Here is a 71,304-nt window from a genome sequence, read left to right as displayed (position 1 = left end):
TTTGGTGTAACAACGGGAATTGAACAAATTGTTGAATGAAGAAAAATCAGAAAAAAATATCGGATAAGGACTAGAAGAGTTGGAGATAGAAGCAGTAAGTATCATTTGTTTGTCTTGCTAATGAGATAAAAGTATAGTATTTTAAATGAAACTTTAGCGAATGAGATAAAGTACAATGTTTTAAATGAAACTTTTACTACTAAGTTGTTGAAAAATCTGGAACAACAATGTATGTCCAAGTCTCTCATTAATAAGTTTTTTTCAAGAAAAAATTATACCAATTGAGAATGGAAAAAGGACAATATCATTGATCATATCAATGATCAAAAAATTCTTACTCAATGAATGACTTTAAATGTGAAAATAAAAGAAGAGGGCAAGACCTTACTTTTATTAATGTCTTCCCTTTTGGCTTCCTATGATACTCTAGTCACTATACTTCTTGTTGGGAATGACATGTTAATTTGAAATAGATGGAGTGACAACAACTCTTTTGGATACAAAGACGTTCAAAAATCCCAATAGTAGTTCAAATCATCAACATTGGTAATTGATAGTGAAAATAGCCAATAGAGGGGTAGAAACAAGGACAGAAGATTTGCAAAGCAAAGAAACACATGATCTAAGTCAAGAGGCAAAAACATTGATGAAGTTAAGACTCATGACACGAATTGAACAAGTGTAGCAGAAAGTTATTGAGATGGTGATGTGATCCTTGTCACGGCAAATGTTGAGATTGAAGGTCAACAAATTACATAGTTATGGTAAATTTGGGTACATGAAGAGGGAGTTCCTAAAATGAAGGAAGAAGAAAGCATATTCTTTCAAAGGTAAGAACATTGTTTCTCTTGATGAATGGATTTTAGATTTTAGAAGTTCTTTTCATACATGCTCCAGGAGGGAATATTTTGACAAGCTCCAGGAAACAAAAGGCAGAGTATTAATAGGTGACAGGTCTACCTATGATATCAAGGGTGTGGGAATGACGAAGATAAAAAATGTTTGACGAGATAGTTCATACTTTTGTTGATATGAAGTATGTTGTAAAATTAAGGGTTTTAGACCTTCAGTTGAAATGGAGCAGTGAAGATCACACATGGAGGTTTAATCATAACCAAAGGAGAAGACGGTAAAGTCCTATATCAATTGTTGGAGAGTACAGTAGTTGATGATGTTGGAAATATATCCATCAAATCCACATTTGTATGGATTAAATAAATTAAGGGAAAGAGAACGCTACCAGATTGCGTGTGTAGCCCCTGCTCCTAGACACAGGACCATGCGAAATGTCCGCTCCAACCCCATGGAAAAGCGGAAATCCCTTTTCTTAGAGCAGACACAGACATCCAAGGGGAGGGGAGGGGTGATCATTTCATTGCCCCTTGTGAGAGGGTGCGTGAGGCACTGTCGGGCAATGTTCTTTTTACCTTAATTTAATTACACTAAGAAATTTGACTTCTTAGTAATGGGAATGGTAAAAATAGAAGAAGATTATGTCATGTGTGAGAAAATTCAGTAAATATTTTCTTAGTTTATATTCTATGGGAAAGGGTTGGCCACACCGCTGGCTTTCTTGGAGCTAGTGGTTGTGCCCAATGGAGGCGGTGGAATGGAAAGGGCAGGGGGGCCATTTCCATAGGGGTGAGAGAGAGAGAGAGATAGACTCAGGTTGGGCAGACTTTTCCCATATTTATTTACCTATTATATGATGATAGGATTTTCATCTCAAGCGCAGTGCACTGCCCAGTGCACCTTTAAAGTGCATTGGACGATGGCCACTGCAATTGGGAGGATGAAAATTCATGATGATATCCAAGAGTGTGAAGAGTCATGCCATCTAAAGGCAGGCAAGGAATGTAATGCAGCCTAGTTGAAAGCTACGGATCGGGAGAGTCAAGAAGACACTTCAAGGGGTTTAACCTAACTCTTCAAGGATACAGAAAAATTTGCAACTCTTCAAGGATGCAACGTAACTTTCTAGGGTTACGGAGGAAAACACTTCAAGATTCAAATACTCAACAGAGTAAACTTTCATTAATTCATTATTTTTTTCGATAAAACTTTCATTAATTCATTCTTCACTTCTCAATGAGCATAGCTCTTACATTTATAAGAAACCAAAATAAAACCTAGCTAATCTCTAAGCCTATTAAATTCTACGACTAAGATTAATTGCAACTTAACTCACAAAAAGAAGAGAGAAAATAAATAAATAACTAGCCAAGGTAACTAATTCGTGGATGGGGTCCAAGGCACATGAACTCCTAAAAAAATGGAAAAAAAAATATAAAATCTCTCGGAATGTGGGAGAACTCTCAAAACCCTCTCTCTCTCTCTCTAAATCCCACAATTTTTCTAAAATATAGGAAGGAATAAAAGCCTCCATGCTTCATCTCACGCTAGTGTAGGTCCATTGCTTCCCAAACTCGATATCTTCTAGATAGACTTTCAGTTCCTAGAATATAGGGATGGGAAGATGGATCATTATAGAAATCGGTTATGCCTTGTATGCCCTCTCTTTGCCAAAAAATAGTGCGAGAAAGCTCCAAAATATCGTTGATGACGTGACAACCACAAAGGCTGGGCAATTTATCAAAGATGCCGAGAAAACCTCAACCGAGTTGGTCCTTGGACTGCTTGATCGGACTGGTTTCATAATTTACATCTGGCCCTGCATCAGAATGGGTATCTGTCTACCAGCCTTACCTGAGATGACTTGAAAGTAAGGGCAATGTTTCTTATTTACCAGAAGGACAAAAAAAAAAAAAGGGTAATGTCTCTTTATCTTTCAGGAATAGGCCTGGGGATAAGTGTAAACGTAAGGGGTCTTACCTTTCCATTTAACCAAATGAAAAGGGCAATGGAGGAATCTTCAAAAAAATCTTGTGAAAACAAAGATCTCCCCTCCACTGTCCATTTGATTTCATGAAGCTTTTTTTCTATTTCATGTAAGTTCTTCTAACCAACCACACACGGCTATGACATCTGAATTTTGTTTCCTGCTTCCAGTTTCTTTTCCATTAACCAAGTAGAACAGGACCAAAAAATACATAGCTTTTATAGATTATGGGCCCCATGCCGCTTACTTGCAAACCCTTCAGACTCTCAAGGAGAGTGCATAACTAAACACCTCTCGTGGCTTATTTACAGGAATACTTTGTGTAGTTACTGAATCTATCATAATTAAATTGCTAATATCCAAGATTGAACTTGTAGCCATCAACAGAAAGAATCAATTAAGCTGTCGTCATCATTAGGCTCAACTCATCAGATAGAATGCTTACTTCCACAAAATTATAGAGAAACTTCTGTTAGGTGTGTGATGTTGCTCCAATAGGTTAGAAGACATTATAATACCAGCTGACCATGATCTACTTTCACCAAAACAAAAACCAACCCTATTACCCTAACAGCCCAGCCCCGCCAAGCATGCAAAGAACTAATCATCCTTGAATTAACATGACTGACCCCATCCCCACTCCGTAAGGGTTCATCCAAACCCTTACCAATAGGGGTCAGCACAAAGGTCACAGTTTGACAGGCCACACTGATCCATTGCCATCCCTATATCCCTGCGTTCGCCAACAATTTACTTGGATTTATAGGGATAAGAAAAATGGTAACCACATGCTTACTGTTCCCACAATAATACCCTTACTGTCTGGATATACATGAGATGTGGAATGGCAATAGAAGAAAATATTAAAATGGTAGAAATTGATGGAAGTATGAACAGCAGTTTTGAATTCATAACCAGAAAACTAGCCTATTCATTTGTCAAGGTTATTAGATCTGATACTCATGCATTGGTCTTATCTATTGAATCATTTCCAATGTTAACGACACATAAAATTGGGATCTAACCTGGTCAATTCAAACAGCATGGGAGCAAAACAAATGGTGCAAAAGAACCACTAAGTCATCCCACAAATTATTTTAACTGCTTCAGTTCCACAGACACATTCATCTTCTACAAATGGAATAGTTCTCCACACTTTCAACCTCATCCAGCCAGATACGTCATCTGCAACTTGCAACATACAAAATGAGCATCCATGCATTTTTCAAGTTCATAGTTTGACAGAAACTAAAGGACTCACCATTGAGAATATTGTCTTTTTCCTTGCAAATTGCAGCATAATGAGTACCAGCCAGCTCGAAGAGTGTGAATTGCCAATTGCTTGTGAGGTTCTCGGGATCTTCAAATGCTTCTACTACAATTTCAGAAGCCTGAATTGTAGCAGAGAAATCATATTTGGCAGTTATACAGTTTTTGGTACTAATATCAAATATATTTAAAATAGAAATTGACTGCTATGTTTATGTTATTGAATACTCTAAGAGCCTATATTACGCCTGAGCTGATGTAGCAGGCCAACCATAATGGGTCATTCCTCCCTCCCCCCCCCCCCCCCCAAAAAAAAAAAAAAAAAAGAGATCAAGAAAATATTTTTTTCCCTTCTTATTTTATCATTTGCTTTGAAGAAACCAATTTTAAAGCATAGAAAAGAAGGAATGCTGGCAAATGAACCCCTGGACTAGGAGTTGTCTCACGTGATCCACCAATATGTGTCCTTGAATGTGGCAAACTGCCACAGACAACCAAGAGATTCCAGATACCGCTGTATCAGCAAGCACAAGATAAGTAATTTCTGGTCAATTTAGGGATGCCAATAGGCTCTAGACCCATTATATGCATCTGGTCTGGGTATGAACTAAGTTGTTCTCACTCCAAGTACATCATAAGAGGGCGGGCCTTGGTGCAATGGTAAGGTTGCTCCATTGTGACCAAGTAGTCACGGGTTTGAGTCTGGAAACAACCTCTCTGCAAAAGCAGGGGTAAGGTTGCGTACATTATGACCCTCGCCAGACCCCACAGTGGCAGGAGCCTCGTGCACTGGGTATGCCCTTTTACTTCAAGTACACCATAATTGAAACATTTCATGATAGACATACAAACAAAATAAAATTAATCATAATATTCACATACTTGTCTCACATTTCCCAGATAATAATTTCATCTCCCCATATATCTTTTCGGTACCCTAGTACCACCCAAATCTGCCCAATCATGGGTAACAGACAATAATTCACAATTCCAAAAGAACTGCAGCTACTGACATACCTCAGAATTGGAATCCCCATCAACATGCAAACCAGAACTACTCGAAGGTCTGAACCTGATTGTAAAAGTGTTGAAAGGTGCAGATGAGAAGCCTCTACCTAGTGCTTTTACATATGCCTCCTGGAAGAAAGATACAACTTCATAAGCGAAGTTGCATTAAATGCTTAAAACGTATTTCAAATATGGAGATAAGATATTTACTTTGATCCTTTGTGTCAGCATTCCCATAAGGATAAATCTAGATAATGTAGAAGAAAATAATTGATTTCATTCATCAACTGGATTAAACAATAACATCCCTCACGCAGTGTATAATGTCCACATAAACAAAGCATTTATTAATGAATCTGTGATTATGAGGTACACTAATTCCACAAAAGTCAACATTTAGTCTTTGACAAGTAGGGGGTTTTGACGGAGGAGTATCTCCAGCAGCAAATTAAAAGCTTTCTCTTACAAGGAATCCTATTTGAGCCAGTTTTCATAAGGGGATTATATTTTTATGAAGAATGGGTTTAGGAATCATTTTTAAGTGATAGAGGGGCATACTTTAAACTCTTTACTTGAGCAAGTAAGCCTAATAATTTGGAGGTGTTTTGGTGATTGGTTACTAGGACAGCTGTTACTTTAAAGAAGTCCTAATGTTTAGTCAGTCGTTACTAATATAATAAAAGTTTGAAAGAAGCAAAGCCAGTAGATATGAATACCCCTTATTTTGAAATTTATTATTATGGTTTTCTGTTTATACTTGGATTAGGTGACAAATAGAGGTTATATAGGGCTAGGGGGACCTCCAAATATTTATTTTGGCCCATGGTTGTGGTCTATAGGCATTGAGCTACTTATCGTTGGGATTTAACTTATGTAATGAGCCTCTTTATAAGCCCAAAATTTGAGATTTAAGGGGTAGATGGGAATGGGATTAAGTAATGTATAAGATCACGTGGGGTCCAGTAGTAGATTATTATAGGATTAGGGAGTCTTTTGGATCCTTTAGAAGTCTTATTTTATTATTGTATAGTTTTTACTAATTAGGAAGTCTATCTTGACTACACTTCTATTTCCTTTATTATTTAAAGCATGTAACTCAACCCCCCCCCCTCCCCCCAACCTAAACAAAAAACGATTTGATTGAATACCATTGAATGTTTTTAAGTTAGTGCTGCTGTGGCATGTTGCTGTCCATGTGATTTCTTCTCCTTCCTCATCAATTCAGACTAGGCCACTCCTCTCAGGTGTTTTCCTCCCAATGGCCCTTCTCCTTTCTCTTTCAATTTTCTTCTTCCTCCTTCCCTTCTCATTTCATCTTTCTATTACTTTCCTTGTTTCAGTTCTTGAGCCCTTTCCCCATACTTTGTTCCTGGGCAGTACTTGCAGGGTTGCAGCCCACCTTGGTTGGATTGATCTCCATCAATTCAACTCCTTTTATCCCAAGATTCTGTGCATAAGTTGCCCCTTCATGGGTGACCCAAGCCCTCGAGTTTCAACTCAAAATTCCTTCTCTGTTGTGAGATTCACATTGAAGTTTATGTCTGCTTCCTTGACTGCTGCCAGAACCTGTTTGCATAAATTATTACTATTTTAATACTTGATCTTCAGGCCTGTAGTTGATTGATCCTAATTGACCTGCCTAGCTGTTACAAATGTGCACCTAAAATCTCGGACCAAATACGGTCCTACAGGGTGAGTTTTTTTCATTCGATAGCAGCCTGGGTTACCACTACCTTGTTTTGTCAAAGGTTGAAGAAGAAAATAAATTTACCTATTTACACGAAAGCCCCTATTACTTGATATTACGAGAAAATCCCTGATTCTGAAATTTGTTTCAGTTTAAACCCATCTCCAGATTACTGTCCAGAATTGTCCTTTTTCTTCTGAGTTAATTCTTGTTTCATCCCGCATTCAGTTATTTTACTCTTTAAAGGTCCTAAATGGCTCCAGAAATTACAAGACTGCCATTGATCCTTTAAAATTGAGTTATTTGTTCGTCGGAGGGCCCATAGCGACCTAGAACAGGGTTTTGGAACCTAGGTTGCATTACAAACCCATCCCGGTTTTCCCAACTATCTATCCCATATTGAGCAACTCTTTTTTTATATTGACCCACTAAAGCTCATTATCTGTTGCTTGTTATATCCGTCTCTGGAATCATTCTGTGTGATTAGACTTCATTTAAACACTCCAGATTTCTTTATCAGCTTATTTAAATTCAGCAATTGAATTCTGGACTGGTAATAGTTGATCTATACTTTTATTGTATTTTCGATCCATTTCAAGAAACAATTTACTAGTTGTATTTCCTGCCCTCTTTCTGGGCTCCTTATCCCTAGGCTCTATTTGGTTGCCCAGAGGATAGTGGAAAGAAAAACTGAACTTGGGGTCCAGATGTTGGGAAAATGAAGTGAAGACAATAATGAAATGAAACTCCCTTTCTACTTGGTTGGATGAGGAAATTAAAAGGAAAGTGGAGCCTAGATTGCGGTGGATAGTCTCCTCAAGGAGAACAGCCATAACTGCTGATGATTGTTCAACAGCCTGGTGGTAGTAGTAGTGGGTCGATCTCATTGCAACCGCCTCTTCCATACCCTAGGATAGGGTACCTTCAGTTAGTTGATGACAATACTTATATGAATTGTATGGAAGACTACGTGCAATTCTTCAGCAGCACTATGACATGGGAATCTGATGTGGTACATTCATAGGTTAACTTGCTTCGAAACTATGGTTTGGAACGATAGAGGTATATGTTAAGATTGATTTATTTTACGCTATTACATTTCTAATGCTTATTTAAGTTGTATTTAATTGTATGTTTTGATTGCTTTCTATTACTAAATTATGTGTAGAATAGGGCCTATTAGTATGTCGTAGCTACCAAACTAGAGTCCGAAGTCAAACTCCTATTTGGACTTTGATTTTGGATAATCTGATAGTGCCATTGTGTTTAAATGACCCAAAATAGGCTGTACACCAAGTTTCATGACCAAACTAGATCAAAAACCCACCAAAACAATCAACCGAGTTCCGGAAGAAAAAAAATGCACCAACTCGGTTTTTTGGCTGGGCGAAACCAGTACCGAAACCGAGTTCTCGAACCATGCTGTCAAGTCGTCTAGGCCTAATTCAAACACCCATAAAATAAAGACCACAAATTTGTCAAAGATTTGAAGTAAAGAACCTGGCCTACCTTAAGGGTCCATAACTTAATAAACTCTTGCCGTTGAGTATCAGGATCCGAAATAGCATGCAAAAGTTCAACCTCATAGGGAGAAAAGTAACGCTGTGCAAAAGATAACACATTGTTTCTCAACTTTCGCTGCGTATCTTCCACATCAATGCCAATCTACAATCAGAGAAGCATGTAGCTTCAAATAAAAGGTGACAGAACAACCAAAATATTCTTAAAAGCAGAAAATTTTAATCATATAAACAAATTTTTTTGTGTGCCAGTGAGAAGGAAGAGAAAAATACTGGAGTATCCACAGTCACACCACAGGCGATTAAAGAAGATGTATGTGAAATGTTGAAATGCAAGGATGGTGGATCCCACTCTTCATCATCTTGCCACTTCACCTATTCCCACATACACTAAAAGATATTAAAGCACATAAAAGTATAATCCATTTAGAAAATTTACAAAGGCATTTTAACAAAAGCGGAGATGATCCATAAAAAATTGAAACCACATAGTTACTATCCAAACAAATTAAGGCCAATAAACTAACCTCAGGTTTCCCATAATTGTTCTTTCCAAATTTCAACGATCTTGGACAAACCCAAGAATTTGTATCTGATCCAATCACAAACAAGATAACCATAAAAAATCAAAAGATAGGATGCATTATTAAAAGTACCAGCAAATCTAAAATCCATTTAATGCATTGGAGCATATTCAAATAGGTTTTAGTCCCACAGCTTTTAAAATGTCAAAACACCATGTTGTAAGGATGTTGCATTTCCTGCAGTTTGGCATCAATGGATACACAGATACGTTAACACAACAAAACCTTATGTTTCACTTATCTTTCATTTTCAACAAGCATCATTTATGCAATTTCATATCTAAACCAATTCACTCCAATATTATCATTGATTAAGTGATACCTATTCAACAAAATGTACAGGTGTTGTTTCCTCGTCGTCATAGTTGTCAAGGTCTCACCTAGGCCCCAAGGCCCTTCAGAATGGGCAAGGCCTGCACTTACCTTGCGTTTTTCACAACTTGGCTCTTATCTTGTGCTGAAATTAAAAGAATAAAAAAATAAGAAAAATAAGGCAAAATGGTAGTAAGGTAGCTGTACCATACACCTCACCATCACATTTATAGTACTTTTGATGGGTAGTTGTGCCACCTGGCAAAAGAAATAGTAAGTTACTTAACTCCCAATCTCAAGATCCTTGGGAAGAGGATCAAGTTGGCCCTTGCGAACAGCTTGATGCACTATCTCCCTCAACCCTTTGAGTGAACTGCGGCAAAAGGAAAATTCATGGACCAACCCCAAACCTCCCTCTCTCCCTTACACTATGATACTTCTCGCTCAGGAATACGTTAATTTGCTAATATGATGGCCAGTCAGCACCACGAGGTGTGAAGCGATCTCGTACTAAACCATTGACCAACCCCAAACCTCCCTCTCTCCCTTACGCTGTGCTACCTCTCACTCAGGAATACATTTATTTTCTATATGATGGCCGGTCAGCACCACAAGGTGTGAAGCGATCTCGCACTAAACGAAACGACTTTCACTTTCGAGTAGTCAGTCTCGTTACCTCTTTAGCTGCCACCCCCTACTTGACTTGCTCATGAGTCATAGCTTGTTCTCATGCAACCAAACAAAGGCTGAGTAGGAATCAAGATAGCTAGGAGAGAAGACTTGGGAAATAGAATAGGAAGTTTTATATTTCAGGAAAAGTGTCAAAATCATTGCCACATCCCAAGGAGGATACACAATTCGACTGTACCCGCTTCTTTCTCATTTCGAGGAAATGGAAACAATGGAGGGATCCGAATTGGACCCAATGTGCACTACCACTTGTTCATACTCAGAATAAGTTTGAGCTGTAGTAAGGTAGGTGTACCATAGCTGGGTAGATGTGCGGCTTGTGCCACCTGGCATGAAAAGAAATAGTAAGTTACTTAACTCCCAATCTCTTTACTGTGGAGAATAAAAAAAGGAAGTGGGTCAAAGAAGTGGAACCACCAAAGAATGACTCTCTCTCTCTCTCCATAGTAGGAAAGTTCTCCCTTATTCTGGTCCCTTTCTTTCTTTCCTTCTATTTCTCCTTTTATCATCCAATCGATAGCTTTTCTCTTTCCACTGTCTTTTATCCATATTTAGTTATGTAGATCACAGGTCCATATGCAGCTGCAGGCCCACAGGAACAAGCCTCAAAACCAGCCCAGTGTAGTTGTGGGAGGCAACCTGGTCTGATGATGTAGCAGGTTTTTGTTGGTTCAATGGAGCATCATACAAGGAAGCCCAATTCCAGATTGTGTGGAGATAATTCAAGTTATATTTGCAACCTTGCATATGAGTTGATGTAGATCGAAACATGAAGAAGAAAAGACCAAAGCATTGTTCACAGTGTCACAGCCAATATTTGCCTTGTTTGGGAATGATGTTCAGAAGATCTTGTGGGCCCATTGGAAATATCAAATGGAGAAAGATTCTATCCTAATGCTGCCAAAATTTAATTTCTATTTTCAGTTTTAGAAAAGTATATTTTATTTCATTGCAATAGAATCTTAGGTAGCTTCTAATTTCAGTTTGTTACTATTTTTGTTTTGTTCTCTAAAATAGGAGTTTCTATTTTGATGTATGGCAGCTAGATTTTGTAGAAGTTTCTATTTTTGTTGTAAGCTACTTGGTAGCAAACACTTTCTATTTTATTGTTTCTATTAATGCCCTTAGAGGCCTCCACATGATTTTAATGAATGAAGTTATGTTGCTGTTTTGCAATGCATTGTCCTGAGAGAGGCTGAGAAGGGTGAGATATCCAGGGTGAGACACCCAGGCTGAGATAGCCAACCCCTCCTATCCCTATCCACCCTTCTTCTAACTTTTATTTTCCAATCAATATGTATGTGCTTGATCTACTGCAAGTTTGAGTATGTTCGATCGATCCTACTGTAGAGTGGTTCTCAGTTGAACTACTTCTACATTATTTAGTTTCAGATCCTACTTTTTAGGAAAGAGGTTTCCTTCCTTTTCTCTCACAACATTCTCTCCCTTCCTTTCATCTCACCTCATTTACTCCCTTATTTTCTCTCCCTCTCTCGTGGCTATTCATTGGACAGCACAACATTTTCTCTTCCCCTTGATTTTCTGCACTATTGATATGCCTTAAATTTTCACCCATTTATCTGGATTTAAAGTATTTAAATCTGTTGTTAATGTCTTTTAAATCTGACCATTACAATTGAGATCAGATCTGGCCCACATCAAGCCGTCGGATCGAGGATCTCTTCCATTCCATTAGTGGGCCCATTACTCGCAGGCCAATCAACTCCGTAAGATCTGACCAAATCTGCACTAGTTAGTTGTCAAGCCTAGGCTAGTCATACATTTTCTCATCACTTCTTCTCAAGTCACCTTCGGTCAACCCCTTGGTCTTTTAATCTAATGTGTATCATACAACAACCATAACCTTATCCCAACTTAATGGGGTCGGCTACATGGATCCTAGAAAATACAACAGAATAAAAATAAATAAGTAAAAGCGGGCAAACAAGTAAAGAGGTAAAAAGGGAGGGGGGACATACAACATCGGCACAAATTAAATGAGTGTCGATAGAATAAAAAGAGGTAAAAAGGGGGGGGGGGGGGGCATACAACATCGACACAAACTATAGGGCATTGACCCTTCTTAGCAACATACCGCTTCTTAACCGCCCAACATGCAGCTCTAGGTCTCAAAGTGTAGTGTAAAACAAAACCAGCAACACAACATCAAGTCCAATTAAATGAGATAGACTGCATGGATCTTTGATCTCCAATCGAATGTGTATCATTTCACTCCTTATTGCTGCACTCAAAGGCCTCTGCTGCAAATGTCCATACCACATTAAACTGCTCCCTCAACTTATCCGCTATTGAACCTACTCTTAGATCACCTTGAATTTTTTAATTTCTTACTTTAATTTTTCTAGTTTTACCACCCATCCATCTCAGCATCCTTATCTCAGCTACACTTATTTTGTTTATGTTGTTCTATCGTTGTCGCCCAACATTCACCTCACTTATTAACCCCAAATGTAATCTCAAAGCAAGAAAAAGAATTGGATGAAGATGAGTAGGGAGAAAGAAAGAAAGAGGGAAAATTAAACTCTACATCTTGCAAGGGTAGTGCGCACCAAGGCACGAGCAAGTATCGCTCTTTTTTGAAGCTCCTCACCATGCATGCGGAAGACGTTTTCTTTTTCACTGTGAGATAGCAACTCTAAATATTGATTTAAGAGGGATTTGTTCTGTACTTCATCAGGTAGGATATACCAGAAATGTGTTTCCCTGCAGTTGGAAAAAAAATGGATCAATATATCATGAATTTCAAACACATCAAGCCGATAAAAATTAACAGGTACTGTTAAATACATCAGTGCATATTCATCTATGCAGTCACTTGTAATGCCAATGTTTCTTGAAACTAATTCCTCTCACTAAGATGACCACATTTATGAACATCTCATAAAGCAAATACAAGAAACATCATATGTTGAAGCATACCTTCGAGAAGGAAGTGCTATGGAGACTAATGGGGATGAAGAGCCAACGAACTTCCTTGTGAAACAATTTATCTGCATCGAGGAACTCACTCTACAGAACATAGAGCATATCATGTAGATTCAGGATGCTTTGGCTGTCCTCTAGAGCATTCTCTGCCATGAATGTAACCAGACTATAATTACAAACCAGAAGAGGCATATTTAGCAAAACAAAAACAACTCTGTTGGGAACCTTCTCACTTTTCTTCTTTCCATTTGGTAGGTTAGGTGGGAAGCTCAGAAACTATGGAGAATTATTCCACTTGGCATTCATTTTCCATTTCTTGTTTATCATCTCTCATTCTCATCCCCATTAGTAACTCCAGGATGGATAATGAGAGGGTGAAAGTTGATGAGATGGAGATTCCGCAAAGTGACCAGTTTAGGTATCTAGGAACAATCATCAGCAAAGAAGGTGATATAGAAGATGATGTCTCACGGAGAATTAAAGTATGATGGATGAAGTGGAGAGGTGCATCTGGAGTGTTATGTGATTGACAGAATCCTTTAAAGCTAGAAGAAAAATTTTACGAGACAGTCATAAGACCGGCTATAATATATGGCACGGAGTGCTGGGCAGTTAAGAAGCGTCATATAGATAAGCTAAGTGTAGCGGAGATGAGGATGTTGACATGGATGAGTGGCAAAACCAGAAAGGATAAAATAAGGAATGATCATGTTAGAGCTGATTTGGGAATAGCCCCAATTCAAGATAAGCTTCGAGAAAGTCGTATAAGGTGGCATGGCCATGCTCAACAAAGGCCTTCGAAAGCTCCAGTTCAGAGGAGTGACTTGAATCAGATTGAAGGTACTAAAAGAGCTAGGGGTAGGCCTAAAATGACCATAGGAGAAGTGGTGAGGAAAGACATGCATAGTCTAGGTCTTGTTTCAAGTATGACATCAAATAGAGCTGATTGGAGGGCAAGGATTCGTGTAGCTGTCCCCAGTTAGTTTGTTTAAGACTGAGCTGTAGTTATAGTCGTTGGTTTCCTTCCCTTTTTACTTTCATTATTAATATGTTGGCTTTGCAAGGATCCATGTAGCCGACCCCATTTAGTTGGGATAAGGCTGTGTTGCTGTTGTTGTTGTTGTGTTGTTGCATCTCTCATTCTCATTCACCAACTATGATCCAGAAAAAAAGGTTTCTTGAAATTGGTTGCAGTATTGCACTGTCATGCTAAACGAATTACACCCGAGCATGGAAACTGGTAATGATAATATGTTTGGCACGCACTTGTGTGAATGCATTTTTCAACTTTAAAACATTAAAATGAACACCATAAAAAAGGGCATACCATAATGAACATTACTGAAATATGTTCTGCCTAATGTTTGTTCTTCTGCCAAACAATTATCAACATGCTGAAGCCATGTTTAATATGCATACCTTATTGGGATTGGATGTGTTCCTCATGTGGACATCTTTTTTGCTTTTAGCAGTAGAGTAGATTATACCCACAGATTGCAACCGTAACTGTGAACAAAGTGTGAGAAACTAAGTTCAAGTAATATGAGTGTCTCCAATCCACTTGAAACTGATGAAGAGTCCTTTCTAAACCCACAACTTCAGTCCCCTGTAAATTCTTAAAACTGATGAAAAGCTTCAAAATCAAAAATATTTTCCGTTAGTGTTAAAGCTATTTAAGCTTAAGCTACACCAAGGTATTTGCACATCTGGTGGGAATAGTAATAGAAGAGATGGAAGCAAGATATGCTTGAAAGGAAGAAGACAACTAACTAGGAAGAAGATCAAAGAGTATCCAATTTTCCTATAATATAATACCTTTACCATGAATGCTCACTTACTAGCAACAAGTTTTCCATCTATATAATTTTTTTTTAAAAAAAAACACTATTCTACCATGTTGAAAATAAAATTCTTCTAAAACAACATCCATCCAAACATCATAAAAAAAAAAAACACAGAATACTACAGATCTTAGATATTCTTTTCTTTTTGTAACTTGGGATACTTTAGATATTCTTTTCTTTTTGTAACTTGGGTTTCTAAATCAATTCCAGAACTGGAATCCAAGTCTCAAAAAATTTGGATTAACAAAAACATTTAAGAAATAATTAGTGAAAACCCTTCTAACAGCCCTTCAACAATTAAACCAATTAACCAAAACATTTAAGAAATAGTATCATGCAGCATGACCAGTACAAGAAGCTAAACACCCTTTGTATCTCTGGTTTGTATTAGAAACTTGTAATCCTCTCAATCAATCAAAAAACACAAAATCTGAACTTCTCAATGGAATAAGCTCAAAACGCATAATGGCCCATAGGAATAGAATACAGGGAAAGGATTTCAGATGATTCATGATTGATCCAGCCATTTCTCTCACAGGTAACTTCGATATCCCTGTGTCAATCACCCATCATCTTTAATCACGTTAGAAGTGAATTATTCACACGGCAGTCATAGGTCCATAATGGTGATTAGAACAGATAATTAATCCAACAAAGAATACTTCCTGGACCAAATGTTGATGGACTAAAACAACAGTTTGGAGCACAAGCAACAATGGATGTGATGTCATATAATAAAAGCTAGTTCTTGAGGGTTTCTGCACGTCAGAATCTGCCTAATTAGGTGTTGTGGCCTTGGGGTTTCTTTGGTTGAAAACGTATTAATCCAATTGACATTATTCTTCAAACCAAATATTGAACATAGCTTGCATATTAATTAAATCTCAATTGAACATTATTCCTCAAACCAGATCCAAGAAATTGTGTACATTAAGATTGAATGCCTTGCAACAGTGGAGGAAATCGTAGCAATTGCACTCAAGGAAGCTCATATTATGGCACTGGAACTCTCAGTCTTTCAAATATATATCAAATGAAATTCTAAGGTGGATGTTCTTAACACCAGTGACTCAACTGGTCTCTCCTCCTAGAGAACCAAACTACTACCATTGATTGCAGATACCTCATATCCCAGCTTCAGAATGTAAGGGTTACATTACATCCACCAATCTCTTATTGATATTATTTGGGATTCCACTCAATGTCTAAGCCAAATTATCTAAGAGAAGTGGTCCATTATCTTCATTGTAATAAGTCTCAAGGTCAATGAAGAGTCTGTCCGTCTTCTCATTAGAAATATAAAAAGTTAAAAGGAGGGGAGAGGAAACCAAACCAGAAAAATAAATGATAATCCTTCAAAACAACGTTCCGTTGCCGGAAGGGAAGAATGGTATTAGGCGTGAAGGATTTGGGAGTTTTGGGGTTTTAGGTTCCAAATCAAAAACCTGGGAAAAAAGGGCGTGAGTAACATGGTTTTTAAAAAACGGAATAGGGTCCGAATCAATCAGAGCGTATTTTGATACAAATCGGATTGAAATCGATCCTGACCTTAGTTAGTAAGTTCAGGAACGACAATCAAACGGGTACGGATACATACGGGAATTACACGGGCCAGACAACAATAATACTTTTCAAAAATCCGGCACAATAAAATGTGTACGGCAATGATACAGCGTGTTTAATATGCGTTTAATACAGCCGTTCTATAAGCAAAAATACGGGCATATATTCACTATATAACATACATTCACCACCTAATAAACAAAATAATAGCGTATAGATAATGATTTTTATCAAAAAGAAACTATATTACATCTCATAAGATTATCATTTAACATATCAGAATCGTAAAAAATTCAGCAAAACGAGTTAAGTAGAGCACATGTTACAGCAGAATCCTAGTTAATAGCATCCAAGGAATAAAATTGTGAAGAAACTGGCATTACCAACGAGGTAGAGGGAGAATGCCCAATAAACTCAAAAGGAAACAAGGAAAACACAGAAACAGATGCACTCATACTATTATATCAAAATATCAAAATTTTAGCATCCAACGAATAAAATTGTTCCTTTCTTGTTGCGGAAGTACCATCCAAATGAAGATGGCCACTGTTATATCAAAATCAACAAAAAAGCACCAATTCCCTCACATCACCCTTTTTCCCATTAAAATCAACAACCAATGCTGGATAACAAGAAAGAGAACATTCTTGCTAAAACCAAACCACTTTCGGGAAATTCAAGTTCAAAGAAACAAACAAAAGCAGTGAAGAGGAATAAGTGAATAACTAAGAAATAATGCTAATCCATTGTCACAGAGATGGATCAAACAGGGAATCACAAAGTTCGATTTAAGATGCCGAAGAGTGAAGAGAGAGAGATGTTTGAGAGGAGACCTTACCTATTCTTAATTCATTCATCAATTGGTTTAGGGAAAAGAAATACTGATTCTTCCTTTCAAAACTGGAATGAAGTAGAGCAGAGTCCTACAGAGTACAAACACAAAATAAGATATTCCATCATCTTTAGCGATAGACTGAATGAACCGCCAGACATTATAACCATTTACTCGGAAGCAAACATAATCAATCACAGAAAGCTGATCCAAGCTGTTATTCCCGAAACCAAAACGCAGCAGAAAAAAATATATATAAGAATATTAAAAGAAAAAGTGGAAGAGACAGAGATAGAAGCTCGACGAACCTGCGATTGCAATGGAGTCCGGAATGAAGAGAGGAGGTGGAGGAGCAGATGGCGGATGAGCCGGAACCGACATGGGCAGAGATGAAGAAATCTAGGGTTCGAATCGACGAACACGGAAGACCAGAAGAGGGGTTTTTTGGAATTTGGGTTTCCTCCAGTCGTAGCGGGAGCTGGAGGAACCAGCCCAGCCAAAACAGGGGTGTTTGAGTCATTTCATAGGCGGGCCCTCCCAATGAAATGACCGAACCCCCCTGTTTTGGCATGGCTGGATCCTCCGGTTTCGCCATGGCCGGAGGAAAGCCGGTCCCTTTTCCTGCGTCTTTTCTTCTTTTAATACAAACTAACCTCAAGTTTAAAAAAGTAGTATACGCGTTTAATTCTTATTTATACGTGTATAATATGCGCTCATGTAAAAAGTGCGTTTTTACTATATATATATATATGGATGTATACAGTAAAATACATTTTTTTAATCAAACATTTGGATGTGCATATAATACGCAAATTTACTAACTAAGATCCAGACTTATCCTAAACTATTCAGAGGTGAAAATGGGATCAACTGAAGAATATAACTAGGAATCAGGCCGTCAATCTGATTCCGATACAAGCATTAACAATTAGTATAGATTAAAAAAATCAGGATCGTTGTTAGTTCATTCTGATATGAATCAAGTAATTCACTAATTCCATGCCACGGCTCTAATATTATTTGTTAGGAATTTGGGTCTCATCCTTAAAAGCTAATCATTAAGGAGAGGATACCCAAGTACCTATTAACCCACGTGGATATCTAAACAATCACAAACTCCAAATTATACCATTTTTTTTTGTATTAAATTCCACTTTACTTTGCATCTAATTATCTTTTGATTTAAAAAGTAAAATAAAAATTACATGTAAGAACCTCCATTTGGTTTATCGATTCCTATGAGACACGTGATTGGCTTTAGCTCTCCTTTCATAAAAGTAATGTCCTCCACTCTCCATTTTCCAAGTATCTCTCATTTTTTATTTTTGATAAAGCCTCTTTTCTTTCATTCTCTTTTATACACATGGACAAACCAAAAGAGAAAATATACAAAGAGAAGGCTTATTCACCCTTCCTATTCCTCTCTCTCTCCCCCCCTCCTTTTATTTTTTTTGTTAATAACACTCTGTGGATTTCCTTAAAAACCTGCTTAAGGGGAGACGCAGAGGGATGGGAGGGGGAGATAGGGCAGGGAGGATGGGGGGAGATGCAAAGGGCATGGTAGGGGTGATGGTGGCAGTGGGATGTTAGGAAGAGAATACATGAGGAGAGGGGAGGGTTCTAGCCTCTAGGGTTAATTTGGGGTTTTTAAAATACTAGGTAGAAGGAAAGGTGGAAATTGTATTTTTATGTGGGATTGATGTTCTCTGTGATGCAGCGTAGCCTACGCCTAGAGCAAGTTCTAACCATTCAGAAGGTAGGGTGATCATTTTGCCAACCCCATGTGTCTGTGTGTCGGCACAAAGAACATTAGGCCTTTTATGTGAGACAAAGGAAAAAAGTTGATAGTAGAGACTAGCATTAAATACCGGTTGAGGACTTCGGTATTTGCCCCTAACGTTTTATCGTGAAAGAGAACACCTATTTATTAAAGGGTAAATTTGTCTATTACCCCAAAAAAAAAATGAAAGGGTAAATTTGTCTTTTCGATTTATAAGTGAAAGTCACAAACCGGGTCATGTAGAAGGACCGGCCCAGAACTACTCATGTCTCATGGTGAGGGTAAAACCTCGTTTTCAATCAGCGAGAGAGAGAGAGAGAGAGAGAGACTGGTGCGACCTGCAGAGCTATTCCTCTTCTGCGTGAAGCAGCAGCCCAAAGACCTGCCGTTAAGCTACAACGGTTAGTTTCATCTCGTCAGCTCCCTTTTTATTTGGTCAGACGTCGGAACTGAAAGTTGGATATAATTTCCTTCGTTGATCGAGTTCCAGATTTTGATATCAAGTTGCCTTTGCGGGGAGGGAGGGTTTGTGGATTTGGGGCTTGATCGTTTCAATTTTTCGGGTCTTGATCAATCGTGTGGATTTGGGGCTTTGATGAGAAACGGAGTTTGGAGCTTTTTTTATTTGTTTTCATTTGCTTTCTCATCTGAAATTGCTGATGTAAATCTGATATCTGTTTTTCTACCTTTTCTTTTTAAATATAAATAGCTGATTGGTCCGGAACTTGCATGGCTGGTGTGATCTCTGTTTTGTCTATTTATTAAGTTGGTTTTTTTTTTTTTGGTTGGAGGTGGGGAGGGGGGAAGGGGAAGGGGGGGGGGGGGCGCGTGGAGGTGTGGTAGCGATCATAATTTTGTGTTTGATTTCTAATATATTTGTTATTCTAGTCTGATTGGAAGTAGTAGATGGCAGTAGTGGTAGTGGTGTCTAGAGGAGGAGGTGGTATATCGCACACATAAGCGCATCCTAGAAAAGTGCAAAGTGCTGCTGAATGCTACTTTTAATGTAGGGTAAGTAATCAGTTCTTAGCATGCACCGTGGCCGAACAACATTATCATTAAGAAAATGCTAAATCCGATTGAGAACATAAAATAAGAATCTATAGAGGCCCGTAAAACACAGCCTTATAACATAGAATCACATGAAAGGGGCAAAGTCACGATCTTAGATTTGCCTATTGTGCATACCCATATTGCCATATTGTGGTCTTCCCCATGCTAGTTAATGGACTTTGGCAACTAGATTAAGAGATGGACTCAAAACATTAACAACAATCTGAACTTTCTCCTTTAATTGATGTTTCTCACCGGGAATTCTATATAGTCATATGAACCTTGAAATTAATTTGCCTCTTGAAGTTTCTATTGATGGTCTGTCTTATCTGATTTCTTCTATCAGCTATTTACCAGAATTTGAAATTTTCTTGGCTAAGTCGAATCATGAATTTCACGAATATATTCTGCCATTTTTTTTTTTTTATAGATAGGAAGATTTTTTATTCCAGAAAGTGGAAAATACGACAACCATAACCAACTACAGCAGTAAGAATACAGCAACAGAAATATGTCTTCTTGTTGTCCTATTCAATATAATTGCTGTTACTCATAAAAAAGTTGGCCTTTGCTGCAATTTTAGATGAAACATTACTCAATAGCGGCCTTGTACTAATTTTACAAGATTGACCTACAAATCCCCCCCCCCTCTGGTAACTCATCGGTATAGAGTTGGAAGATATCAATCGCCCTTAATACAAGATTCCCAACCCTACAAAAGGTCCTAGCTCTCCTAACATGCTAATGTCTCTAAGGCCCCACAGAATTAATCATCTAAGTGATCTCCAATGCTAAATCACTCTCAACCACCAAAACCCACCACATGGAAGCTGCAGTTTCGAAAGCTTTGGTCAGCACTTTCAGCTCTGCTTAGATAGTCTTGGTCACTAATGCCAGAATCTAGGCTGCCAAATTCTCATTTATTCAATTTCGAGTACATGAAAGACATGCTCAAAGCTTGAGTTGATATTGTGGATTTGAAAGGTTTAGTTTTTCTACATTTCATAAAATATCTTCCATTTTTTAAATTATTTGTCAGTTTTGTTTGGTTTGAAGATGTTTAATGTTTGAGATGTTGATTTTAAATCCTTTATGTGACGATGTTTTGGATTTAAACCATTGAATTCTCATTTTTCTTTTCACTTTGTCCTTTTAAAGATAAGTATAATTTTGTGCTCTGAACTTGGCAGTTTAAATCCATTAGCTGTTGAGATTTTTCAGGTATCCTTTTCTTCTCACACAGTCCCTTTTTCCCCACCCCTTCTTCTTTTTGGATGCAGATTCTGATGATGCTTGCCAATTGAGCTGCTCTTGTAGAAAGTAAAGAATGGTTTTAGTCTTAGCCCTAGGGGATCTTCACATTCCTCATAGGGCACCTGATCTGCCAGCAAAATTCAAATCTATGCTCGTTCCTGGGAAGATTCAACACATCATATGCACGGGAAATCTTTGTATCAAAGTAAGCAGTCGTGGGGGCTCTCGTATTCGAGATTCTTCTTTCTGTATATGCAATTATTTATCCCATTTTGATTATATTTTCTCCTCATTTTTTCTTTTCCATTACCTGTTCCTATCTGTTATGCTTTCAGTAGTGAGGGTGTTATTTTTGTTTGGTGAGCTCATTTTCCATACAATCATTTCCATCCAGTAGGTTACTAATGATTTGAATTTATGATGTTAGATGGAAGACATGTTTGAGTTTTTCCCTCAACTTATTCGTTCCTGATGCATCATTTTTGTTTAAGTTATTTTTCTTTCCTGCATTGTGTCATGGAAATGAATGTGGAACATATAGTCATTAAATAGTATTTTTGGCTGTGGTGAGAACAGGTTTTACCCTTTTGACGTGCCACATGTAGCACATAATACCTGTTAGAAGATCTTTACTTAAGATACTGTGTTCATTATCAATAAATTGAATACCTATCAAAAAAATGGTGCAAAATTCAGGAATTGGGGGTCGTTGTAGGTTTGCTCAGGGTTCATAATGGAGAACAAGGTAGGTTCTCCAATACCTGCTTTGGTTGGTTTCGTCAGGTAAGTGCTCGTTGTTATCTAAATGGCAGACTAGTTTTGTTAGAGTGGGTGTTGTAGGAAGGCAAGTTCAATTAACTCAAAAGTCTTGATGTATGCCTAATTCAGAGACAAGAGAGGTAGATTGCAGCAAGAAATGAAAAACTTTGCCAGTTTTTTGAATATTTTTTTTGTCCAGCATTTCAATTCATTATGATGGAAGATGCAGATGCCATACTAGAAGAGGATCTTTCTAAGTTCCTTGGGCTTGTAACAACTAATCTGGGGTGAATTTAAAACACATTTATGGGATGTTTTAATCATGTTAGAAGGAGAAGCTGCGCGCCCTCGGTAGGCGGAGCTGTGAGTCTCTTTTTGGATTGGCTACAGTGACAGTGCGGGAGAAAGGGAGTAGAGAATATGATCCCTTGCGCCTAGGTGCCCAATAAGGGCAGTTTGGGGATTAATCAGTTGATGAAGATTCAAGTCAGATGGTGATGGCAAATGACCAAATAAGTTATTTTTGCCCCAATTTTTTAAGGGTGCAAGTATGCTATATTTGTTGACTTTAAATAAAATGGACAGGGATGTTCAAGTTGTAAATTCTTTCTTTCCTTTGATTAGTTAATTATGAATTATTTACTAAATACAGTGAAGGGAAATGAAGATAATAATGGCGGTCGAGAATCAATTTCGACGTCCTGTTTGGGTTTAGTAGCAGGTTAATGTGATAATGAGTATTACATGGCTCGAAGACTATTGAGGTTGGTGGATGAACTTGGAATCTGGGATTGATAAGAAGTCTAATCAGCCTTAGGCAGGTGGTGATCATAATGGTGACCATGGGGTGGTCATTTGGCAACCTTGGGCTTCAGCGTGGAATTGCATGCCTGCACCATTATTCTTTATTTTGTTGATTTTGTCCTTGGAAGGAGTTTAGTTCTTCTAGGGGTTCCTTGACAGGGAGATTCATTATGTATTTTTATTCTTCTTGGCGAGGAAGGCATTTATAAAATGTCTCGCATTTGTTGGACAGTGGACACTGGCACGTGTGTCCACACTAGAGGATACTTCATGTATTATTTTCCATAAAAGCGAAAAAAAAAAGAGAATGAGGATAGGAAACATAACTGTACTTATGCCTAAGAAATTGCTTACTAGTAGAGCATAATTTATTGTTTGCATGTCTGTGTGTTGAGTTTCTAGGGTTTCCATGTCGAGCACCTTGTACCCATATCAACCAATGAAACATATGTTAATGGCCTTGTTAAGTAGTAAGCCAGGTCTGAGGGCTGTTTCAGTTTTAAATCCAACTTTGTTAAGAATGGTAATCAATTGTTGGGTTGTGAGCTGAGATACTTATCTTTAGGGTAAGGTTCAATCAAAGTACTTTGAGCACCATTTCATTCTAACCGATGTCCACTCGTTTACCCCCATTGTTGGTGACTAAGAGAATGTGGAAGATTGTTAATGACTTCCCCTGGAATGCAGCTATTTTCTGTTTTTTTTTGGTGTAGTGTGCTGCAAGAAAGTTTAATTTGGTGGAGTGGAATTGTTTCTTTAGATCAGAAGCATTAGGGGAACGGGTCCCCCTTTGGTAAAATGGTTTTGGAGGTTTTGCTTAGAGAGCAACTTACTCCTTGGAGGATTATGATTGGCTTTCTTAGGAGGGGTTCTGTTCTAGAGAAGCCAATGTTCTCATGGGGCTGGCAGTATGAAAAAATGTCAAAGCTCATGTGCCTTTTTGGGTGGGTAATGTGGAGAAGCTAGGGTTTAGGGAAGATGAATCGGCGGGGGATGTATCTTTTCTCTCTCTCTTTTTTCTTTTTTTCTGTTGGTTTTTTGGGGGTGGGGATGGGGGGATAGGTGACGAAAACCTGTATTTGGTCCAAAGAAGAAACAATGTAACAAGAAGAAGTGGCCAGAGGCCTACTCTCATAAGTGGCAGACAGCTGAGGTACAACAACAACAGAGGGTCAATGGCCCGAAACACAAAGGATCAATACTGAACCAGATGGCGCCCATGTACAATTGCTGTCTACCTGTCCCCTCTCTAGCTAACTCAGAAAAGGAATTTGCAATCCTTGTTTTCCAAGAAAAGTGACCATGCTTTTATTTTCATCTCCTTTGATAACTTTTTGCCTTTTCTTTTGGATTATTTAGTCTTGCTTTTCTGTTATCTTTGTGGTTCTTGATATAAAGGATGCAGATTATAGGTTTTAACAAAGGACAGCGACCTGATCTAAATCTGACATTTCGGTGGGAAGTTGTGATTTGGCTTCTTATTTTCTTCTAGATTGTTTGGTCAGAGTTGACAGAAGTCACAGATTTTCTTTAATTGGCAGTTCATGCATTTGCTTGGACTAAGTCTCCTCCACAGTAGAGCCCCTCACTGGAAATTGGACTCTGCCTCGCTCTCTTCTTGATCATATTCTGATCTTGCCATTTTGTTTGCTGACAATTAACTTCATTCTAATTTTTTGGCCCAATGATGTTTATTTGTGGTCTCTATGGTTTTTTTGTTGAAAGCAGGAAGTTCATGATTATTTGAAGAGCCTTTGCCCTGACATGCATGTTACTCGAGGTGAATATGATGAAGATTCGCGTTATCCAGAGACCAAGACACTTACAATTGGTCAATTCAAGCTTGGATTATGCCATGGTCATCAGGTTTGATTTTCTTTTATCTCTACTGTGGGGTGTTTGCTTTATTCTACTTCCTCTAGGCTTCATTGCTTGGATGGAGGAGGAAAACTGCAGCGTAGTGCCAAATTTTTGTTTCCATCTTGGACTTTTTCTTGAAATTTGGTTGGGTGAAACGTACCCACCTCATATCCCATATTTTTTTCTTCAGCAAAAGACATGCCCCATTGCTTCACATTTGAATTTTAATTTTCCCTGAAACCAGAGGAAAATGGGAGAAAGTAAAGTGAAAATTTTAAACTTTTTCCATCTAAACGAACAAACAATTGAAATTGCTATTTTCCTTTCTTGTATATGCTACCTTCCTTTGAGCCTTATGTAACTCCATGATGGTGCATATTTTGGATATAATATTTCATGGGTTTATTAGCATCTGAGGGTATAGATGTACAATGTAGAACGAATAGCAGGTTCTGCTGGTGATGAGCCCAAGTTGAACCAGATCAAGTAGAGATGGGTTTGCTGTTATAAAGAAAAACAACAATAGAATAGCACTATTTCAAAGACTATGGCAGAAGCAAAGAAAGGGGAAAATAGGCTATCGGTTTGAAGAGAAAGGGAGGTTATAGGGAGAAAAAGAAGAGAAGGAGAGATCGTATGAAAGAAAAGAGCGGAGAGAGAGCATGAGACTTGCAAAACAACTCTACTCCATCATTCCAAATCCAGGGGAGGCTGCTAGCTATCTTACATATTTAAAAACTCAACTCTCTTACTCGTAAAAGGAAAGTAAATAAAAACAGAAAAATGACTCTAGCCTTCATCTGTAGGCTAAGAGGGAAGTTTCATAGTCTAATCTAAAAGGCTAGAAACAAGGATAAGATTGAGTCCAATCCTGATTAAACTATCCAATAAGAAATAGAATAAAATAATGTGGATAAACCTTATCCCTATACTTAATCCCGTGTACTTCCTTAAATCCTAACTTCTGGGCTTACAAAAGAGGCCTATTGCATAAAAAAACTTAAAAATAACAAGCCCAATGCCCATAGAACCTAACCATGGTCCAAAATAAAATATTTTGAGGCCCAATTGGCCTTATTGGATACCCCTAATTGCATCAATTCCCCCGGTGTTGGAAAAACTCATCCTCGAGTTTTATAGTAGGGCAGAATAAACACCACTCGATCAACACCCACGATTCGTCAATCCAATGCTTCTCATGAACAACATGGACAAAATCAGTGACTGTCGGATGCTCATTGTCAAAGAATTGTTCAGGGAAAACAAAATCCAAGCTTTCAATCTCTATAGGGATCTCGACAGGAGGTTCCTTATCTGCAATAAAATCTTCAGTTGTAGCCTGCCCGTGAAGATCTTCTATTTCAACTTGATGTTTTACCGTAGGAACAATGTCAAATTGAATCGCTTTGGAATCTTTTTTTTGAATATCGACAGTCTCAATTGGATCATTATTCACATGTTCAATTACAATATCCTTGATCAAGTCTTTTGCTTTGTCGTCTGTTAGATGAGTTTTCAATTATTGATTGACATCTTCTTCAGCTGTCGGTTCTTCTTTCTGCTTTTGTAAGATTGACTGAGACTCTTCTTCGATTTCTCGCATTCTCTTAGTGTACTTTGCATCAACTTCTCGTAGGCCTTCTTGAATCCGTTTTGTACTCTCTGTGAAGTAGTCATGTAGTCCTCCTATAAGACTGTTAATCATGTGATGGATTGACTGATGATCTATGACCAAGATTTCGCTCTGATACCAAATAATGCAGAACAACTAGCAGGTTTTGCTGGTGGTGAGCACAAGTTGATGCATATCAAGTAGGGATGGATCTGTTGTCACTTCCCCTTTTGAATTTCCAATTATACCCTTATACTTTAGGTTAATTCATCCACTACCCATATTTTATCTTTGGTTCCAAGATTACCCTTCCAATTACAAACACTTCCACCCACGCCTGGTTCCCTTCTCTTGTTAGTTGAGTTTCTTTAAATTACGAAATTGCCATTAGTTGTGGGCTTGATTGAGTTCTATTATTCGGGTAGGCCCTTAAGCGATCCGAGCCAGATTTTCGAGCCCAAATCTGCATCACTACCAATGCTTTTGGAATCTAGACTCAAGCTTTGCTTTAGTCTGCTGTTGACTCTCAACAAGTTCCTTATATAATTTGTGTTGCTCAGGGATGGTGACGTGAGAGGGTCTTGTCATGCTTAGAAATTGCAAGAATTTCGACTTTGATACTAATTGGTGCAATCCCGGGTCACAAAACTCTGCTTTAGGATCTCATGGACCCACAAGAGTAGTAAATAATTCTATGTAAAGATATAATGGCAATTCTGTAAATAAATGGAAGTTCTGGACCCCTTTGGGGCAAGGTAATAGAATCATGGAATATTTGGTAAATAAAGTTTGAAAGAAAGGGGTTTTCTAGCACTTAGAATAGAAGGGGGAAAAGCACACAAACAAATTTAAAGGGACAAGGGCTTTTGTGTAATTCTCAAAGTTGGGCCTTATGTGTAGAATAAAAGAAAAGGCTTTCTTCTTCCTTCGACAGAATTGATTCACAATAGAACCAGCGATAACCAACGTGAAAGTTCAGATCTAAGTTGTTAATCCACAATCCATTAATCCAATCAAACAATCTGGAAATCAAAACAAATTCCTGAAAGCCATCTTGGTGGTAAGAACAGGTTTCCGCATATCAGGAGGGGATTTCGGGAGCGATATTTTAGAGCTTGAATCGCCCTAGGGAGGACTGCTACTGTCCCAGATCATGGGCCAAACAGACTGATGTGATGGGTTTGTGAGTTCTCTTCTCAGTCCCAACACTAACACCCAACATGAGGAGATGAACAGTAGTAGCACGATAAAGAATTAGAAGTCTTGGAACCGCTTCCTCTAAAGGCCGACCTTGTAGGAAAGGGAAGAAAAATATGTATATCATATAGGAACTCTAATACGGCGGACTATCCAAAGGGGGACACGGGTGGATAAATAATTTCAACAAGAAGTATAGTGGAATTTCAGGAAGAACAAAAGGCAGAAATAGGTGTTGATTAGGAAGGAATCAGACATGAGTGCAGGAGATTAGAAGGAGAAGATGACCTGCAGTAGAGGATCAACTCGAGTTGCGCAAGGGATAGACCAGTTGTGCACAACGCCATCCATACAATTCCAATTTCATTCAATTCTAATATTTTGAATTGAGGGGTACATGCAGATTTAAACACTAGTAACAAAAGCTAACCTACTCAAACTGATTGACTGGAGTAGAGTTTGAATAGAGTTTGTTACATGCTGTCTACATGAATAGAATAATAAAAAGAACCTACACAAATAACCCCTGATTAATCCTAGTGAACCAAGTTATTGCATTAGAGAAGAATCAGAAGATCGTGGGGGGGGGGGGAGAGAGGAGAGCTAGCACGAGACTGACAAAACAGCTGTATTCCATCATTACAGATCCGTGGGGAGGCTGCTAACAGCCTGACATATTTAAAAATTTAATCTTACTCAGTATAAGGGAAGTAAATAAAAACAGAAAAGGACTACCAACCATAGGCTAAGAGGAAATTTCTTAGTCTAATCTAAAAAGACAGAAAAAAGATAAGATTGAGTTTAATCCTGATTACACTCCCAAATAAGAAATAAAATAAATAACGGGCCCCACGTATTTGATCAACCTTATCCCAATACTAAATCCCATGTACCCCTTGAAATCTCAACTTTTCGGCTTATAAAAGAGGCCCATTACATTAAAAAAAAACCCAACAATAACAAGCCCAAGGCCCATAGAACCCCAATCATGGGCCAAAAGAAAATATTCTGAGGTCCAATTGGCCTGCTTGGATACCCTTGACTGCATAATGGTAGGGATGGCTTTTGACGTTTAGAAGGATCAATTTGAGGCCATGGTCCTTGATAATTTTGATCCGTAGTCCCACCCACTCTCTCTCTTTCTCTGGTCAAAAGACTCTTAAGGTTAGAACTCTAGAAATTAGATCAACTCCTACCGATAAATTCTGTTAGACATGGTATAACTCAATTCAATGATCATATTTGAGTTCCAACACAAATTTCAGACAAAATCTCTTGATAAGAGGGCAGATTACAAAAGAATCCCTTGCTTCGTTGTTGAATAATCATATATCAATTCTTTGTTTATGCTCTATAATGTGAGCACAAACTTCTGATTACTGTTCATCATTGTTGAAGGTAGAAGGCTGGATGGCTTATTCTTGATCTTTTAAATGGACATTGCCGCTTGTTTGGCCAAAATGATTGAACTTCTGGTGCTATTGCTTCTGTCTTTCTTGAACTCATGCTTTCTATAAAGAAAGAATATGCCTTGCCTTTTTCCCCCTTCTTCCTCCCATTGGAGTTGTGGTCTTGTTAGACTCTGGTCTTTTCAGGGTTATAGGGAGTTTGAGTAGGGGAAAGTCTTAGTGTAGGAGCCCTTTCAGCACTGAGAGGCTTGGATATCTATAAATGTAACCTGGAGGTGTGTTTTATCTCTTTCTTTAGAGCTATATTTCTTATTTAGTTAGGAATTTAGTATGGCCCACGTTCCTTATGTTACCTTTTTCTATTTTATTTGATTTACATTTTTTTTTTGGGGAAAGGGTGGTGTGTTGCAATTTTCAGCTTCGTTACTATCCAATCTCTTTTAATTTATCCTTCGTCCCTCATTGCCTTCTTTTTATATATATATATATATTTTTTATCCCCTTTCCAAATATTTCCATGGTATTTTGTATCCTAGTCCTCCTTCACTCGAGTCTTTTTCCATTACCCTCCGGCCTCCTCCCCTTCTCCCCCCCCCCCCCCCCATACACACACCCCAAAGAAAACTTTTGACTATGCTAAAAGCCTTTTGAATTTTGTGATATGGGTTAAATTTTATCCTTTTCCTTCGTTTTAAGTTTCTTATATTATCTGTCAAAGAGAGGATTTTACTTATTTGTTCACTTTCTGGTTTGATGCTATGAAGGTTATCCCTTGGGGAGACCTGGATTCTTTAGCCATGCTCCAGAGACAGTTAGATGTGGACATCCTTGTGACTGGGCATACCCATCAGTTCAAGGCCTATAAACATGAGGGTGGCGTTGTCATAAACCCTGGATCTGCCACTGGTGCATACAGCAGCATCACCTATGATGTTAACCCAAGCTTTGTCCTCATGGACATTGATGGCCTCCGTGTTGTGGTTTATGTCTATGAACTCATTGATGGAGAGGTGAAGGTTGACAAGATTGACTTCAAGAAGACAGCCACGACTCATTCCTCGCACTGAACAAGGCTTTTGTTGCCCTTGATGGACTTCTTCTACTCCCTGTTCTTTAGAATCTGAGCATAGTGTTGTGCATGTGATCTTGTCATTTGGGCATTGTGATGGTTGTGTTTCCTAATTTGTATCAAATTTTAGAGAGATTGTTGAAGACTGTTTCGGAAAATAATAATAATAATTCAAACAGAATGGTGTTTTTTTTTTTTGGTGGTGGTGAATATAAACTCTTCTCTTTGTTCATGTACCTTAAAAATCTTCAGTAGGGATAAACTAACGTTGTATTTTGATTTTAAAAAAAAAAACTAAAAACTAATGTTGTATTGGTATCCAATTTGCCACATGGCAAATTTCGGTGGATGTGACTGGGTCCCTATGACAGAAGATCCCACATCCATCTCATGGGTTAAATTTCAGCTCAAAACAAGTAGGAGAAATGGTTGAAAAATCGAGTTTGAAGTTTCATTGAAGTACAAGAACTCCATTTTCACTGTGGTGGGATCTTGGTGACATTCTCTGATTTTGTGAAATTCCGATTCAAGGTTCACCTATTTGTTTTGAGCTGAAACTTGAAAAGTGAGATGGGTGGAATATTTGATCACATGGACATACTTGCATCAACTCAAATCTATCACATGGAAAATACTGATTGATTCCAATCTAACATAAGGGTTTTTTTTTTCCTAATTTTTTTTTAAGGTGGTGGTTGGTTTTTCTGTGCTTGTAGTAGAAAAACATTGGGATTTCCATCATACAGTTTGAACGCATGTCGATACAGGGTGAGTCCACAGCACAGAGGGGATCCTGGCTGTGCTATTAAAAGCTTTAACAGTAGTTTGAGATGCATTCTATATTGATGTTATCTATGAGTCCTGGTTTAGCGAGATTACTGTGCTGGGAACATATGCTTTCTTTCTACATAGTGGAGTTTAAAAGTAGATAGTCTTGCTAAGCTCGCTATTACAGAGTGTCATACAAAACTGAAAAAGATCGACTTCTTCAGAGAAATCAAAGGCAATGACGGCTTGTTGAAAACCATTTGCTGAGTGCAGTTTGGTAGCTACTTCAATCCCCCGAACCTCAGCTTCTAAGGCTGAATACCATGTAGATCCTTCCATAACTATGATTAAAAGCTGCATCTGTGATCGCAATGGGTGAGTTTGCGAACCATGGCAAACATGTACATTGGAATCTCATGAAAAAATATTGATATATACATTCGTAAGCTTTATAATGATGTTATTATCATTTGTCTTATATGGTCCACATCCAATGATGACAACAGTGTAACGTGGCATAATTACAAGGATAATAACCCTACCATGCTAAGTCCAAAAAATATTCCCACTGTCCATACAAAGACCATCTAGTTTGGAACGATTTTTCTTTGTCCTAATTTATTGTCCATGAAAATAGCAAATACTTTGTTGATAACATTCCCAATGGTTGGCTTTAGATTGCAAGTTCACAACTTACTTCTTGGCAAGCAATTGATCAGCATTTACGCGGATCCATGTTATAGAAAGCTATTCACCCATCTCCTTTGTCAAGTTTCAATAGAATGAACATGCTATATTTATTAAAAACTTCTGAAGAAGTGGTCAAAAATTTATAAAAATGCTATTAACTACATAAGTGGTAAAAAAATATTATTACAAACATGCTACTAACCTCCATTAATTATAAATTAAAGGTTTTATGACAATCTTGTAATTTTTCATAAATTTGAACCATGTTTTAACTCATATTATATACTTGTAGTAGGCTGGAAATTTCTTAGCGAGTTGCATATAGGATCGTCCATAACATACATATCCAAACAAAAACTTAAGTTAGAAAGTGGAAGGTAGGAATAGATAAGATTTATTTTAGATACACTACAAATAGAATCCAATCACCCTTCATTTCTTTGTGTTTACATATTCTATTTATTCACTTCCATCTGTAATTCAAATTTTTTTTTATATATATGATTATGAGATATTAAATCTATGAAGGGTAACTTAGCCATTTTGATTGAATTTTCTACTCATGTTTGTCAAAATATAATATTAGTATTTAGAGATTAATGCCATAAGAAACTCTTAAAAATGATAGATTAAACATCTTCGTGATATATATTAATAGGTAGAGTAATGATTTGCTCCATAAGACCAAAATTTTGAGGGAGAATGTATAGTCCCTGTTCACAAGTCAAGTTTCAACCCTAATGGCTAATAGAGTAGACCATGTCAAGATGAAGCTTTAAAGAGACTAGGGCAAGATCAAACTCACTAAAAATAGGGGAAAAAGAAGCTTTGTAACAAATGGCTACTGTTTAACACCTCCCACCCCCTCAAAAAAATTAAAAAAAAAACCTATTAACTTGAACAACTACAAACACAAGGGAAAATGCCAATATGGGAAGGATATATATGACAATTATGGAGGATGCCATCTCTTAACTATTGTCAGAAGTCAGTGATTCTTCCATATGAGATAACCATGTGATTTATCAAGTAACAGTCCCTAACTGGGCCACCAACAGAACTATTTGCCTCTATTACAACAAAAATAAAAAAAAATGCCTCGAAAGACTGGGACCTTTTACCCATAGAACCTATCCAACCAAGATCAGTAAAATATATTCACTTTAAAGAGATTTTAGGAGCGGCATCTATAAATATAGCAACATAATTTCTGCATTCAAATCCTACTGGAGAGAGCAATAGTAGTGTGTACAGCTCAAGCAAAAAAATCCAAGAATTTGGAGCTGCTAAGATCATGTTCATTTCATAACACTCAGAAGTTCATTGTTGTGGCTGATTAAACAATAGCCAATGAAAAATATTGTGCAAGAAAAAATCATCGTTGCAAGATCTATTCAATTGCCCAAAACTCACTATTCGATCATCACAACAATGTCTGAGATGACTCCGTCCATGCTGGCTCCTTCCAAAAAACAATCCTTACAGTGACGAGATCCATGCTGAGAAGTGTGCATCATTTAATTTTCAGAATAATGTCTGAGATGACTTTTTCCATGTCAAGGTCCTTCATATTTTTGAAGGGACGTTTCATATCCTGTAAACAAATATCAGGGAAATAAATATATGAATCAACCTTCAATAGAAATGGTTAGGATAACATACTGAGCAAGCAAAGAATTGCACCCCTAGTAGGATGATTTTTGGGGCAGAAAATTTGAAGCAGGGTTCTGGTAGGCTCAGGATTTTTGGGGCCCAAATTGCACCCCTAGTAGGAGGAAAAAGATCCTGTCCTGCAGTGGCGGGAGCTGGAGCGTCCAGCCCAGCTAAACGACAGTAAAAACAGGGGTGGGGTGGTCATTTCACAGGTGGGTCCCTGTTTTTAGGTGGTTTCCATGGGCTGGACGCTCCAGCTCCCGCCACTGCAGGACAGGAGCCGAATCCAGTAGGAGGATAGAGATATTCCTTGTACAGGCACTGTGACAACGTTTTCCCTCAAAAAATCTGAAACCAACTTTTTTGTTCCAGTAATATTATTGGTTAAAATAGATTATTTGTTTATGAAAAAAGGTAAAATTAATGTGCACCAAGGTTGGTGAACTCCATAAAATTCAACCATTGCCTCATGCCAAGAAATGGGCACACATTTATCCATGTTATAGAGGATCATGCACCCATCCTACCCATTCAGAGTTTCAACCCAATACAATTTTGTTATAGGGGACAACACATTCTTCAAAGCCATTATAAATTACAAGAATACCACAAACCTCACAAATTCCAAGTGTGCCACAAAGCTCTATAACATAATAGAGGTCAATGGCATGTTCATAAACATTTGAATCTTTCAAACCGTTTTTAATCCATATAGTATCCGTATCCTTGGGTTGGAATATGACTGATGGATCAGGGTGGGATGTCTGTTATAATATGGAGCAACTTGTACCCAGTGCACGAGGCTCCTGTCACCACAGGGACTGGTGGGGGTCTTAATGTACGCAGCCTTAACCACCGCTTCACAGGCTGTTTTCTGACTAGAACCCGCAACCACTTGGCCACAAGGGAGCAACAATATGAAGCCACTCAAATGTATACTAATCACTTGTCAAGTGACAACTCATGCAATGGTAATATTCACCAACTTTTGTGAGCATTAATCAATTTCCTTACAGTATACTAATAAATGGACTTACTAAGGCTAAGACATATAAAACATGGAAAGGGTTCTCTGAACCTACTCCATTTCCTACGCCATCTCACAAATCAGTTTTTATTCATTTTTTCATAAGATAAAATACTTCAAAAAAATCAAATGTGATGGCGTAGGAAACGCTTTAGGCTCCGAGAACCTTTTCCCATAAATAAAAGATAAAATGCAAAAGTACAAATAAAGAAAGTTGTTCAGGCCCTCAAGTCTCTAGTCTTCTGATCAAATCACTTAAGTATTCCCAAACCTCTTAAAATTCTAGGACCACAAGGTCCTCCACATAGAATTGCTAGTCTCGATTTTCATGTCATTATATCCTTTCACATAGGCATTGTAGTGAATTATATTCTCCATTATACCCTTTGTTTAAGTTTTGATAATATCAATTTTACCTGTCACATTCCACCACTTATTACTTAATTAGAATTTGATTACTTTGGTACAATATTAAATCAAAATAATCAACCAATACAATAACTCAGCCTTATCCCAACTAAATGGGGTCAGCTACATGGATCCATGCCTTGCCCTCCAATCAGCTGTATTTGAGGTCATACTTGATACAAGGCCTAAACTATACATGTCTTTCCTCACCACTTCCCCTAAGATCATTTGCGGTCTACCCATGGCTCTTATAGTTCCTTCAATCTGAATCAAATCACCCTCTATATCACCTTTATTTATGATTGAGCCAAGATACCTAATATAATCACTTTGCAGAATCTCCCTACTCATCAATTTTCACCATCACATTATCCGTCCTAGTGTAAACAAAGTTAAACACCATATACTCCATCTTTGTTCTACTTATCTTAAAACCTTTTGATTCCAAGGTTGATCTCCATAACTCTAAATTGGCGTTAATCCCTGCACTTGTCTCATCCACCAAAACAATATCATCAGCAAAAAGCATACACCAAGGAGCCTCATCTTGAATGTCTTTGGTTAAATCATTCTATGATAAGCACAAACAAATAAGGGCTTAAATCTAATCCTTGATGTAACTCAATTGTAATTTGGAATTCACTACCTTGGCCCTCATAGTTCTTACACTTGTCATCGCACCATCATACATATCTTTAATTATGTCCAATATTTGATTTTGAATTTCCTTATTGGTTGCTAAATTTGTTGAACCATGTCCAATTTTTTGTTTTATCTATCAAAGTGTTCCTTTCAGAACAAAATGAAATGGTTTGGATTTAAATGCTTCTAATCTCTTGACGTGGATAGGAGAGATGGATCTGCAGCATAGTTCGAAAACTTGGGTTTCAGTCTCGTTTCGGCTGTCGAAATTTACTGAAATTTCGCCAAAACAGCATTTTTTGCTGTTTAGTTTCGGCTGGCCATTTCGGGGGGCAAAGGGGCATGTAAAGCTCCAATACTTCAAGGAAACCTTATTTTAGCCTATATAAACATCATATGTAAAACTTTATATTGCAAGAAAAGTCACACAAAGTGGTGGTTTGGATTTGCACCCTTGGTTGGCAGTGTATGCCGAACACTATTGTATACCTTGTGTAATATTTCTTACTCTACACAATGTTTTAGTGCTAGAAGACCAAAAAAGAAAGTAGTATATACCAATCCCTATTATATACCTTGTGTAATATTTCCTATTCTATAACACAGAAAAGGCAAGTAAAACAAGTAAATTATGCACCTTGAATGAAGAAACATAATGTTGATAATAGTAAAAAGTACACGTAACATAGACTCATAGAGACCAAGTCCCAACAATACAATACTGTGCGGTGATACATGAATACAGATTAGACTTCCTAACTCCTTAGGCCATCATAATGGCTAATACCACAAACTATGACGTGGAGGATCGAGCCCACTCATTGACCGATGGTGCCGATGCCAATTTTCCTCCGATTGTATGACAAATGCAGGCCAGGTCAGTGTGCTGAAAGAAATGCTCAAAGTCCTCCACAGCTGCCCTGTAAATGGCTTCATCTACATACTGGAGGTAACCTATACTAGAGCATTTACCGAAATGACCAAAACAGTGTTGAATCCATGATTAGTGTGGCATTTCATCTCGACCATGTTGAAATCACAACAAATTTTGAAATTGCGGAGAGATTTTGCAGAATTTTGAACTACGATTTGCTGATGGTGGGAAGAGAGAGAAAAATGAGAAAGATCATATTGTCACGGGGTTGGAGGGGGGCTGGATGCAAGGGGAGACCAACAAGGCATCCAAGGCGAATGGATGTATAGGCGACAACTATGAGAAAGATCACACGCTGAGGGAAAAGGAGTAAAGAACAATTTGTTGGGGGAGGAGAGGAGAGAGAAAAGGAGAAGCACCAACCTCTACTTCAATTTCAAACTACTTCTAATCCATCATTCAATTAGATCATGGGGGAGGCTATTAAGCCTTTGCATTGCTTTATAATGCTAAAAGCAGAAATAAAAAAAGGATTATCTAAACCTCACAACTGATTAGGATGAGTTAACATTCCTAAATTACCAGAAGCATTAAATGAACTAACCTAACTAAAAAAGGAAACCTCCCCTTGCATGGGCTGAGATGGAGTTCCCTACACTAATAAGGAAACTAAAGATATAATAAATAATTGACTTAAAATAAAACTGAAATTTATAATTCTTATTCCAGGCCACCTAGAAAACTTAACCAATACTAAAATAAAGAAACAAATCCCTAAAAACTAGTTAACAACTAGTGGGTGAAGAGGATTCCTGAAATTCAGAAACTCTATAACTGTAAGCCATAAAATTCCTCAAATGAGACCCAAAAGTTGTGTGACTAAAAAGTTCCTGAAAATCAGGAATTATGGAACTCCAGACCACATAAAAGTCTACAAACTAGCTCCACAAATCACAAGAACTAATTTTAAGAACTAGATCAGAACCGATTCTTAACCGTAGGGGTTGGTTTGAACCAGATGAACAAACCAATACAACTGAAACCAAATTAGTCCTGCATTATTCCACCTTGTTTTAAAACACTAGCCCCGATTTTTTTTAAATGGGAGGATCTCCAACACATGATCAGCATCCATCCTTGAACCAACAAAATCATTGATCAAACCACGATCAAACGATACAAAATCAGCGAAAAGTTCATTGTCGAAGATGCAACTTGAAAACATAAATTAATTGGAGAGATTTTATTATGGGTGTCAATAATACCCGGCTGGCCCGAACCGGCCCCAACCTGCCCTCAGCCCGGCCCGAACCCGACCCTGATCTGCCAGCCCGAAGGGCGGGTCAGGGCCTAGCCCGGCCCGGACCCGACCCTGAATTCTTTATAAGCATTGTCCCCGTAGTCGTCTACTTCCAATATTTCTGATGCTTCCCCCTGACAATGACACCACTAAAATCCGACCCTTCTTTAATCTTTCAAGTCGCAAGAAGATTAATAATGGACTTCACATCCCAGAGATTCAGAATAAGTGGTGTTGTGGATCTTCTCAAGGCTGGCTATTTACAGTGGATGCATTCAAATGCCCCCCAAGGATTCAACTATTCAAAACTGGCGTTGTTTTGAAGATGTTATATTCTATAAGGGACTACTACTCTATGCTGTTAGCAACCACGGACATGTTCTAACTTATGACTTCACTTCTTCTTCTGAAACTCTAATCCCAATTGGGAAGGAAATCAGTGGTCGGGAACGGAGAATATGCGACATGTCTTATTTGGTGGAATCATTAGGGGAGTTATTCCTTGTTTTAAGGCATTACAAGTGGCGTTACGAGGACAACGAAGAAGTTGAAGTTGATAACAGTGAAGATGCAGATGATTACAAAGATATCGTTGTCCACCCACCATACAATTTCAAAACTATAAAGTTTTGGGTTCGCAAATTGGATGATGAGGAGAGCAAGCCAGCAAAGTGGATCCCAATTCAAAGCATTGGTGATGATCGTATTTTGTTTTTGGGAAATAGCAGCTCAATTTCAGTCTCTACCCAAGAATTTGAATTTCCAGAATGCTGCTGCAATGGATCGGGTCGGGTCGGGCCGGGCCAGAGAAAAACCCTGGCAGGGTCGGGTAAGGGTTGAGGGTTTCTTGGCCCTGTCAGGGTTGGGTCAGGGTCAGGGTTAGGGTTTAGACCTCTAGGGTCAGGTTCAGGGTTTAGGCAGGCCCGGCCCAACCCGACCCATTGACACCCCTAGATTTTATGCTCCTCCACAAGTTGATCATTAATGATCATTAGTGCCACCTCGTCCTCCATCATTTCTTCCACCCATTGCTCAATGGCTGAGATCGGTTTGTCAAAGGAAGATTCCATAGATCGGATGTGACAGCAATTGATTCTTAAATTATACGACCAAGAACTTAAAATTGTGCAAGAGAGCTTGCGAATGGTTTAAGCAAATATCGAAGAGATAGATCCATGGTATCTAAGGCTAGGTTTAGCCCTGATACCATGTTACGTAGATTGGAGATATGGATCTACTGATGGTGGGAAGACAAAAAATAAGGAGAGGAGAGCCGATTCATTGGGGGGGGGGGGGGGGAGGAGAGAGAAAGGAGAGGCATCAACCTCCATTTTAAATTCTAACTACTTCTAATCCATTCATCCGATCAAATTATGGTGGAGGCTATACTTGGCCTTTACATTGCTTTATAATCCTGAAAACATAAAATAAAAAAGGATGAAAAAAAGACTCCTAAACCTCCCAACCGATTGGGATGAGAAGCAATAAAGGAACTAACTCAACTACAAAAGGAAACAACCTCTTGCTTGGGCTGAGATGGAATTCCTAAGCTAATAAAGAAACTAAAAAAAATAGAAAAACCTAGAAAATAAATCTGGAAGTTATAATTCTTATTCCAGTCCATCTAGACAACTTTACTAATCAGTAAAGAAACAATTTCTAAAAACTAGCTCACGATGTCTGGGCAGAATGATGCAATCCTAGGTTACGAAACCCTTAAATTTGGATCGCTATGGCCTAACAAAGTGATAAGAACTCACAATACTATGAGTAATGGCAATCAAATAAATTTCAGGATAGTCTAGCACCTTTTAAAAGAGGTGAACATGATTTCGGACCTGGAAGTAATTAATTTAAAGGAGGGGACGAATCTGGAGGAAGTAATTAATTTGAAGGAGGGGATGAATCTGGTGTTTAAAACAAGAATGGGACATAATAGAATAAAACTCGGAAAGTAAGGAACAAAGGATATAAAGAAACTGGCCTTATTAGTAATCTTACTAATCATTCATCTTCAACCTCAACAGAGAAGGAGAAAATCCTCTTGCGATCTATCCAACACTCCACCCAAGACTCCAAATCCCACAAAACTTTAAAATAAAGTTTCACAATCCCCTACCCTCGTAGTTTCATTTGATAAGAGACACAACTAGCAGGGATTACGATGGAAAAAAATCTGCAAGTGGATCTAGCACAAGGACAGGAACCAGTTTCCAAACCTGAGTTGTGAGTTTTCGTCTCAGGTGGTATTTCACTATCAATTAAGGAACTCTATAACCACAAGCTTTAAATCTCCCCCAAATGGGCACCACAAGTAGTGTGAGAGAATAAAATCATTGTACATCAGGAATTATGGAATCACAGCCACAAAAAGTTCCCTAAACTAGCTTCATGGTATCTGGTTCTAGAACCAGATCTGACCCAATTCTTGAACCACATGTGTTGGTCTGAACCAGATGAACCAAACCATACCAATCTTGCATCATCTCTAGATAACATTCCCCACCAGAATGACTTTAAAAAGGACTCCACTATAGCCTATTGAGTAACCTAAGGATTATGACAATTGATCACCACCTGAGTTACAATAAAAATCATTGAAAAGTTTGGTATTCTGCTCCCATAAACATCATTGGAAATCTAAATAAAACTCCTCATAAAAACTACCTCTACACCCAAAGGGAGCATAATTCCAAATCCAAACCAACGTCACATCCTTAGGGAACACCCAAATCATCTAAAATAATGCCAGAAAAATAGTGCCAGACCTATCTCGCAAACATGCAATAAAGGAACAAGTTCTCAACAGATACAGCCTCATATATGCACATAAGAAAAAACTGAGGAAGCATGCTCACCTACTCTTAGGGATGGCAATGGGTATCTCTATTTACCCACCCTACTCTAACCTGATTTGGACAGTAAGGGTAAGAAGTTGTAACCCAATAAGAAAATGGTAACGGTAGCAAAATGGGGGAGTAAAAGGGTCTGGGGGGTCTAATCCTCCCTCCCATTTGCCCATCTGGATAGGGCAGTGATTTCATATATACTATAGAATTCCATAGCCAAATCCACATAACAATAACCCATATTTACCTTACAATACCTCTTCTATACATATCACTAGACAAAACTATTTTTTGGTGATTTCACTACCTAATGTGCTACACACGTCAATGGAATTTCAGACTTCAAAAGCACTTTGTAAAGACATCTACTTATAAGTTCCACATTCAAGAAGAGATCAGGAAGGATATCTTGGGAATGCCCAGGTATTGTTTTACCTAGTTCATTTCTTTGGGGTTGGCCGACATTGCCTAAGGAGGGGCAGTCCTTTCCCTTTTTTGTTCTTGTATCCCCTGGGTATGCCCAGGTATAATCTTTGTAATTTTCTTTTTCATTAATATATTCATTCTGATTCCTAGCCAAAAAAAAAAGGACATCTACTTATAAGTTCCTCCCAAATGTCATTAACGTGGGCATTGGTAACCAAAGATTTGAAGAACTCACGATTACAAGTAAAAATTTAAACCGAACTGGCTCCTCCTGAGTACCATTAACTGAACCCGTTTCTACCCTCTTCTCCAATCCCTCTCACTCAGGTAAGCCCTATCCCAACATGTAGGCACCCTCACCCTCATCAACACCCACACAAAGAGAAACCACATTTAGCGATCACCATGTTGCGTTTCCAGCAATTTAAAAAAAAAAATTCCAGAATAAACACGATTCAACACAAACTAGAAGCATTAAAAAGAATATAAAAGCCAAACAACTAAAATGGAAGCATGGCAACTTGGTCAGGTTAGGGTTATTAAAGAGGCAGAGGGTAGGCAGCTGAGCCCTGCTCATTACTCATTAAGCCTGTTTAGATGGTTTGCTTAATCATTAAATATATCGTGAACGTTAAATAACTTGATCTTTTTTTTTTTTGGGAAAGAAGTAAGCATTACTGAAAATGTGTTAATCATTCATTGAGCAGGCTCAACTGGTTTAGGACTGAAGGATGTACATTAGCCCATCAGATCCAGAGCCCATGCCTGAGCCTGGCTCATTTAATATTCAGCTTAACATGGCAAACCTGATAACAGTCCATTTGTTACTCATACTACTTTGGGTTCATTTGTGTGGGTCAGTGTAGCGGGCTTGGAATTGCCACCATGCTAACATATTCATGACAAATGAATAGTTTCTTCTCTTTCGGATAAATATTAATAACTGAGGTTGATTGAAATTTACCAAAAGTGAAACAAATTTCTCTCCATCTTCCTCCCGTATCTCGAAGCATCCCTTTCTTGGCTGGAAAGTTAAAAAAACACAAGAATTTTAATGAGAAATAAAGAGGGAGAGATACCCCACCAACAGCTCCAAAAGTAATCTCAAGATTAACTAATGCATCAGAGATGGATTCCTCACACTTAACACCAGAATGGTAATCTCACTGTAATAGGAAAATTATAGGATTCATGTTTATTTACAAAGTTAAAGACACTATCTTTTCATGCAAAAAGAGAACATAATTTTTATGAGACACTGATTACAAATATTAATGCAGGACAAAAAAGAAACATCAATTCTTTTGTCAGGATAACTGTTGTGTGTTGATATACATTGTTGTGGCCCTTACTTAATAGCTCGAGCTTTTGAGATTAGAGGTTGTAACTTGATATCAGAGGCAGGAGGTTGGGTGTTCAATCCCTGGTAAGTCTAAGGGTTTGTGTTATATGTTGTTGTGCCCCTATGCATTGTGCCACCTTGGTGCCACGTGATGGTGTCACATACAAAGTCGTGTGTGTATGGGCCTCACGTTGGGGGGGGGGGGGGGGGTACTGCCGTACTGGTGTGGGCTGACATACATTGTTGTAATCCTAACTTAACAACTAGAGCTTTCGAAATAAGCAGTTGTAACAATAATAATTGAGTGAGCTTAAATATTAGTTAATTTAATTCGTTTTCTTAATTAATTTTTTTTGGGGGGTGGGGGTGGGGTTCAGGGTTGGATTGCCAAATCAAGCTTTTATCAAATTAAACATCTAATAATTTGACATAAAGATAAAAAATCAGGCTTCCCTTCTTTTTACTTCCTCATATGGCATTACACTGGTTATCCAATAAACGCTTTCACTGGCTCTATAGTGAAAGGGTTGGCCAATCTCTAGTCTTTCAGAATTGCAGTTGATGTTAAAGTTTGAACTAAACAAATGATGTTGCAGATATAGTTCAACTTATGTCAGGATTCTTTAGCAAATCTACCCATAAGCCTACTATTCACATAACATGTTCCCACAAAGAAACCATAAAGATAAGGGAGCTTACCCTAACTACAAAATCCACTAGTTGCATTAACTTTGGAGTTTCTAGTATTCTTGACAAAACTGATAGATCTTCTTACGTATCATTCCCTTTTTATCACTTTCGGATGTTTATCTATAGAACATGCATGTCCTATTCCCTATTGCAAACAATCCCAAATGTTAGTAATTTGTTGCTTCTATTATCTCCTCTTGCTAAAGAATGAAGAGAGGAGTCATCTGGAAAGACATTTTAACCAACCACTAATCCTTGAGCCTTATACAATTAGCATAATAAACCATAAGCATAAACTGTAAGTTTCTCAAAGTTCTAACTTGGGACAAACAATGCCAATTGTTGTGCTCAGGTTTAGTGCATAGGTGAGTGCATTTTGTTTAATTTTCAGCCTTCTTTATCAATCAAACAAACTATGATAATGCATAACATAAATTGAAAGAAACATTCCTGACTGTCAAATTTTTTGCCATAGTTCGTCTGATTATTATACATATGATATGAGAAACTGTGACATTACTGCCACATGAGTGAATAAATATAGGCAATGCAACTCTCAAAATAGCTGAATCTACTTTTAACCAAAAAATAGACCAAACCAACTAAATAAACATACCTTCTCTGGATTGACCATCACTATGATACCGGGTACACCTTTCTCTAAGCCATCCTTAACCAGTTCAGCCCTTTTCTTGAATGATTGACATTGCTTGCTAAGAAAGAGTAAATGCTAACATAAGATTAGAATTTAAACAAGTATACTAAAAATATTCTTGTTCATGACATGAAACAGGAAAACCAGGAAGGAAAATAGCAACCAGACAAGTTGAGCATTATTAAACTTTCATAGGACAAAGCTCCTAAGTAATAAAATTCATAGGGAATAAGTACCAATTAAAATAACAACATATCAAAACAATTGATCTGAAGATTGAACAGTACTTTAAATTTGGAACAGTATGGAGAGCCACGAATGTTTTCCCTGTCCTGAATGGCACTCCAGATGCCTGATGGCGTCTCAACCATCCAGAAAAGAAAGGACATCAGAGACAACCATCAGGCATCCCAAGCGTCCAAGGCACCCCTCTAAACACTGGGTTTGGGCCATTAGATCAGGTATGGCTTGAAGAGGCAACATGCACATGGCTTCGGTACCACAATGTCATATCTCTTTTGAAAATTGAAACCTACGTGATTACCAATTTTAAAGACATATCTCTCCTGAATCGTCTAGAGGTTTTTTCTGACTTTAATTATAAGTATCTTTGATTCTCTGCATACCTTATTATCTTCGAGGAGGCTTTTTCATAGGTATTACTTGCCAACAATAGTGGAGAGGGGTCTCATACTTCTTAGGCATAAATAATGTGCATTCTAGGCTAATGGATTAGCCAAGTACAGAGTGGCAATGTTTCTTTCCTTTTCTGATAATCCAATTATTCATTTGAGGACAACCCCAGAAAATAATCGATAGTACATTCTTCATATCACAGTTTTTACTTAAATGTGAAATCAAAGAGTGTGGCTCTTTCCAGAATGTACTTCTTCAATCTTCAAAAAGAGAGTGACAGCTTAGTACTGTAATCTTTGCTTTAGTGTAAGTATGTCAAGCTAGTCCATTAGGGTGAGATTTGTACCTATTGATCTATTTTTCTGTTTTTACTATAGTGCCAAATTGATCACAGAGTACACCATTTTCAAACATGGCATTGACATATTCTTTTCCACATGTTAAAACAAAAAAGTAATAATTCGGGCTAATAAATCTTCTCTATAGTTCTTCCAAAAAAATCCCAATTATTCTTTATCTATCCAATTAAGTGTGTGTGTGTGTGTGTGTGTGTATATATAAAAATAAAGTTTATCCTTCCGATACGTATTGTATCTTTAAGGTACCAATACGATACAGTGCTAAAATGATACCTAAAAAAAATTTTGGTACCAGTACAAGTAAGAAACCTCATCCTTTATATATAATCAATTGAATGCATTTGTCTCGTCGTATTTTGTTCTTTTTACACATGAAGATATATTTTACATATTACTTATTTATAATGTTATATGCTTCAAAACTATAGTTTGCATATGTATATATATATTTAGAGAGAGAGAGAGAGATTGTAGCTTATCTTTAAACTGTGAGATATTACAGTTTCAATATAAAAAAGGGTGTACCCAGTGCACGAGGCTCCCGACACTACGGGGTCTGGGGAGGGTCATAACGTACTTAGCCTTACCCCTGCTTTCGCAGAGAGGCTGTTTCCAGATTACAGTTTCATTATCGTTTGTTTAATTCTTGTATGGATGTTCATCAAAGTTCTTGTATTGGTGTCAGCATCTCCACTTTCAGATTGAACAGTTGCCAGGTTCCCAACATGAGAAGCTGGAAGATTCTCAGTTATACAGTAGAATAGTAACAAGAAAAATAGATAAACAAATAAAGAGACAGTAGGCTAAAAAATATATATTATCAATTATATGAAACTAAGCTACTACATGGTTTTAAAGATGCTACCAGTTGTTCAAATATATACAACTATACAAGGAAAACTAACCAACCAATATCCAAAAGCCAATTACATATGGCATTCCAAACCTCCATTACAGATCAGTGAACTCGTCTCTATTATAATGTTGTGAAATAACTCCATTATAACATTGCAGGATGGATCTTGTTATTATACCACAACTTATATTCAGCCCAAAGTTATAACTCTCACCCATTCACTATTTACTAGAAATAGTAAAATATTATAATAAATAACCAATCCAGAGTCCACTATAAGCAATTGAATCATGAGTTTCTATAAATTACTAAGGTAAATTACTACATAGACAAAACCAAATTTTAGTGTAAGTCTTAAATTGCTACTACAGATTATAAATTTTATTTTCTTAATTTTCCTTAAGGAAACCCCATTACATAAATAGTCTTTTGCTTTTCTTTTCTTAGAGAGCAATCTAGTGCTTCACAGTTCACACTGGACTGGTATCTATAAAACACACCAAGCCAATATTCAATGCCCCTTACATTGGGATGTGCAAATTTTCTAATCATTTAAACTGTAATAGTATATTACTTCAAGCAGTACATATGCAGAAAAAGTTTTCAAATATTTATACAAGGTGCTGTCATCATATATACAATTAGGAGAGGAAGTACCACTTAACAGCAAGTGTTTAAAAACAATTTAGAAGCAAAGTATACAGCAAGCTTTCCTTCAGCGATAATGAATCAATAATTTCAACAATTGTCAATTTCCTAACAAATATTTACAGTTTCCATTCACCCTTTGACCTGATTGAGTCCCCATAGAGCCTTTGTTACCTGTCGCATAGCCTGTTGAGTATCTAATTGAAACCGTCCCACATGTTTAAGGTCCATTGTAACAAATAAATGCAGACCTTTTAGTTGAAAATGGATAACTATGCAAAGTCTTTGAAGGAACAGAATGTGATACAAAGGCTTTACACCTACTACTAGATTCTAAATTGGAATTTGTTTCCTCCCATGATTTCCCACCTCCAATTCTCAATCCACATTTTCGAAAAAACAAATAAAGGTAAAAGACCGTCGCCAGGTGGCTTGCCCTCTCCCTCTCTGAAGGGTGTGGGTAGCCTTCCCCGTTCCAAATCTGTAAAAAACTAGAGTTATTATCAAACACACAAATCACATGAAAACAACTTCCACCATTTTTCTTTCAGAACACATCAAAGCAAACCTAATTGACAAATGCAAGACAGATTCATCTTCTCTTGAAGAATGCATGCTTCTTCATCAATCAATTCATATAATAAACTTCAAAAACCCCATTAGTTTAGCCAACGATCCTCAGACAACAACACGAATGAGTACAGAGAGAGTTTCTTAGCAAACAAAACAGAGAAGGTGCCAATGTCAAGTTCACTACCTATCATATAGGGACACAGACCGAGAAGAGCCTCGGTTCACTTGAGAAACCCATATAAGAAGATAAAATACATGAAATCAACTACCATTTGTTCAAAGTAACATAACCAACAAATGAAAGACAACATTCCTAGTTCCTAACGAACTCTTATAACATACTACAAAGACCCCATTAGCCTAACCACGTAATAGACGCCAATAAGAAGTTAAAAGGACGCCATCCTCAAACATGAAACCAAACGATCAGAAACTGGTTGAGAAAAAGAAACAGAGACTCGAAACAAAGAAAAAATAGACAAAACCAAGAAATTATATTCACTTGAAACCCCACAAAGAAAAGGTACTGAGCGAATAGAGTATGTTACCAGTGCTCAATAATAATGGTTTTCGAGCCAGAAATCTGTCCCAACGGAGCATCTGAAACATCTGAATCTTGATTCTCTTCAGTATCTTTAACTGACTCCTTCTTCACTTTCTTCCCTCGTTTCTTCGGCTTCTTAGCGGGTACTGAAGCCTCTACTACTATAGTAGAAGCCTTTGCCGAGCTCCTCGTTAGCCGGCGATTCTCCGGCGCAGCTGGTTGTGATGTTGCTGCAGAACTCGATGGCTCAGTTTCTTGGGATTTTCGTTTCTTAGCCATAGATTCACACCTGATTGCTCTCTGGTCTGGGCTTCTTCTACAATAAGCTTTTACAAAACTGGAAATGTTCTTACGGGCAAAGCAAATGAATCGTTGTTTCTCACTCACTTCTTACGAGATATTTATAACATTAAAACCCCAGTTTAATTCCGGTTTGGCATCCACCATTTTCCCGCGCTTTCTCCCTTCTGCGGTTCTGCCATATCAGGTCAGACGGTTTAGCTTTTTGTGAGTGAATGTGAATATGAGTGTGTGTGGGAGAATGTGGCCCGCCAGTTGGGATACGTGGGACACTACAGCCATTCGATGGATTGACTTTGATTAGGATGTATTCAGTTTGACCAAGGTAAATTGTGTTTTGAACAGCTGTCTATTGCAGTTGGTGAGCTGTAGTACACTTAATGCCCATAATCACCAAGAGGTTTTGAGTTCGAATCCCCTAACTATTACATTATTTTTATTTTTATTTTTTGTTACAAGAGGTATCCTGTAACCGGCCTTTATTTGATTAAATCCCCCAAGGCTCTTGTACGACCCCGCACACACACAAATCAGGAGATAGGAAGATCCCCATGTTCATCAAGGAGTTTTCTCTCAGGCGAGTTGCCCTAAGCGAATAGGACATTATTTGTTATTATTAATTACTCTTCCATTCGCCAGCTTTAAATCTATAAACTACAAAACAAAATCTACAGCCATTTTATGGGAAATTCATTCACCTTGCAACCATGGTTTTAGTGCACGGTATCGAATCGGGTATCGATAATTTGAAAATCGATACGATACCGATATGGTATTGGCCTAGATTGTCTATATCGGACAAAATTACTCTTAAATCTCTTTTAAAAAAATGAGTTTTCTGACCACTTTATCTCTTGTCCGTATCGTGCTATCGATACAGTATTGATACCCATGACTAGCAAAATCGATACGTATCACCCGTATACCGATACTTAAAACCATGCTTGCAACTCCTTTGCGAGCCACATTAAACCATTCATATGTCCTAACATCTCAAAAGTATTGCAGTTACGACTGGCACATCAGTTAAAACAGAGTACCAGTGAAGTAAGTATACATAATGCTTGAAACCCCACAAAGAAAACATAAACAAAACCAATAAAATTACATTCACGTACTTGAAGTTGAAACCCCATGAAGAAAAGATACTGAAGCGAATAGAAGATGTTACCAATGCTCAATTATAATGGTTTTATAGCGAGAAATCTCCTCCAACGGCCAACGGAGCATCTGCTTGGTAGAACTTTAATTCTCTTCAGTCTCCTCAACTGGCTCCTTCTTCGCTTTACTGTGTGTAGCCTCTACTCCCATAACAGAAGCCTTCGCCGAAATCTTCGTTACCCGGTGATTGTCCGGCTCAGCTGGTTGTGATGTTGCTGGAGAATTCGAATGTTCACTCTCTTGGGATTTTCGTTTCTCACTATCGATTCACTCCCTCTGAGTAAACAAATCGTTGTCTCTCACCTGTGACATTATAGCCATTCGATGTATTGACTTTGATTATGATGTCTTTAATTTGAAGAAGGCAGACCGTGTGTTGTTCATAGAAGTTGTGGCCTAGGCTAAATCGAGGATTTCCAATTCCCATACCGGTACACGCGCACAAACACACGTAAGGGCTTATTCCCTTAAATCTAGGGAAAAGTATGGTTTTGTTTTTTTATTCGAACAATCCGATTCCGACATGAATCGACCAAAATCGACCTTAAAAATCAAAAAAAAAAATTATTTCTCTCTCCTATGTAATATAATCAACCCGAAGAACCCTAGAATCAGTTCTCAGCTCAAAAACAGAGAATTTTTAGGGTTTTTTATATTGTGAATCGATGGGATATCAAATCGGTGTAAATTGGGATCGCGATAATGGCGATTCACCGATCCGATTACCGATTCTTAAAACACTGCCTCTGCCTCTTGATCTATCACACTCTCTCTCCCCTTCGGTTCTTTTGGAAATATCATCACATGGTGATACGAGCTCACCATGAATAGGAATTAGGAAATGAGAATTGCAGGAATCGGGTGGGTGGTGGGCCACATTCTCCCACACATACCTCACTCAAAACCAAAAAAAAATAAGTTAGTAAAGCTTAACCGTCCGACCTCGTCACATAGCATAAGAGAGAAAGCGGGGGGAAAATAGTGGATGCCAGACCGGAATTAAATTGGGGTTTTAATGTTATAAATATCTCGTAAGAAGTGAGAGAAAACGATTCATTTGCTTTGCCCGTAAGAACATTCCCAGTTTTGTAAAGGCTTCTTGTGGAAGAAGCCCAGACCAGAGAGCAATCGGGTGTGAATCGATGGCTCAGAAACTGAGTCGTCGAGTTCTGCAGCAACATCACAACCAGCTGCGCCAGAGATTATCGAAAGATATGTATCCAGCCGATGACGAGTATAAATTTCCGAGAGAGAGAGATAAAAAAAAGAGAAGAAATCAGGAATTCAAGATTCGGGGGTGGTTGAGACGAACCAGGGAGACGGATTTGGAAATCAGGGAGATCGAAGAAATTGGTTGAAAAAAAAATTAGGATAGAGATTAATTTAGGGGTGGATCTTTAGCCGTCCAGTTCCCTGTTCGGTCCAATTCTCTAGTGCCTCTAATAAGAGGGCACTATGATCATCCTATTTATGCACGAACACTACCCTGGTGGGATCCAACCCCCCCTTATTAGAGGCATTGGGGAGCTGACTGGGTAGAGAACTGGTGGTGATAATTTTCCTATGGCAACAAAATTGGAAACCGAATTGGGACTGACCCGTTAGTAATTGGAACCAACCCACTCAATAACTTATTGGTCCGATTTTGAATCTACCAATTACGTTATTGGTCCGGTTTTGGATCTACTGATTTTATTATTGGTCTCCCGAAGGTTCTAAAACCAATAGAGCAACAAGGAACCGTTGGAATTGACATCGGAACCAGAACAAATCCACATCCTAACCTTATATATTATATAATTTTAAGACTTGAAGGTTATATAGCTAAGGTCAAACCCTTAATTTTTTTAGTCTTTTAATTTTGACTGGTGCCTCTTGTCCCATATACTATTTTACTAAAGATATGACTGTTAATTTAAATGTTCGTTTGGGAATATGCTAATTGGGAATATGCTAATTTAAGGACATGTTATAAAGTAATCTTAGTTTAAGAAGGTGGTGGTGTTTCTACTTATTAATTGAATATAAAACAAGAGGTAGTATGGATTAGTTTGATGATTTGAAAAAATTGATGGTGGGCTATATATCCCATTTTATAGAATTGCTATATATATTACATATATGTTTTTTTTCTTTTTTGGGGAAGTACATATATGTTATTGAGTATATGTAATATGCATTAGGGTTTTTTTTGTTTTTAATTTTGAATTGCTTGAAACTAATTAGGAAACGGAACTGGCCCACCAATTAGTTAATGGTCATGAATCTCAGGTTTGGAACTGATTAGTTTAATGATTTGGTTATGATCCTGACCTCTTACGGCCGGAACCAGTAACCCTGAACCGGACCAATTGACACCCTTAGAGATTATCGAAGGATGGGGTGGGAACAATTGCAGCTATAGAGAAAAATCGCGACAGAGGATAAAAGAGAGGCCCTGCGAAGTGGTTAAAGAAAAAAGAAAAAAAAAATTAACCTCCTAGAATCTCTTCATCTAAGAAGATTTGATATTATGATTGGATTCCTAAAATAATGAATGTTATCATTAACTTCCATCCACTTTTACGAATTTGAAAACTAATATTTCTCAGTCCAATTGAAAGATCATATCATAGGATAAAAAGTTCTTTCTTCACCGTGGGTGAAGGGGAACTCGGTCAAAGAAGAAATATAATCTACATGAGATCGAATGAATGAGGAAGTATTGTTAATACTACTCCACAGTTGCGAGAGGAGGAAGAGATAACAAGTTAACTTGTGACAGTTATCTCGGGGGATGTAGAGAGGGCCTAATTAGGGATTTGGCTCTTGTCCTGCAGTGGTGGGAGCTGGAGCGTCCAGCCTTGCTAAACGATAACAAAAATAGGGGTGGGGTGGTCATTTCACATGTGGATCTCACCTGGGCCCCACATGTGAAATGATCACCCCACCCCCTGTATTTAGGTGGTTTCCATGGGCTGAACGCTCCAGCTCCCGCCACTGTAGGACAGGAGCCAAATCCCCTAATTAGTGTCATATTTCAAGTCAACGTAGATAACTTGATAGGAATGAAAATGGTGTTAAAACACACAATTCATTTGTGCTTGGAAAATAAGTCATGATATGTTATTATGTTAAGCTTTAGTAAGTCAGTAGTATGTAACTTGGTTTTTTAAAGTAGATAATTAATGGCATGGTTAGAATCAGCTTTGATCCATGGTCGAAAGATCAGGTTTTTTTGAAAAAAGCTTGGTGATTCGGTATGTTTGTTTGTTTTTTCTTTTTCTTTTTAATATGATAAATATGCATAAATTAGTAAAAAATCGAAAAAATCCATAAAAATATGGGAAAATTAGAAAAAAATAATAATCAAAGAATCACATGTCCATGCATTTTGAGTTTATACCATTGAACAAGAGAAAGAAGTCGAGGAATTGAGGATTTCTTACTATTTTAGAATACAATGATTTTTTAAAATACGATTAAACTCGCCAAGTTTGTGATGACTTGGATATAAATCTCATCATTTTTTTTTTACAGTGAGGTAATCTACAAGATTCTTGATCAAGTTTTCCAAAATTTTGACTCCACTAATATCGGGTGGCTCGTTCCAATCAAACCCAGTTTATCAACTATGCTTTGATTACATTTTTTATGATAAACGTACATCTAGCTTTAATATACGAGACCAATTCACTTAACTGGCCTGGATTGGAATCCCGACAATTAAGGTTGTGATCCTTGATTTCATACCAAACTCACCCTTACCCAAGATTCTCTCCGCATTAGAATATATGGATTACTATGCAATATTATTCTTACCATTTTTGCTATATTCAATTCCAAAATATTTTGGATTCTTTCCACGTATCCTTGTCAGGTCCGAAACTCCTCACAACTATAAATACCATACATATTGGAAGTGAGTGAATCGCATTCACAAAACTTCGCTAGTGATGGGGAAGCTCTCTCTCTCTCTCGTGAACCCACTAATTAACTAATTTGATTGTCTATATATGTACTGCTGCAGTTGCAAGTATAGAAGGGGTGCCCATGGTGGACGCAGCAAGGGGAGGGGGGGGGGGATAATTTCAGGAGCAGGCAACGTAAAAGCTTCTTGCGATAATTTTCAGTGCAACATTGACTGCTATCCTTTTGGAGGAAGTTGTACTGTGCATGGGATTTGTTGCGTCAAAAAATCGTCGAGCGGTTCTGCAAGTGGACCAAGGGGTCAACAGAGAGAACCGGTGTGGTTTCGGCCTGGGACTCTCCGATGCCAAAGTTAGATCACCTGAGCAAATAGATGAATAGTGATTATTCAATATGAGTTTTTATGTCCCTCTATGGGGTTGTGTACCTTGCCTTTTATAGTAGTGTATGGTGGTGTGGAGAGTCCCAGTTTGATGGCGATTATGCCGTTGAGTGGATAGAGGCCCTGGGTAACGGGGCTCTATCCTGATTGGCCATCTCCCCACGGGAGGGAGTGTCCTGGTGGTATCAAGATCCTTGTTGGATAGATACCCGCGTGTGATGATAACGTTATTGGTGCTTGAATCCGTCTGGGTGACGTGATTTCTAAGCGGTGGCCTAGAGTCCTGGTGGTGACATGAGTCTGCAGTGACACGATTGGGTCATAGACGAGTGGCCCCGATGTCCGTGTACATCACGTTCGCTTCCACGATGCCGCGCTTAGGTGCAGGCCCGCCTGGCTGAGAGGCTGCGCCTGGGTGAGGCCAAGCCTGGGTGAGGCCGTGCCTGGGTGCAAGCTGCGCCTGGGTGAGGCCGCGCCTAGATGCAAGCCGCACTTGGGCGTAGGCCGCGCCTGGGTGAGGCCACGCCTGGGTGCAGGCCGAGCCTGGGTGAGGCCGCGCTTGGTGCAGGCCACGCCTGGGTGAGGCCGCGCCTGGGTGCTGACCACGTCCGGGTGGGACCCCCGGTTCGTTCTCCTTGGTTCTGGAGCGGGTCGCCCTGTGACACGTGGCGGCCGTTGATTGGTCCGGTGAATCTTTGATGTATCAGGATTTGTGGTTGCAACTCATCCAAAAATGAAATTGAAGATTAGTAGCAAATTTCTTTTAAAATAAAGATTTAAATAATCTGTTTCACCATTTAAATATATAGATAATTTATGTTATTTGCCAACTGCTGCTATTTGATTTGAATTTTTTTTTTTTTTTTTTGCTAACGATTGTGTTTGGATCTTATGATGAGAACCATAGAATCTGTGGGACTGGCCCCAAGGGGGGTAGGGGTAAGGGGAGTCAAATTCGAGCTCGGCTCAGGTACACGTACGAGAACCATCAGGTCGGCTCAGGGTACATGTATCAACGTTATGTGATTAACATTGATGAAAATTTCACTTACTTTTTGGGTGGGGGGAGATTTGCACTCTGTAGCCTCAAAGCAGAAAAAAGGTCAATTACAATCTAATTAATTAAGGACTAAGTTTCCCTCTATCCATAGAGTACGGTGAACCCTAGGATCCCACCATCCTAGGGTTCACAAATACTTCCTATGGTTTTTGTATGTTCCAAGATATCCTCCCATTACCCTTTCTCGGATCTTGTGGGTGGAGGGAAATTCTATCCATTACTTAATGATGCAAAGTGGAGACACCCAATCCTTCTAAGAAAGCACAGAAAAGGCCATATGTACCATTAATTGGGTTGGTTGTACTTTCAATCGGTTTTCTTTTGACACCCTTGTAACCCTTTCCCTGGATCTTGTAACCCTTTCCTTGGATCTGGTTCCTACTACCCTGGCTTGCAACCAAAGAAATGGAATAATTCACTTTACCTTTGGTTCACAAATGTGACCGGATCAGGTCCTTGTACAAATACCGTCCAAGGCCCTTCAGGGCCATTCACATGGAATCTAGTCATCATGTGGGTCCCACAGTGGATTCTATGTAAGTGACCCTGGAGGGCCTTGGTCCTTGGATGGTACATTGGTACTTGTATAAGGAAAATGATCCGCACTCCAAATCACTGTTAGCAAAAACGTGTTTAAAACACACTTTGTCGTATGCTTCCCAAACATACGATAAAAAAAAGGCAAACGACAAGTATTCCCATTTTAAACATGTTTAAAACACGTTTCTTTTTTTTTTGGCGTTTTTTAAGACCTTGGACTTAACTGACCGTATCTCTCTCTCCCAAATTCTAATCGGCTTGATTCTTTCACCGACGTAAAGATGACTCGAATGGGCTACATTTTTCATGATATTACCATCAACTCAAAGTCAATGCATGGATACCGGAAATAGAAGCATGTATTTTAAAGAAAAATTTCTCAATTTATATGAGAATAGTGGCCTTTTTTTGTAATATAAACATTTAAAACCCGTACCGTCCGCTCTCCATTTTGTACCGTTCTCTGTTTTTTTGACAGTTTTATTTGACCATTTGTTTGTAATTTTTTACCGTTTAAAGCTTGTACCGTAAAATTCTATTTTATTATCGTTTCCATTTTTGCCAACTATGCTCCAAATACCCTCTTAGGTTTTTGTATATTCTAAAATACCGTTTTGAGATTCTGTTTCTTTGGTGGGTACGGTTACGAAAAATAAAAAATTCTAATAAAGCTTTCTTCCTTCCCTGCCCTCCGCAACAACCGTGCTTCCATATTTAGTGAAAGAAACCCATTCACTGATTCAATCTCTTCCATAACCCAACCATGCAAATCAAAAGCTCCGCCAAATTTGGCGGGAGAACTTTCCTCCTCCCCATTGAAAACCTATAAATTTTGAATCCCAATTTTAGGTAAAAAAAATAGTTATATATAATCCCTTCTCAGTTGTCTTAATTGGCTCATCTCTCTTCGTAAATTGGCTCTAATCTCATCCCATTATCAAAGCAAAGATGAATCCCAGAATCTCTTCCTCCTTCATCTGTTGTCTCTCTTTTTTCCTTCTCTTCTTTACCTCTGCAACTGCCTTCAACATCACCAAGATCCTTGGTGCGAACTCTGATTTCAGCAACTTAAACGATCTCCTAACACAAACACAACTCGCTTCCCAAATCAATAGCCGTCAAACCATCACCCTTCTTGCCCTTGATAACGGCGCAATTGGTTCACTTTCCGGCAAATCAAACGATGAGGTGAAGAACATTCTAGAACTTCATGTGGTTCTTGATTACTATGATCAAAAGAAGCTTGAGAAGATCTCAAACAAGACAGCCCTTCTCACTACTTTATTCCAAACAAGCGGCTTAGCCAATAGCCAGCTTGGGTTCTTGAATGTTACTGTCACAAGCGATGGCATTGCCTTTGGTTCCGCCGTTAAAGGTTCACCCATTGATTCCAAACTTGTCAAATCCGTTGCATCTCAACCGTACAATATATCAGTGTTGCAGATCAGTGCTCCTATACTTCCTCAAGGTATTGATGGTGTAAAAGCTAACTCAAGCTCTAACCATACCGTATCATCTCCTCCACCTTCTGATTCCCCGGCTGGTGCACCAAAGAAATCTCCAACAAAAGCTCCTACTGGAAGTCCATCAAAGGCCCCATCACCCAAATCAGCAAAGGCACCTGCACCGTCCGATGCTCCAGTTAGCGATGCTCCAGCTAGTGATGCTCCGAAAGCCAGCGATACACCGACGAGCTCTCCTCCATCACCGGCTGAAGCTGATGCACCCGCTGGAGACAGTAGTGCTGATGCACCTGGGCCATCGAAAGATAGCTCTTCAAGTGCAACAAGAGTGAGTGTTGGCATGTTTATTTCTGCGGTCACTTTGGGTATGGCCTCCTGGTTTGCTTTCTAAGTTTGATGAGGATTTGAAGAAACAAAACAAGAAGAAAAAGAATGATTCAAGTAATAAAAGGGGGAGAAAGAGATAAAGAGAGAGAGACAGAGCATGAGAGAGAAGAGAGATGGGATTTGAATAAAATTATGTTATAGATACCCAACTAGAAACACAATTTGTGATCCATTTGTGTACATTATGTGTTTCTTCTTAACTAGAAAATAAAAAATAAAAAATTGAAAGATGGAATTTTTATCTTTCTCTACAAATAAAGTGACTGGAAATTGTATGAATGAATGTGAATGGGTTAATGCGTAGGAAATTGCTCATTGGATTATGTTTTCTTCCACCAATATATAGAGGACGGTTCACCCACCCATTCTAGGATTCACAAACTCCTCTTAGGATTTTAGTATGTTTCCACAATGCTCTCTTGATACTTTTTCTCGCCCACTCCCACCCCATGGTGAATGGAGGAAAACTCAGTCCATATTTATTTTAGTGATTTTTCCATTGAAGCACATTCAACACAAGAAGTGTCATTCTAACCATTGGATAGACGAAGATTGACCTAAGTACAACAAATGTCAATTTTAGGGGCCTATATCAACCATAAGACCCACAATGTACCACATTTAAGGTTTTCTCTATAGTTTTACTTACATTGGTTCCTATAATTTGTAGCAAATATAGAGTAACTTTTTAAAGGTCTAAATGATACCTCTATAGGTGTATTTTGAGCTAAATTTTTTCTTTTGATTACCCTTTGTTTTATTCTCAAAATATTCTAAAATAAAGGGTATAAGAGGGTTTTCAAAAATAATTTGTAAGTGACTTGTTATATGTCTTTATGAAAATGTATCATTGTTATGTACATTTTTCGAATCTATACGTGAAATGACAATATTTACACATGTGTTATACTAAAATGACAAAAAGTAAAATTATAATTATTTGACACCTTGAGAAGTGTCAATAAGAAAATCTCCTTTTTAAAACATTAAAACATGTATAAAAAAATAAACCCAAAATAAGATGTTGATATGTACGTATGCTAAATGTAGTCTCTAACAGATATGAGATAGAGAAGGGGAAAAAAAAAAAACTTTCATGCAATTGGAACCCTTACGCTATCTCTTGTAATAAAATAAGTGGGATTATCCAAAAACCCTTGGAAATGGATGGGTGAGGAGTGTCTTAGGTGAACCTACACGAATCTTACTTATCAATTTCAGCCTAGAATAAAGCCTGGGAAACTATTAAAGGTGAATCCAAGGTTTCATAAGATAAGAAAATGTCATCTTAGAATAATAGATTTAGAAGGCTGTATTTGTAATTTCTGATCACTTTGGTTTCACTTTTGAGGCACAACTGTTAGACTGAGGCTTTTTTTTTCGGGTGCAAAATCCCCAACGTCGGATCCGGCTCCTTTGCACTGCAGGGTCGTCGGACATCTTATATATGACGTGGCACCAAAGCTTGCCAAGTGAACGAACTCTCATTTAGACGGCACGGGTGGATGAAGCATACCTGAGTATGGTGTACATGTGATGAACATGAGAATTTCTGAATTTTAAAATCTAAATTTCCAATTTGATCTGTTTTGTTCAAAGGAAGCTCGTCTACGTGGCAAGCTCTAGTGCCGCGCCATAAGATCTCCAAGACACCCTGTGCTGCGGAGGAGTTCCATCCCCCAGCGTCTCCTCAGAGAGGGGGCCAGGGGCTGAAACTTGACTAATGAAGTGAGCCCAATATGGTTATGGGCCTATGGCTGTGGGTCTTCTCTGTGTGGGCCCTATAAACCCCTAGTGGGGTCCTTGCAACCAAAAAATAATATTTAAATGGGCTTTACCCTTATCCCACAGCCATAGGCCCATAACCATATTGGATCAAACTAGGTTTGTCAATTTCACCTGCAAATAGGGTGGCTCAGGTTCACGTACAAGAACCATCTTGTTTATTCCATTTAGGCTAGCTGGATAGGTTAAGGGAAGGACTTTATTCAACCGCCTTACCTAGGGATTATAATATTATATACCAATGCTTTTATAAATTTAAAAAAAAAAAAAACTTGTTCTAGTGTTTTTGCGATTTATTGAAACAGATTTGAATCAGAATTTGTATATTTTATCCAATATATTTTCATGTATTTTTTAAATAATGGGATGAAAAAAAGAAAAAAAAAACATTTCTTGTGACCATTTTTTCTTTTTTTGGTATGAAGATTTCTTGTGGCCATTTGAAAAGCAATTTGAATAACAAAAGAAAAAAAAAAACTTGTAACAAAAAGGTTCAATATCACAAACTCGATCTCGACCCTCCACCTTCATTACTACTACTACCACCATTGCCACCACATCTCCACCACCACCACCATAGCCGACTCTTGGGTTCTTCATGTCACTTGATGAGTTTTTTGGTGATCTCCACAATTCTTGAATTCTCAATTCTATTGCTTTGGAGACGATCCATTGAAATCCTTGCTCAGTGATCCATTTGGCTTGCTTGGCTCGTGAATGTTTGGAAGGAATTGAATGGTAGTGATGTTTACTTATCTAGTTCCAATAATTTGTACATGTTAAACTCCAATATTTCCATCAACCAACACATATATTAATAATCACCAAAATACATTTTAATACACAGTATACAATATTCTTAGCATCCAAACCTTTAATCCATCATATAAATTTACATATATTACCTCTAATATTATAGTACTTTTAAGGCAATAGATTTTTTGGTCTTGCATGCCCAGCAAAATTTTATGTTCTTACTAACTTATTTGTGTCACATGGAAATGTAATATGGCAAATTTGACCATTGGATATCGAGGAACGGTATGTTAGATTTCATAACCAAATTTCAATCATATAACCCCATGTATTGAAATTCTCACTCCCACAATCCCATGTATGTCCATGCACTTATCAATAGTTTATGCAACTTTTTGTTGACATACTCAGTTTGGGTTGAGACCTAACATATGAGCATGGGACCTTAAAGTACGTCTATTTGTCTACAAAATTGATGCCCTATCCAATATAGCAAACAAGTAAATGGGTATCCATAACCAGCCCTACATGGGGAAAAGAGAGGTGAAAAACACCTTGCATTGTTGTAATGGTTTCTCACAACCCTGTGAGACGGAATTTGTAATCTTATTTTTTTTGTTCTTTTAGTATAACATATATTTTTTTAATGACGGTAAATATTGTCATTTCATATGTACACTAGAAAATATGCACAATGATATTTTTTTTAATAATGACTTAATGATATATCACTTTCAAGTTATTTTCGAAAATCCTTTTATACCCTTAATAACTTTAAAAAAAAAAAAAACAATAATTGAAAATAATTCAAAGGACAAGTATACTAAATACAACTATTTTTCAAATATAGAAATTGGGCTTGTCAGTTAAGCCATGTGGCAGACATAGGCAATCCGCTCATCTAAACAAAGTCAAAGATTCCATTCCTTTGGATACGAAGTCTTCAATAAAAAATCTGTTCTCCAATTTTCTTTCTTGTCGGTACAGATTTGAAGCTACTTCCTTTCCTCCTCTCTTTTCCCCGGTTTTGAAGGCAATAAAGGATGGATCAAATTAACATCAAACACAATCATGAGATTCAGTTCAGTTACAAGTTTGAATTCCATATTTAGATAAAAAAAACCCACTATATAATCATACCTCACTATCATCCCTATTCATCATTGTTTTATTCCAATAAGCCTTAGAGAAGATGGATTCCAAGTACTCCATCTTCTCTTTGCTCTTCCTTTCTTTCTTCCTTCTCTTCTCCAATGATGCAAATGCTTTCAACATCACAAGGCTCCTTGGCCAATTCCCAGAGTTCAGTACCTTCAATCAACTTCTAACACAAACCCATCTTGCCCATGAGATTAACAGTCGATCAACCATCACTGTTCTTGCAGTTGATGATGGTGCAATCTCTGGAATAGCGGCGAAACCAGCAGATGTTTTGAAGAGAATCCTGAGCCTTCATGTTGTTCTTGATTACTATGATCCTCAGAAACTTCACAAGCTCTCAAAGAAATCAGCTCTTCTCACCACTTTATTTCAATCCACTGGTGAAGCCATTGGCAGGCTTGGATTCGTGAATGTTACTGTCTTTCCGGACGGCCATATCGCTTTCGGCTCCGCCGTGAGGGGTTCATCAATTGATTCCCGATTTGTCCAATTAGTAGCTTCTAAGCCTTACAACATTTCAGTATTACAGATCGGAGCACCTATTGATCCTGAGAGTATTGAGACTTTACAGCTTCCTAATAAAACAGCTACTCTTTCACCGTCTGCTTCTCCGGCCGGTGCACCGAAGTCGGCAAAGTCGAAGAGCCCGTCTAAGGCCCCGGTTGAAGCACCGGTTGAAGCACCTGTTGAGGCACCTGCACCATCTGATGATGAAGTTGAAGCACCAACTGCTGATTCTCCGGCTGATTCTCCAGCTGATTCTCCCGCGGATTCTCCGGCTGATGCACCGGGACCTAGTGATGCTCCGGCAAAGTCTCCACCTGCACCGGATGCCGATGGACCGAGTGCTGATTCGCCTGATTCATCGACGAGTTCGGCTGGTGAAGGAAGGAGTGTTGGTTCTTTAATGGCTGTGGTTACGATTATTGGTATGGCTTCATGGTTTGGTATGTGATTCTGAGGATTTGAAGATTGGGAGAATTTAGAAGAAGGTTTGAAGTGATTAATTAGAAGGGATGAGATAGAGAGAGTGATCGATAAAGATAGAGATTGGAATTCGGAATGTCATTCTTTGATCTTCTTAATTGTTTGCATGGGTGAGGGAGATCTGAACTCTCCAGAGTAGCCTCCATGCAAGACGAGTAAAATGCAGCCTCAAAGCAGAAAAAATGTCAATTACAACCTATTTAACATAAATTATTATCGAAAACCATTTTTGATCAAATCATAAAAATGGTTTGGTAACCAATAGACATAAAATGATTTTTTTTTAAGAAATATGTTTGGCATCCCTATCCCTATGTGCAAAATGGTTTTTTGAAAAAATGGGTTAACAGATGTTCCCTTAGTCTACTTTCCTTATAATTCTCTTAGGTCTCCTTCCTTAAAGTATGTTTGTACATGCTATCTTTATCTTTGAATCAAGGTAATCTTTCAAATATTTATATAATCAATCTAAACATATCTATTAGATTCAATTTTCAAGTAGAGATTAATCATTTTACTTGGCTTTATTTATCTCTTAAGAAGAGACACAACATGTAAATATAAGCATTCTCATAATAACCCCCCACATATTGGGTTTATCACATTCAAAGATATAAGTCAATACAATATGAGAATGTTCTTGTGAGAAAATTGTAACCTCCACACTTCCATATAAGGGTGTCAAACGGTGCGGTTCTGGTTATTCGATTTGGTTGCGGTGCGGTTTACATTTTGATAAGATGAAATCAAAACCAAACTGGATAAGAATCAGTCAAAATCAAAATCGTTTCGCATACGGTCTGATTTTATCGGTTTCTATTCGATTTTCGTTATCCGATTCACAACCGGTTTACATGCGGTTTGGGTAGTGTCGTTTTGAAAAACAATAATGAAGACAACCTTGATTTTCAATGCCTTTATATTCCCGTGTTCCCCCATTCTCTCTCGACCTCCCTCACTCATCATATTTTCCATGCCTATATGATAAAAATAAAAAACTTACCATCTTCACCCGTCCTTTTCCTTTCCTATTCTTTGTTCTTCCATTTTTTTTTCTTCTTCACTCTCACATGATGAGCAAACTATTTCTTTTATTAAAAAGTAGGATTTTGTTAATCCATTTTAACATCATCCATTATTTTCAATTCATACTTGAACTAATATAATATATAGTTAACCTATGGCATTTTACTTATTTTATGCTTCAAGTTGATACGATAATTATATTTATTAAATTAATTATATGTTATTAATTAATCCAATTGATGCATGAGTTAATATTAAAGTAAGAGGTATCGGTTTCTATTCGGTTTTTTCGGTTTCTTATTCAGTTTAAAACTACAGTTTTGTGGTGAAAATCAAAACCGAGCCGAATAAAGAACCTATAAAATCAAAATCGGATCATTTTTTTGCGGTGCAGTTCGATTCGATCCGATCGTAAACGGTTGGTTCCGGTTTCGATATTCGGTTTCGGTTCCATTTTGAGATCCTTACTTCCATATTACCCAAATAAAAACCTTAAAATTGTAATAATAAAATATCATGGGCAGCAAGTATAAGACTAGAAATACAATAAACAAATAGTAAATACAAGACTTATCTGATTGGTATGACAGATAGTATCGCACCGTGTCAACAATACAAGTCCTCTTGTGTAACCCAAACAATAAATGGTAGAGTCGAGCCGCATCAAACGATGCTCTCCTTAAGGTTTTTAGATGCCCCAATTCTACAATCCGGGTTGACCATGCGTCTATACCCCCAAGATAAAACAACTCTCTAATCACATAGGTTGCAGTTCCAAATGTGATTACAAAGGGTGTTCAAAGGCTATATTCACTAACTCATCGACACTGATCGACTATGGTGGGAAAGAAAACATAATATAAAATTGCTTCTAAATATGTTTTCCAAAACAATTGTTAGAGAATGAGTAAGACAATTCCTCTTTTTATATAGGAGAAGAAGAGACACCACTAAGGAATGTCTCCAAAAGAAATGTCATTTTCCATAAGGCTTGTTTGTTAGCCACTCAAACAAGTCTTCCAATAGGCATCCACTGGCTATTTAGGTATCTATTAGGAAAAGACATAACTCTCTAACACATCCAACAAAAATGTATATTGAATCTTTAATTTTAAATACAATTAAAATCCAACACTGATTCCCCTGCTGGTGCACCAAAGAAGTCTCCAACAATAGCTCCTAGTGGAAGTCCATCAAAGGCCCCATCACCTAAATCAGCAATGGCACCTGCACTGTCCGATGCTCCAACTAGCGATGCTCCAGCTAGTGATGCTCTGAAAGCCAGCGATATACCGATGAGCTCTCCTCCATCACCGTCTGATGCTGATGCACCCGGTGGAGACAGTAGTGCTGATGCACCTGGGCCATCGACAGATAGCTCTTCAAGTGCAATAAGAGTGAGTGTTGGCATGTTTATTTCTGCGGTCACTTTGGGTGTGGCCTCCTGGTTTGCTTTCTAAGTTTGAGGATTTGAAGAACCAAAACAAGAAGAAAAAGAATGATTCAAGTAATAAAAGGGAGAGAGAGAAAGAGAGAGAGAGAGAGATGGGGAAATTTGAATAAAATTATGTTACAGATACTTAACTAGAAACACAATTTGTGATCCTTTTGTGAGATGGGGAAATTTGAATAAAATTATGTTACAGGTACTTAACTAGAAACACAATTTGTGATCCTTTTGTGTATACACTGTGTTTCTTCCCAATAAAAAAAATAAAAAAATGAGAGATTGAATTTTTATCCTTCTCTACAAATAAAGCGACTGGAAATTATATGAATGAATGGGAATGGCTTAATGTGTAGGAAATTGTTCATTGGATTAAGTTTTCTTCTACCAATAATGGACAGTTCACCCATCATCCTAGGATTCACAAATCCCTATTAGGATTTTAGTATGTTTCCAAAATGCCCTCTCGATACTTTTTCTCACCCTCTCCCGCCCCATGGTGAATGGAGGAAAACTTGGTCCTTATTTATTTTTGTGGCTTTTTTTCTGCAGAAAAAGAAAATAATTGATTGAAGCACAATCAGCACAACAAGTGTCATTCTAACCATTGGATAGACGAAGATTGACCTAAGTACAACAAATATCAATTTTAAGGGCCTATATCAATCATAAGGCTCACCATATATCATGTACAAGGCTTTCTTTATAATTTTACATTGGTTCTTATAATTTGTAGCAAACATAAAGTAACTTCTTAAAGGAACTATCTAAATGACATCTCTATAGGTGTATTTTGAACTAGAAACTTCTTTTGATTAACCTTTGTTTTATTCTCAAAAGGTTCTAAAGTTAAGGGTATAAGAGGGTTTTCAAAAATAATTTGTAAGTGACTTGTTATATGTCATTATGAAAATGTATCATTGTCATGTACATTTTTCGAATCTACATGTGAAATGACAATATTTACACATGTGTAATACCAAAAAGGTGTTGACACCTTGAGAAGTGTCAATAAAAAAAAAAGAAAATAAACCTAAAATAAGATGTTGACATGTACGTACAATGTCTCTAAATTTGGTCTTTAATAGATATGAGATAGGGAAGAAAAATAACCCCACCTTTGTGCTTGCAATTGGAACCCTTCCACAGGTCCACTATCTGTGGGGAAAAAATAAGTGGGATTATCCTAAAACCCTTAGACATAGATGGAGGTGGATGGGTCAATGTCTTAGGGGAAAATTATCCTCTCAGGTTCTTTGCCTAGTATAGTTCTCTAGTGCCTCTAATAAAAGAGGGGGTGGGGGTGGACTCCACCCGAGTAGTGTGATCGGATAGGCGGCAAGGTTGTTATTTCTGCCCCCTAAAGAGGAACTGGACGAACTGTACCAGACAGAGAACTTGAAAGGATAAAGATCCATGTCTTAGGTGAACCTGCACCAATCTTACTCATCAATTTCAATCTAAAATAAAGCCTGGGAAACTATTAAAGGTGAATCCAAGGTTTCATAAGATAAGAAAATATCATCTTATAATAATAGGTTTAAAAGACTGTTTTTGTAATTTCTCATCACTTTGGTTTCGCTTTTGAGGCACGACTGCTAGGCCGAAATTTTTTTTTTGATGCAAGAGCCCCCAACGTTGGATCCAGCTCCTCGGAGTGCGAGGTGCACTGGACATCTTAAATATAACGCGACATCAAAATTTGCCAAGTGAATGAGCTCCCATTTGGACACGTGGCAAACTCTAGTGTCGCACCATAAGATGTCCGACACACCCCTGAGCTCGATCCCCCAAAGTCCCCTTAGGGTGGGGGACCTAGGGCTGAAACTTGACTAATGAAGTGACTGGAGACACCTTGTAATCTGTAACAAGGCATGATCCCATGTCACAATTAGTGGTGATAACTGTAAGTGGTCACAGTAGCATGATTTCTAATTAAATGAGCGCACACCTGGACCATGGCCTAGCAATTTGGCAATTCTCGGTTGAGCTTGTTCCATTTTTTTTTTTTTTTTTGGTTGACATAATCACACAAACTATACACTAATCCCAAAAAGCTAATCGATTTTTACGATTGTGGAATGGCATATAGACACAACACACACCACATACAGACATCCAATGTGGGATTAAACTCTCGCTGAACTTTTTTTGATAAAAGTGTAATCGCATAAACCACACACCAGCGTGATCGAGTATTGGTCATTGAATCAACTCTCACGAAGTCCACCATACGTGCTTGGCATATGCAAACACTAGTTGTTAATTGCTTTCCAAAAAGTGTGGCCTAATGACCCATCGTGGGTCTTCTCCGTGTGGGCCCCTGTAAACCCCTAGTGGGGTTCTTGCAACAAAAGAAAAATAATTAATTGGGCTTTCCTCTTATCCCACAGCCATAGGTCCATAACAATATTGGATCTAACTAGGTCTGTCAATTTCACGTACAAAGAGAGTGGCTCATGTTTACGTACGATAATCATCTCTTACATCTCTGAGATGCAAAGATCGAATCGGATGGAATGAAGTCTGATTCCATCTTTGCGCCTCAGAGATGTACGAGATGGTTCTCATATGTGAACCTGAGCTGTACTCGTCCATTTAGACTAGCTGGGTAGGGTAAGGGAAGGAGTTTATTCAACCGCCTTATCCAGGGATTATATGGCAGTGCTTTAAAAAAAAAATTGTTCTAGTGTTTTTGCGATTTATTGAAACAGATTTGAAAATACAAGAATTTTTTTTTTCATCTCATTATCAAAAAATACATGAAAATGGATTGGATAACAAATTTTGAATTAACAAAAAAAAAAAAGTAACAAAAAGGTCCAATATCACAAAATCTCAACCCTCCACCTTCATCACCACCACTAGCACCATTGCCACCACACCTCCACCTCCACCTCCATCTCCACCACCTCTACCACCACCATAGCCGACTCTTGGGTTCATCAGGACACTTGAGCTTTTTTTTTGATGATCTCCACAATTCTTGAATCCTCATTAATTCTGTTGATTTGGAGACTATCCATTGAAATCTTTGTTCAGTGATCCATTTCGTTCGCTTGGCTTGTGGATGTTTGGGAGGAATTGATTGGTAGGGATGCTTACTTATTTTGTTCGAGTAATTTGTACATGTTTGACTCCAACTTTTCATCAACCAACACATGCACATATTAGTAATTACCAAAATACAATTTAATATACAATATTCTTAGCATCCAAACCTGTAATCCATCATATAAATCTATATATTTTACCTCTAACATTACAGTACTTCAATGCATTGTTCCGGCACCTAGCATACTATCAGTTTGGGTTGAAACCCAACCTATGAGCGAATTCAGATCTTCTCCAATGACATTTAACCACCAGAGTCGATCTCCCAGCATCCATGGAGGGTGGTCCCCACACCCTATGAATGGTGGGAGATCGACTCTGATAGTTAAATGTCTTTGGAGAGGATTCGGATGGTAAATGGTTACATTAAAACTTCTTATCTTAAACCTCTCATCATTCCATTATAGGATACAAAATGCTTACCCTTACCCTTTAATATAGCAAACAAGTAAATGGGTATCCATAACCAGCCCTACATGGAGAAAAGGGAGGTAAAAAACGACTCCAGCTCATGTTTACGTACGTGAGCGTATGAGAATGGCTCCCAGTTATTCAGATGGAATCCACTTTGTGGGACCCACATGGATGGATTCCATCTAAACAACTAGGAGCCGTTATCGTACGCTCACATACGTGAACGTGAGCCCAAAACTCGTGAAAAACCCCTTGCATTATTGTAATGGTTTCTCACAATCTTGTGAGAAGGAATTTGTAATCTTATTTTTTTTTTGTTCTTTTAGTATAACATATAATTTTTTCAATGATGGTAAATATTGTCATTTCATATATACACTCGAAAATATGCACAATGATATTTTTTTAATAATAACTTAATGATATATCACTTTCAAGTTATTTTTGAAAACCCTTTTATACCCTTAATAACTTAAAAAAAAATTAATAATTGAAAATAATTCAAAGGACAAGTATAAAAGATGTCAAATTCTAAATACAACTATTTTTCAAATATAGAAATTGGGCTCGTCAGTGAAGCCATGTGGCAGACATAGGCAATCCACTCATCTAAACCAAGTCAAAGATTCCATTCCTTTGGATACGAAATCTTCAACAAGAAATCTGTTCTCCAATTTTCCTTCTTGTCCATACAGATTTAAAGTAAGCTACTTCTTCCTCCTCTCTTTCCCCCGGTTTTGATGGCAATAAAGGATCAAATTAACATCAAACACAACCATGAAATTCAGTTCAGTTACAAGTTTGAATTCCATATTTAGATAAAAAACCCACTATATAATCATACCTCACTATCATCCCTATTCATCATTGTTTTATTCCAATAAGCCTTAGAGAAGATGGATTCCAAGTACTCCATCTTCTCTTTGCTCTTACTTTCTTTCTTCCTTCTCTTCTCCAATGATGCAAATGCTTTCAACATCACAAGGCTCCTTGGCCAATTCCCAGAGTTCAGTACCTTCAATCAACTTCTAACACAAACCCATCTTGCCCATGAGATTAACAGTCGATCAACCATCACTGTTCTTGCAGTTGATGATGGTGCAATCTCTGGAATAGCGGCGAAACCAGCAGATGTTTTGAAGAGAATCCTGAGCCTTCATGTTGTTCTTGATTACTATGATCCTCAGAAACTTCACAAGCTCTCAAAGAAATCAGCTCTTCTCACCACTTTATTTCAATCCACTGGTGAAGCCATTGGCAGGCTTGGATTCGTGAATGTTACTGTCTTTCCGGACGGCCATATAGCTTTCGGCTCCGCCGTGAGGGGTTCATCAATTGATTCCCGATTTGTCCAATTAGTAGCTTCTAAGCCTTACAACATTTCAGTATTACAGATCGGAGCACCTATTGATCCTGAGAGTATTGAGACTTTACAGCTTCCTAATAAAACAGCTACTCTTTCACCGTCTGCTTCTCCGGCCGGTGCACCGAAGTCGGCAAAGTCGAAGAGCCCGTCTAAGGCCCCGGTTGAAGCACCGGTTGAAGCACCTGTTGAGGCACCTGCACCATCTGATGATGAAGTTGAAGCACCAACTGCTGATTCTCCGGCTGATTCTCCAGCTGATTCTCCCGCGGATTCTCCGGCTGATGCACCGGGACCTAGTGATGCTCCGGCAAAGTCTCCACCTGCACCGGATGCCGATGGACCGAGTGCTGATTCGCCTGATTCATCGACGAGTTCGGCAGGTGAAGGAAGGAGTGTTGGTTCTTTAATGGCTGTGGTTATGATTATTGGTATGGCTTCATGGTTTGGTATATGATTCTGAGGATTTGAAGATTGGGAGAATTTAGAAGAAGGTTTAAAGTGATTAATTAGAAGGGATGAGATAGAGAGAGTGATCGATAAAGATCGAGATTGGAATAAGGAAGGTCATTCTTTGATCTTCTTAATTGTTTGCATGGTGTGTGTGTGAGTAACTCGATTTTAAAATGTAATTAAGTTTGGAAATTTTCCACTCTTTCTAGGGGAATGAAAATTCTGAGTTCTGGTTTTTTTAACATGAATAAATGAATGGAATATGATGTGTACAACTCACTTAAAAAATGTTTATGGAATTTGGAACCATGGATGGATGCATTACATTGTTAATAGAACCGGACCAAATGATAAACCGGGTAAATGGGTGTGTCCCTTGAAAGTACCCTATGGAGTAGGTGTGACTCTTAATTGGTTCCTACAAATTGGATTAGAATATTCCAATTCAAGTACTAGGAAGGCATTTTATATGTATCTATATGTATAGGTACGATGTACTTTGTACTCCCTGCGTATGGGCCTGAGTCCCCAACCAAATTGAACAAAAAATAATTAATATGCGATTAAGCTCAAAACCGGCCCGACATTAATGAACCAAAAAAGATAATATGGGCTTGACTGCACCACAGCTCACCTCGTCACGACCCAATGCAGGTATAGAACCTTTAAATTAAAATTTGAGACAACCATAAAAAAATTGAAACGGGAAACGTTAGGTTACTTTAGAATCACAAACGAAATTTCTCCTCCAGATAGTAGTTCTTCTACGCTTGAGCAACGATAGGAATTAAAACAATCAACACTTAATTTGAATCTTCAATTCAGTGTAAAAGAACAAGACCAACTATCACCAAAACTAGGAATTCAAAATCCCAAAACCAAACCCTAGCACCCCCACCAACACTCAAGGAGAGAGGAAGAGAGCTAATGTAGGGCTCCGCACCAGGGACCAACAATCGGCCGGGTCTGGGGGAGAGAGGCTGGAAAATTCGGTCGAACCTCCCTCCTGCGCACCGAATGCTGATTCGCCTTCTGAGGCGACCAATTTGGCAGGTGAAGGAAGGAGTGTTGGGTCTTTAATGGCTGTCGTTGTGTTTGGTGTGGCCTCATGGTTTGCTATGTGATTTTGAGATTTTGAAGAGAGGAGAATATATACCCAGCTAAAGAAAAAACATAAGAAGAAGAAGATGGGAGAATAAACAAGCAGAAGGTTTAAAGTGATAGAAGGGATGTGTGAGAGAGAGAGAGAGAGAGGGGGAGAATGGAAGTTAATTAATGAGTTTACATGAATCAATAACTGGAATATGGCGTACTACTACTTTAAAAATGTGTATGGAGTATGGCCTATGGATTCATTACATTATCAAGAAAACGGGACCAAATGATTAACCGGCCAAATGTCAAACCATTTTTATCGGTTGAACCATTGCTGGTGGTGGTGGCAGTGGTGGAGGAGATGGTGGCGGTGGAGGTGGTGGTTGGATCCCGATCCTCTATTGCCGAGCTGCCCGGCAGGACTGTGTTGCCCAGATACAGTGCTGCGTGTAAAGACTGCCTTATCCCCACTCGGGCAAGGTGTTTTGGCAGGGGTAAGGCAGACATTGCGTGCAACACTGTGTCTAGGCAGCACAATCCTACCGGGCAGCTCAGTAGTAGAGGATCCAAATTCGTGGTGGTGGTGGTTGCATTGGAGGAAATTAACCATGTCTTTATTGAGGGCAACTTCCCCTTTTATTTTTGGAATAGAAAAGTTTCAAATTGAAGCTTATTTTTTTTTATTTCTCAAAAACTTTTTGGCCTCGGTTCATTTCCAGAAACAAAAAAAAATGAACCGGTGTTAGCAACAATATTTCTATTATTTTTTTTTGTTATCAAGAACAAAAAATCAGAGAAATAGAGAAGCAAAACTGTTATCATGTAGGCCCTAAGTCTCCGTCGCTACATTACTATTTTGGGACGGTTCATTCCGTCTCTAAATTACATTTTAGGGACAATCATTAACCGTTGTGAAAAAATTCGATGGCTGGGATGCATTTCTATTGTCGCTATAGTATTCATTTTAGAACCGGAATTTTGTGTCCCTAAAACTGGAATTTTGTTCGGGACAAAAATTAATTTCCAATGCTAAAAGTGTTAGCATTGTTGTGTATTTATTTGATACATTGATGTTTATCTATTTAAAAAAGACAAATAAAAATATAATAAACACAAATTTAACAGTGAATAATTCTATCCAAATTTTATATTTACATCATCCGAAAAATTGTCAGCATTTTGTACAATTATACAAAGTCTCTCTCCCTTACTAGCTTCTTTCCTTATACCAAAGAAACTAGCTTCTTTCTTGATAGCAACATAAGCATGTTCAAGTTAAATGGGGATAAACATTAGTATAGTATACTAAACATGTTGAAACTTAATTAAGTAACAATGATTAAATAAAGACGTAAATAAATGCATACATCTCGATATGAAGGAGACTGTGAGCCATTTCAGAATTATGTTTGCCATTTTTCATAGAACTGGAAGACTTTGTTACTTTTTATCCTTATGGAAATCTATATCTAACTCATAGTTGCCAAGAATCAGTACTTAGTATCTGTACAAGCTGGGACTAGTTCTTGTATTAGTTATTGTTGAACACATAGTGCAGATGACAGTGTCTGTGTGTTGGTTGTCAACATAGTTTATCATAGGTTAGTACAGTCAACAGAGTAGCAATATAGATGACATGCAGCTGTGAGTATAGAGGTGTATAGTGTACT

The 71,304-nt window shown here is 38.1% G+C and overlaps 6 protein-coding genes and 1 long non-coding RNA gene across 11 annotated transcripts; 4 read left to right on the top strand and 3 right to left on the bottom strand.

Annotated features, from left to right (window-relative positions):
• Window positions 1-3,804: 3,804 nt before the first annotated feature.
• On the bottom strand, window positions 3,805-13,128 carry LOC122669059 (4'-phosphopantetheinyl transferase HetI-like). Of its 3 annotated transcripts, none has more exons than XM_043865692.1 (8): window positions 12,850-13,127; window positions 12,458-12,633; window positions 8,851-8,915; window positions 8,597-8,698; window positions 8,313-8,468; window positions 5,126-5,245; window positions 4,101-4,230; window positions 3,805-4,024 (listed from the first exon to the last, which is right to left on the bottom strand). In XM_043865692.1, the coding sequence occupies exons 1-8, from the start codon at window positions 12,960-12,962 to the stop codon at window positions 3,915-3,917; spliced, it is 972 nt and encodes a 323-aa protein (XP_043721627.1). In that variant the 5' UTR covers window positions 12,963-13,127; the 3' UTR covers window positions 3,805-3,914. The 3 variants fall into 3 exon arrangements, with proteins under 3 accessions (XP_043721627.1, XP_043721629.1, XP_043721630.1); XM_043865694.1 differs by having other exon boundaries at window positions 3,805-4,019; window positions 4,096-4,230; window positions 12,850-13,123; XM_043865695.1 differs by lacking the exon at window positions 8,597-8,698 and having other exon boundaries at window positions 3,805-4,019; window positions 4,096-4,230; window positions 12,850-13,128.
• Window positions 13,129-19,141: 6,013 nt separating this feature from the next.
• On the top strand, window positions 19,142-30,069 carry LOC122669610 (vacuolar protein sorting-associated protein 29). 3 transcript variants are annotated; one of them, XM_043866407.1, is made up of 4 exons: window positions 19,142-19,265; window positions 21,206-21,386; window positions 24,473-24,610; window positions 29,587-30,069. In XM_043866407.1, the coding sequence occupies exons 2-4, from the start codon at window positions 21,255-21,257 to the stop codon at window positions 29,887-29,889; spliced, it is 573 nt and encodes a 190-aa protein (XP_043722342.1). In that variant the 5' UTR covers window positions 19,142-19,265; window positions 21,206-21,254; the 3' UTR covers window positions 29,890-30,069. The 3 variants fall into 3 exon arrangements, with proteins under 3 accessions (XP_043722342.1, XP_043722341.1, XP_043722343.1); XM_043866406.1 differs by having other exon boundaries at window positions 19,179-19,255; window positions 21,187-21,386; XM_043866408.1 differs by having other exon boundaries at window positions 19,179-19,275; window positions 21,208-21,386.
• A 2,470-nt stretch (window positions 30,070-32,539) lies between these two features.
• On the bottom strand, window positions 32,540-47,120 carry LOC122666947 (selenoprotein H). The gene is made up of 4 exons (XM_043863072.1): window positions 46,836-47,120; window positions 43,177-43,273; window positions 41,493-41,552; window positions 32,540-32,943 (listed from the first exon to the last, which is right to left on the bottom strand). The coding sequence occupies exons 1-4, from the start codon at window positions 47,108-47,110 to the stop codon at window positions 32,863-32,865; spliced, it is 513 nt and encodes a 170-aa protein (XP_043719007.1). The 5' UTR covers window positions 47,111-47,120; the 3' UTR covers window positions 32,540-32,862.
• LOC122666948 lies at window positions 35,489-35,764 on the bottom strand. Its single transcript, XR_006333729.1, has 2 exons — window positions 35,717-35,764; window positions 35,489-35,568 (listed from the first exon to the last, which is right to left on the bottom strand). It is a non-coding gene; the product is annotated as an uncharacterized LOC122666948 (long non-coding RNA).
• A 7,988-nt stretch (window positions 47,121-55,108) lies between the features above and the next one.
• On the top strand, window positions 55,109-56,037 carry LOC122668242 (fasciclin-like arabinogalactan protein 14). Its single transcript, XM_043864831.1, has one exon. It carries the CDS (start codon window positions 55,132-55,134, stop codon window positions 56,035-56,037), a length of 906 nt encoding a protein of 301 aa, XP_043720766.1. The 5' UTR covers window positions 55,109-55,131.
• A 3,729-nt stretch (window positions 56,038-59,766) lies between these two features.
• LOC122668241 (fasciclin-like arabinogalactan protein 14) lies at window positions 59,767-60,690 on the top strand. Its single transcript, XM_043864830.1, has one exon. The coding sequence runs from the start codon at window positions 59,767-59,769 to the stop codon at window positions 60,688-60,690; it is 924 nt and encodes a 307-aa protein (XP_043720765.1).
• Window positions 60,691-67,619: 6,929 nt separating this feature from the next.
• LOC122668239 (fasciclin-like arabinogalactan protein 14) lies at window positions 67,620-68,543 on the top strand. The gene has a single exon (XM_043864829.1). It carries the CDS (start codon window positions 67,620-67,622, stop codon window positions 68,541-68,543), a length of 924 nt encoding a protein of 307 aa, XP_043720764.1.
• Window positions 68,544-71,304: the final 2,761 nt, after the last annotated feature.

This window comes from Telopea speciosissima, chromosome 7 (assembly GCF_018873765.1).
Source record: "Telopea speciosissima isolate NSW1024214 ecotype Mountain lineage chromosome 7, Tspe_v1, whole genome shotgun sequence".
Classification (NCBI taxonomy): domain Eukaryota; kingdom Viridiplantae; phylum Streptophyta; class Magnoliopsida; order Proteales; family Proteaceae; genus Telopea; species Telopea speciosissima.
The sequence above is the reverse complement of the archived record's forward strand: the minus strand, read 5'-3'. Positions and strand labels throughout refer to the sequence as shown.

Bases quoted from the DNA above. Each gene is read 5' to 3' on its own strand.
- LOC122668239 (XM_043864829.1), top strand. From the start codon at position 67,620: ATGGATTCCAAGTACTCCATCTTCTCTTTGCTCTTACTTTCTTTCTTC.
- LOC122666947 (XM_043863072.1), bottom strand. From the start codon at position 47,110: ATGGCTAAGAAACGAAAATCCCAAGAAACTGAGCCATCGAGTTCTGCA. The intron at 43,274-46,835 runs GTAACATACTCT...ACTCTTTCTTAG, and splicing joins ACCATTATTATTGAGCACTG to CAAGCAATGTCAATCATTCA. The intron at 32,944-41,492 runs GTAAATTTCAAT...ATTTGTTTACAG, and splicing joins AGAAATTTGTTTCACTTTTG to GATATGAAACGTCCCTTCAA.
- LOC122669059 (XM_043865692.1), bottom strand. From the start codon at position 12,962: ATGATATGCTCTATGTTCTGTAGAGTGAGTTCCTCGATGCAGATAAAT. The intron at 8,916-12,457 runs GTAGAGTTTAAT...TGATTGGATCAG, and splicing joins GCGCACTACCCTTGCAAGAT to ATACAAATTCTTGGGTTTGT. The intron at 8,699-8,850 runs GTTAGTTTATTG...ATGTGGGAATAG, and splicing joins ACAATTATGGGAAACCTGAG to GTGAAGTGGCAAGATGATGA.
- LOC122668242 (XM_043864831.1), top strand. From the start codon at position 55,132: ATGAATCCCAGAATCTCTTCCTCCTTCATCTGTTGTCTCTCTTTTTTC.
- LOC122668241 (XM_043864830.1), top strand. From the start codon at position 59,767: ATGGATTCCAAGTACTCCATCTTCTCTTTGCTCTTCCTTTCTTTCTTC.
- LOC122669610 (XM_043866407.1), top strand. From the start codon at position 21,255: ATGGTTTTAGTCTTAGCCCTAGGGGATCTTCACATTCCTCATAGGGCA. The intron at 21,387-24,472 runs GTAAGCAGTCGT...TGTTGAAAGCAG, and splicing joins CGGGAAATCTTTGTATCAAA to GAAGTTCATGATTATTTGAA. The intron at 24,611-29,586 runs GTTTGATTTTCT...GATGCTATGAAG, and splicing joins GATTATGCCATGGTCATCAG to GTTATCCCTTGGGGAGACCT.